Source organism: Bufo bufo, chromosome 1 (assembly GCF_905171765.1).
Source record: "Bufo bufo chromosome 1, aBufBuf1.1, whole genome shotgun sequence".
Taxonomy (NCBI): Eukaryota; Metazoa; Chordata; class Amphibia; order Anura; family Bufonidae; genus Bufo; species Bufo bufo.
The window spans coordinates 495,095,319-495,167,407 of record NC_053389.1 but is presented as its reverse complement, the minus strand read 5'-3'; positions in this window follow the sequence as shown (position 1 = coordinate 495,167,407).

The window sequence follows — 72,089 nt, the reverse complement described above, 5'->3', positions numbered from 1 at the left end:
CATTGTTTAGAAGAATTTCTAAGAAAGCTGTGGACGTATCATCTTGGTCACTATTATGAGCTAATTTTATAAAAAGCATAATATATACAATGATGGAAACAGTAAACATAAAGCCTTATGGGTTAACTGGGCTCCAGGTAGTTATGACATCCTTAGAATAGAATTCAGTGATGGCTAACCTCCTGTGAAACTACAACTCCCAGCATGCTCCATTCATTTCTATAGAGTTCTGAGAATGGCCAAGCAAGTGTGCATCTTGGGAGTTGTAGTTTTACCACAGCTGGAGTGGTAATAGCCATCACAGGGATAGGTCATTAATATCAGATTGGTGGGGGTCTGACCCCCAGCTTCTCCACTTATCAGCTGTTTTTGTCAGCCGTGGCACCAGAAGCTATACAATGTACAGACTTGGGAGTGTACACTGTGTTGTGACTGTACCAGGGAAAGGCAGCTCATCTTCCGTTGAAGTGAATAGGTGCTGGAAATTATATGGTGTACCTAGCTTTCTGCTTCTGTTCCATACACTTTATAATTTATGGCACTAGTGATTTATGGCACTAGCGGCAGGGGCTATATTCGAATTCGCAACAATTCACAAATATTTGGGTGAATATTCATCATATATTTGTGAATTCGCAAATTCGAGATTATTTTCTTGATTGTGAGAAATCGGCAATGTAATTTTCGCGCAATGCGCGTGAAATACAGGTGTGGGTCCCTTTTGCTACATTTTCCAAGCTGCTAGAAGTTTCCTGAGACTGGAGAAAATGTTGGCACGGCAGAACATTAAATATGGCTTTATATGCAGTTAGAGTGCTCCAATATATTCGCAATTGCGCTAATCAGCACTAATGATGCAAATATTTTGGCGCAATACGTGAAACTTCACATTTTAGCAGGTCTGCATGTATGTATGGACAGCAGAACCTATCACACTATCTAACACCCTGCACTACAACAGCTACACTATATCAGGATATAACCTACACTGACTATCTCCCACTAACTATCTGTATTATATATATATATAATAATTAAAATAATAATAAAATGTATTTATATAGCGCCACAATATTCCGCAGCGCATATATATATATATATATATATATATATATATATATACACTGCTCAAAAAAATAAAGGGAACACTTAAACAACACAATGTAACTCCAAGTCAATCACACTTCTGTGAAATCAAACTGTCCACTTAGGAAGCAACACTGAGTGACAATCAATTTCACATGCTGTTGTGCAAATGGGATAGACAACAGGTGGAAATTATAGGCAATTAGCAAGACACCCCCAATAAAGGAGTGGTTCTGCAGGTGGTTACCACAGACCACTTCTCAGTTCCTATGCTTCCTGGCTGATGTTTTGGTCACTTTTGAATGCTGGCGGTGCTTTCACTCTAGTGGTAGCATGAGACGGAGTCTACAACCCACACAAGTGGCTCAGGTAGTGCAGCTTATCCAGGATGGCACATCAATGCGAGCTGTGGCAAGAAGGTTTGCTGTGTCTGTCAGCGTAGTGTCCAGAGCATGGAGACGCTACCAGGAGACAGGCCAGTACATCAGTAGATGTGGAGGAGGCCGTAGGAGTGCAACAACCCAGCAGCAGGACCGCTACCTCCGCCTTTGTGCAAGGAGGAACAGGAGGAGCACTGCCAGAGCCCTGCAAAATGACCTCCAGCAGGCCACAAATGTGCATGTGTCTGCTCAAATGGTCAGAAACAGACTCCATGAGGGTGATATGAGGGCCCGACGTCCACAGGTGGGGGTTGTGCTTACAGCCCAACACCGTGCAGGACGTTTGGCATTTGCCAGAGAACACCAAGATTGGCAAATTTGCCACTGGCGCCCTGTGCTCTTCACAGATGAAAGCAGATTCGCACTGAGCACATGTGACAGACGTGACAGAGTCTTGAGACGTCATAGAGAACGTTCTGCTGCCTGCAACATCCTCCAGCATGACCGGTTTGGCATTGGGTCAGTAATGGTGTGGGGTTGCATTTCTTTGGAGGGCCGCACAGCCCTCCATGTGCTCGCCAGAAGTAGCCTGACTGCCATTAGGTACCGAGATGAGATCCTCAGACCCCTTGTGAGACCATATGCTGGTGCGGTTGGCCCTGGGTTCCTCCTAATGCAAGACAATGCTAGACCTCATGTGGCTGGAGTGTGTCAGCAGTTCCTGCAAGACGAAGGCATTGATGCTATGGACTGGCCCGCCCGTTCCCCAGACCTGAATCCAATTGAGGACATCTGGGACATCATGTCTTGCTCTATCCACCAACGTCACGTTGCACCACAGACTGTCCAGGAGTTGGCAGATGCTTTAGTCCAGGTCTAGGAGGAGATCCTTCAGGAGACCGTCCGCCACCTCATCAGGAGCATGCACAGGCGTTGTAGGGAGGTCATACAGGCATGTGGAGGCCACACACACTACTGAGCCTCATTTTGACTTGTTTTAAGGACATTACATCAAAGTTGGATCAGCCTGTAGTGTGTTTTTCCACTTTAATTTTGAGTGTGACTCCAAATCCAGACCTCCATGGGTTGAAAAATTTGATTTCCATTTTTTTATTTTTGTGTGATTTTGTTGTCAGCACATTCACATATGTAACGAACAAAGTATTTCAGAAGAATATTTAATTAATTCAGATCTAGGATGTGTTATTTTTGTATTCCCTTTATTTTTTTGAGCAGTGTATATACAGTACAGACCAAAAGTTTGGACACACCTTCTCATTCAAAGAGTTTTCTTTATTTTCATGACTATGAAGGCATCAAAACTATGAATTAACACATGTGGAATTATATACATAACAAACAAGTATGAAACAACTGAAAATATGTCATATTCTAGGTTCTTCAAAGTAGCCACCTTTTGCTTTGATTACTGCTTTGCACACTCTTGGCATTCTCTTGATGAGCTTCAAGAGGTAGTCCCCTGAAATGGTCTTCCAACAGTCTTGAAGGAGTTCCCAGAGATGCTTAGCACTTGTTGGCCCTTTTGCCTTCATTCTGTGGTCCAGCTCACCCCAAACCATCTCAATTGGGTTCAGGTCCGGTGACTGTGGAGGCCAGGTCATCTGGCGCAGCACCCCATCACTCTCCTTCATGGTCGAATAGCCCTTACTTTCAAAGGTTTCCCAATTTTTCGGCTGACTGACTGACCTTCATTTCTTAAAGTAATGATGGCTACTCGTTTTTCTTTACTTAGCTGCTTTTTTCTTTCCATAATACAAATTCTAACAGTCTATTCAGTAGGACTATCAGCTGTGTATCCACCTGACTTCTCCTCAACGCAACTGATGGTCCCAACCCCATTTATAAGGCAAGAAATCCCACTTATTAAACCTGACAGGGCACACCTGTGAAGTGAAAACCATTTCAGGGGACTACCTCTTGAAGCTCATCAAGAGAATGCCAAGAGTGTGCAAAGCAGTAATCAAAGCAAAAAGTGGCTACTTTGAAGAACCTAGAATATGACATATTTTCAGTTGTTTCACACTTGTTTGTTATGTATATAATTCCACATGTGTTAATTCATAGTTTTGATGCCTTCAGTGTGAATCTACAATTTTCATAGTCATGAAAATAAAGAAAACTCTTTGAATGAGAAGGTGTGTCCAAACTTTTGGTCTGTACTGTATATACTATTTATCTACTGTAATGAATGGAAAGCACAGAGCACAGCAATGACACTGCTGTCTCTCTCAGAACTTTAAAAAACTGTAGAAAATGGCTGCTGGGGAGGTTCTTATATAATTAGGGGGTAGGAAACTTTCCTATTGGTTGCTAGGGATGTTGCTATGCTCAGACAAAGACATTGCAGCCTTCTCATTGGTCCACAAGCAAGAAGGGAGGTTACTGATGAAAAAAATAATCTAGAATATTCGAAATTACGAATATATATCACTATATCCGAAATATTCGCGAATTCTCGAAGTGACGATAATCGCGATTAATATTTGCGATTCAAATATTTGCGATTCAAATATTTGCGCCCAACACTATATGGCACCACAGATGTCTACAACAGCTGAGCGGTGGGGGTGCCAATTATTGGACCCCCACTGATCAGATATTGATGACCTATCCTCTGGAAAAGTACAGCCCTATTGAAATCCAACTTTTCTAGTATTTATAGAGATATGTATCAACTCCCCTATGCCACCTTGCTGGCATAAAAAAGTCGCAAACAAAATATTTTAAACTTTTTAAGGCTACTTTCACACTCGCGTTTGGTGCGGATCCGTCATGGATCTGCACAGATGGATCCGTTCAGATAATACAAACATCTGAATCCGTTCAGAACGGATCCGTTTGTATCTTTAACATAGCAAAGACAGATCCATCTTGAACACCATTGAAAGTCAATGTATTGTGTCATAGAAAACGGATTCCTCCCCATTGACTTACATTGTGTGTCAGAACGGATCCGTTTGGCTCAGTTTTGTCAGACGTACAAGCAAGCAGCGTTTTGGTGTCCGCCTCCAAAGCGGAATGGAGACGGAACGGTGGCAAACTGATGCATTCTGAGCGGATCCTTTTCCATTCAGAATGCATTAGGGCAAAACTGATCCGTGTTGGACCGCTTGTAAGAGCCCTGAACGGATCTCACAAATGGAAAGCCAAAACGCCAATGTGAAAGTAACCTTACACCACTTGCGACAAAGTTTGCCACGAGTGACTTTTTTTTTATCTTGCCCTTGCAGTGGGGGCCCAGCAGGCCGAACACATTTATCTTTATTTGCGCCAGTTTTCTGCTTAAATTTCATTCTGGCACACGAACTACCAGGGGATGTGCCTAATTTAGGATGAGGTGCATGCCTTGTTATAAATTACAGGCATCCTCTGGTAGTACAGGAAATTTTAAGGAGCAGTGTAAAACAATGGTCGTTAAACAATCATCCCCGTAGTATACATCTTATATGGATGCATTTCAAAAATAAATAGAGGGGAAATGGATGATATTGAATTTAATTCAGTACAGCACTCATGGCAGTGAATAAATCCACCCATGAGGAGCTCAGCAAGGCTGCTGTATCATAATTTCATATCATTTCATGCTGTAGCATACATTTTATGTTGAAATGATATTGTAACATAAAACATTAGCGCTTATCTGCTGACTATTTCTAGAATGGAGAGCACCTATTTGCCAATTCCTCTTCCCCAGTTGCAGGATCATAGCAAATACGGTTTTGTATTGAGTGGTAGTTCAGCATGCATTCTACAGCTCCATTTAAAGTCTATGGCACAGACCAGCATTTGAATCCCAATATATTTAACATTTATCAGGTCTCAAGTAGATGGCTGTAGTACAATGGAACTTCACCGCTGAACGGCAAATGATATTTTTTTTTTTGCCACTAATACACGCCAGGGCTGTAATTTTCTCCCTTCAACACACATCGGCTAATATGCTCTTTTTCTTTTTCCCCACTAATACATGCCAAAAAAAGCTTTTAGAACATATAACTCTGGCTGTGAACGGCAAATAAAGTTTATTTTTTTGCCACCAATACACGCCAAAAAAGGCTGTAATTTTCTCCCTTCATCGCACAACGGCTAATAAGCCCTTTTTCTTTTACCCCACTACTACACGCCAAAAAAAGGCTTTAGAACATATACTGTAACTGCAGCCGTGAACGACAAATACATTTTTTTTTTGCTACTAATACACTCCAAAAAGGGCTTTAATTTTCTCACTTCAACACACAACGGCTAATAAGCCCTTTTTCTTTTTCTCCGCTAATACACGCCAAAAAGAGACTTTAGAACATATAACTGGGGCCGTGAATGGCAAATATTTTATTTTGCCATAATACATGCCAAAAGGGCTGTAATTTTTTCACTTCACCACACAACAGCTAATATGCCCCTTTTTCCCCCAGTAATACACAATGAAAAAATGCTTTAGAACATATAAATGCGGCCATAAATGGCAAATAATAAAAAAAAATTGCCACTAATATACGCCAAAAAGGACTGCAATTTTCTCACTTCACCACACAACGGCTAATAAGCCCTTTTTTTCCCCCCACGAATACACTCCAAAAAAAGACTTTAGAACATACAAACCGGATTCCAAAAAAGTTGGGACACTAAACAAATTGTGAATAAAAACTGAATGCAATGATGTGGAGATGGCAAATGTCAATATTTTATTTGTAATAGAATGTAGATGACAGATCAAACATTTAATCCGAGTAAATGTATAATTTTAAAGGAAAACTACGTTGATTCAAAATTTCACGGTGTCAACAAATCCCAAAAAAGTTGGGACAAGTAGCAATAAGAGGCTGGAAAAAGTAAATTTGAGCATAACGAAGAGCTGGAAGACCAATTAACACTAATTAGGTCAATTGGCAACATGATTGGGTATAAAAAGAGCTTCTCAGAGTGGCAGTGTCTCTCAGAAGCCAAGATGGGTAGAGGATCACCAATTCCCACAATGTTGCGCAGAAAGATAGTGGAGCAATATCAGAAAGGTGTTACCCAGCGAAAAATTGCAAAGACTTTGCATCTATCATCATCAACTGTGCATAACATCATCCGAAGATTCAGAGAATCTGGAACAATCTCTGTGCGTAAGGCCCCTTTCACACGAGCGAGTTTTCCGCGCGGGTGCAATGCGTGACGTGAACGCATAGCACCCGCACTGAATCCTGACCCATTCATTTCAATGGGTCTGTGTACATGAGCATTGTTTTTCACGCATCAGTTCTGCGTTGCGTGAAAATCGCAGCATGTTCTATACTCTGCGTTTTTCACGCAGCCCTGGCCCCATAGAAGTGAATGGGGCTTCAGTGTAAAAGGCATTGTATCCGGAAGCAAGTGCGGGTGAAATGCGTTTTTTTCACTGATGGTTGCTAAGAGATGTTGTTTGCAAACCTTCAGTTTTTTATCACGCGTGTGAAAAACGCATCAAAACTCATTGCACCCGCGCGGAAAAAACTGAACAACTGAACGCAATCGCAGACAAAACTGACTGAACTTGCTTGCAAAATAGTGCGAGTTTCACTGAACGCACCCTGAACGCATCCGGCCCAAAAACATGACGCCCATGTGAAAGAGGCCTAAGGGTCAGGGCCGTAAAACCATACTGGATGCCCGTGATCTCCGGGCCCTTAAACGACACTGCACCACAAACAGGAATGCTACTGTAAAGGAAATCACAGAATGGGCTCAGGAATACTTCCAGAAACGATTGTCAGTGAACACAATCCACCGTGCCATCCGCCGTTGTCAGCTGAAACTCTACAGTGCAAAGAAGAAGCCATTTCTAAGCAAGATCCACAAGCTCAGGCGTTTTCACTGGGCCAGGGATCATTTAAAATGGATTGTGGCAAAATGGAAGACTGTTCTGTGGTCAGACGAGTCACGATTCGAGGTTCTTTTTGGAAATCTGGGACGCCATGTCATCCGGACCAAAGAGGACAAGGACAACCCAAGTTGTTATCAACGCTCAGTTCAGAAGCCTGCATCTCTGATGGTATGGGGTTGCATGAGTGCGTGTGGCATGGGCAGCTTGCATGTCTGGAAAGGCACCATCAATGCAGAAAAATATATTCAGGTTCTAGAACAACATATGCTCCCATCCAGACGTCATTTCTTTCAGGGAAGACCCTGCATTTATCAATCACAACATCATGGCTGCGTAGGAGAAGGATCCGGGTACTGAAATGGCCAGTCTGCAGTCCAGATCTTTCACCTATAGAGAACATTTGGCGCATCATAAAGAGGAAGGTGCAACAAAGAAGGCCCAAGACGATTGAACAGTTAGAGGCCTCTATTAGACAAGAATGGGAGAGCATTCCTATTTCTAAACTTGAGAAACTGGTCTCCTCGGTCCCCAGACGTCTGTTGAGTGTTGTAAGAAGAAGGGGAGATGCCACACAGTGGTAAAAATGGCCTTGTCCCAACTTTTTGGCGATTTTTTGACACCATGAAATTCTGATTCAACATATTTTTCCCTTAAAATTGTACATTTTCTTATTTTAAACTTTTGTTCCGTGATTTATGTTCTATTCTGAATAAAATATTAGAAGTTGGCACCTCCACATCATTGCATTCAGTTTTTATTCACGATTTGTATAGTGTCCCAACTTTTTTGGAATCCGGTTTGTATAACTGCAGCCGTGAACGGCAAATAATATATATTTTTTGCCACTAATACACGCCAAAAAGGGCTATAATTTTCTTACTTCAGCACACAACGGCTAATAAGTCCCTTTTTTCCCCCACTAATACACCACAAAAAAGGGCTAATAAGACCCCAATAAAAAAAATGGTTTGATGGAATTGCAGAGGTAATGTAAACCTGAAATGAGCAGCAGTATAATGGGAATTTAGAACCGCAGTCAGTGCAGTGCAGGATTGTTCCTATTACCCAGGCTGTAAACACCCCTATTGATCCCTGTTTTGCTTCAATACTGTGGAATAATTCCTCCCTATCCTTTCCCTACACTTCTAATGCTCTTTCCCTGAACTTCTATTGAGCAAAATATAAGTTTTCAATAGTGATGATCGAGCATGCTCGGCCGAACACCTGTTCAGCTCGAGCATCTCGATGCTCTGCACTTGGCGTTACTCGACCGAGTACTGCATGTGCTTGAATTCCATGCTCGAGTCTCCTTCCCGCATGTTTCTTGCCTGAACTCAGCCAATAAACGTGCAGGAAAGTACTGCCCTCACTGTAATGCCAGTAGCCATGTTGGCTACTAGCATTACAGTGTTTGGCTGGCAGGAACGCGTCATCGGGTGCTATATGTAGTCAGGGAGAGCTGAGCATAGGAAGGGATAAAGAGTGTAGGGAGTGTAATTGAATATTTTTTTTGGTCCAAAACGTTTCAGAGAACCAAAAGTCCTTGTAAGGACTATTGTTTGTGACAGCAGCAATATATGTTTGTAGCGCAACCTGTGCTAAATTGCTCAGTGTTAGGCCTCTTTCACACTACAGTATGTCCATTTCAGTGTTTTGCGTTCCGTTTTTCACTGATCCGTTGACCCGTTTTTGGGTTCCGTTGTGTCTCCGTTTCCGTTCAGTATGTCCGCAAAAACCTTTCAGTATGGTTTCCGTATGGTTCCCGTATACGGTCCGTTTTTCACGGATCAAAAACGGAAGCCACCTGTCTTTGTGCTCAGCCAAAGTTTGGCAACAAGAAACACATGGCCACAGTGGGCTGGGCCTAGCATTTGTTAATGACGGATCCGCAAAAAACGGATGACATACGGATGACATACGGATGCCTTCCGTATGCATTCCGTTTTTTTGCGGACCCATTGACTTTAATGGAGCCACGGACCGTGATTTGCGGACAAACATAGGACATGTTCTATCTTTCCACGGCACGGAAATACTGAAATACTGAAACGGAATGCACACGGAGACACTTCAGTATTTTTTGCTGAACCATTGAAATGAATGGTTCAGTATCTGTTCCGTATACTGAACTCAAAAAACGTCCAGTATACTGAACGCAAAATACTGTAGTGTGAAAGAGGCCTTAGGGAGAGCTGTGCATAGGAAGGGACAGACAGTGTAGGGAGTGTAATAGTAAGATTTTTGTACAAAAAGCTTTTCAGAGACCCAAAAGTCCTTTTACGGACTATTGTGTGTGACAGCAGCAATATATATTTTTAGCGCATCCTGCACTAAATACCGTGTAATAGGCCGCTGCAGACAGTTAAATTATTTGCGCCACATCTCATGTGTAAAGTGTGCGCATCCCTAAAATATCAGTGACATCCAGTGTACTTTTTCCGTAGACGGTGTCCACTGCGGACAGTTATATTATACGTATCACATCTCCTGTTTAAAGTGTGTGCATCCCTAAAATATCAGTGACATCCAGTGCACTTTTTACGTAGATGGTGTCCGCTGCGGACAGTTAAATTATCCGCACCACATCTCCTGTTTAAAGTGTGTGCATCCCTAAAATATGAGTGACATCCAGTGTACCTTTTTCCGTAGACGGTGTCCGCTGCGGACAGTTAAATTATCCACGCCACATCTCCTGGTTAAAATGTGTGCATCTCTAAAATATCAGTAACAACCAGTTCACTTTTTCCGTAGAGTGTGTCCGCTGCGGAGAGTTAAATTATCCGCGCCACATCTCCTGTTTAAAGGGTGCGCATCCCTAAAATATCATTGACATTAGTGATGGACGAACATCTGCCGGGACGGTTCGCAAACACGATCAAATGTTCGTGAACCGCAAGTTTGCGGCGGGTCCCATTCATTTTAATGGTAGGCGAACCTGAAAAACCTTCAGCTCATATTTGCAGCCAATAAATAATTACTAGAAGTGCACAAATAGTCCCACAACATGGACAGTGACATACCAGATGTATTATTCGAATTTGGGATCTCCATTCATTATTTTTTTCAATGCGAAATATCGGCAATATAATTTTCGCGTACGCGCATGCGCAAATGCACTATACAGTACCCAAATGCACTATAAAGAAAGTATATTGGTATATAACACCCCGCTTCAATCAGTTTTTTTGGGGGGCGACTGGTATATCACACCAGTAGAAATTATTTGTTCCAATAACGCTTGTCCCTCCATATATCTGCAGTATCGCAGCAGAACCGCACACAACTGCTGCACAATACAAATGCACTATAATATACTTTCTAACATAGAAAGTATATTATAACATTGTACACGAAAGGCAATCCATTAGAATATACATAAAGATAAAACGTAACCTTTAATAATGTTACTATGAGGGTCCATTCACACGGCACTAAGTGTTTTGCGGATTTGCAAATGCGGTTGCGGATAGCAAATTCCGACCCCATTGAAAATGAATAGGGCTGCACCCGTTCTGCAAAATTGCAGAACGGATGCGGATCCATTTTGCTGACGTGTGAATGGAAAAGATATCCCTCAAAATAAAAATAAATTAAATTATTAAAGTTAAGCAAAAAACATAGATGTGATAGGCAATAACAAGTGCTCGGCGGCACTAAATCAGGTGCTCGGCGGCACCAAATCAGAAACCATATGTCCTACCACAAACCGGGGGGTTCCAGTGCACATCCATGAATCCCGGAGGGAAAGCAAAAAATATCTATCCCTGGGCTAGATGATGATGTGGTATTGAAGGACAGGGTGGGCAAAGAACTGTCCCTGATATTGCCCTACAGGGGGGTGCTATTCTGGCCCTGGTAGCCTAAACACAGACAACCCGCCCTGATAAGAGCAACCCTGTCCCGAACCTTACCCTATATAAAAATGGCCCTAGTAAGCCCCTAGCCCCTAGATCTATGTGTTTTTGACTCATTATAAAAGTATATTATAAGTATATCGCACCCCTCTGTGTATCACACCTATCGATAGCACACCTATATCAGTCCTTAAAATGACTTTTGTGGCCCTATTAGCTAGCGTTTGGTGTCCCTAACAGCCTGTCCCTGCTCCACACAGCAACCTCTCCCTACACTGGCAAAATACTGAATGTAAAATGGCAGCCAGATCAGGTTTATTTATAAGGTAGAGGGTATGTCCATGTGCTGAAACGTCTCAATTGGCTGTCCTGTACCACCTGATGGATGTGTCATGGGTCAAAGTTCTTCACAATGTAAAAGAATATGGCGGGCGCGAATATCTCGATATGTCCGCATGTTCGGCAAATAGCAAACACACAAAGTTCGCCGTGAAATGACTACCAGGCGAACCGCAAGGCCCATAGCCACGCCCCCTGTAATCAAGGTAAGGCGCCAAAATAAGTGTATAAATAAATCCAAATTGTCTTGTACTTTGTTAATAGTGTATTGTCCTGAAGAAGAGGGTCCAATTCCCTCGAAACGCGAAGACAAATCAAATACTACTTTTTACTCTACTACCTGCGTGATATATCCAGCCTAGCAGCGCCAAAAAAGGAATAAGCAGTTCCAGTTTTTTCTCTTTTTATCTATTTTACAATGCTTCAAAGTATGTCACACGTACTGTAGCGTAGGATTTGGAAGTGTATGCGCAAAAAAATCAACCGCAATTACTGTCTCAAGAGGTTGATGAAGAGGATGAGACACAGTTGTCAATCACTGAGGTTATGGTTAGGTCAACAAATCAGAAGGATGATCAGAGTGAGGAAGTGGAAGAGGAGGTGGTGGACGATAAGGTCACTGACCCAACCTTGGAAGGTGGAAAGCCGAGCAAGGACAGCAGAACAGAGGGGTGGGGGTCTTCAGCACCGCAACAGGCTGGAAGAGGCAGTGGGGTGGCAAAAGAGAGAAGGCAGGCCACACTAAACAGGCCCGCAACTGTTCCACGGAGCACCCCCTTGCGTAAATCTCCCTTGCCAAGGTGTAGATGTTCCGCAGTATGTCGCTTTTTTTGAGGAAAGTGCGGACGAGAAAAGAATAGTAGTTCGCAACCTGTGCCACACGAAAATGAGCCGGGGTGTAAACACTAGGAACATCACCACCACCAGCATGATCTGCCACATGTCATCCAAGCACCTTAATTAGTGGGACGAACGCCTGGGTCTACAATCTGTGTCTGCGGGTCAAATCACTGCCTCCTCTTCCCCATGTTACGTGCTGGCCAATCCCCTGTCAAAGGTGCAGGCCCGGATGCCTCCCACCCTGCACCTGGACCTTCGCAGGCACCATCAACGACCACATGCACTTTTGTGTCCCAGCGTAGAGTACAGATGTCCTTACCCCAGGCCTTTGAATGCAAGCGAAAATACCCAGCCACCCACCCACAGGCCATAGCACTAAATGTGCAGCTTTCAAAATTACTGGCCCTGTAAATGTTGCCATTTAGGCTTGTGGACACTGAGGCCTTCTGCAGCATGATGTCGGCGGTCGTCCCGCGTTACACAGTCCCCAGCGGCCACTATTTTTCAAGGTGTGTCGTGCCAGCCTTACACCAACATGTGTCCTGTAACATCACACGTTCCCTGACCAACGCAGTTACTGGGAAGGTCCACTTAACCACGGACACATGGACAAGTCAATTTGGCCAGGGATGCTACATTTCCCTGACGGTACACTGGGTGAATGTTGTGAAGGCTGGGAGCGAGTCGTTCCCTGGGATGGCACAGGTGCTACCAACGCCAAGGATTGAGGTCCCTATGACAATCATGATTTCCGCCAGCACCTAGGTTAGTGGCTCCAAACCCCACTTCTCCTCCTCCTCCACTTCCACCTCTGATTTATCCTCGTGCAGCACCAGTCAGTCATCAGTCAGTAGCTGGAAGCAGTGTAGAATTGTAGTGGGGAAGCGTCAACAGGCCGTGCTGAAGTTGATATGCTTAGGGGACAAACAGCACACCGCCGCAGGGCTGTGGCAGGAGTTAAGAGACCAAACTGAGCTGTGGCTCTTGCCACTCAACCTAGAACTAAGCATGGTTGTGTCTGATAATGGCTGTAACTTGGTGGCGGCTTTGGAGCTCGGTAAGCTCAGACACATCCCATGCCTAGCCCACGTGTTCAACCTTGTGGTTCAGCGGTTTTTCAAAACCTACCCTAATTTTCCTGAGCTAATGGTGAAGGTGTGCCGCGTGTGTGCACATTTCCTCAAGTCACCAACAGCTTCAGCCAGCCTGTCAACGCTGCAGCAGCGCTTGAAATTGCCAGCTCACCGGCTGTTGTGCAACGTGAGCACGCGCTGGAACTCAATGTTCCACATGTTGGCCAGGCATTGTGAGCAGCAGAGGGCAGTAGTGGAATACCAGCTGCAACATGATCGTCGCCTTTCCAGTCAGCTTCTTCTATTCACAAGCGAGGAGAGGGCTTGAATGTCTGACCTCTGTGAGGTTTTAAGAAACTTTGAGGAATCAACACAGATGGTGAGCGGTGATAATGCTATTATCAGCGTAACCATCCCACTTCTTTTTCTACTCAAACGCTCGCTGCTCAAAATTAAGGATGACGCTTTGCATGTGGAAGAGGTGGAAATGGGGGAAGACATTATACAGGGAGATAGCCAGACCACTCTTAGTTCCTCTCCTCAGCGCGAATTGGAGAATGAAAAAGGAGTAGGAGGAGGAGCAGGAGACCGCTACAGAGGGTAGTACTCATGGAAGTTTAATTCCATCTGTTCAGTGTGGGTGGGCAGAAGATGAGGAAGATGATGAGGAGATTGAGAGTGATCCTCCTGATGACGACAGCAAAGTCTACTCTGGCACACATGGCTGACTTTATGTTAGGCTGCCTTTCCCGCGACTCGCTCGTTATACGCATTTTAGACAACACGGATTACTGGTTGTTCACCCATCTCCACCCCCCGCTACAAAGAGAACTTCTCATCTTTCATTCCTCTGGTGAAGAGTATGAGCAAAACGGTGCAATACCAGAAGATCCTTGTTGAAAAATTGCTCCAAAAATTTCCATCTGACAACGCTGGCGCAGAGTCCGTAGTTCCTTGGCCAACCGAGGAGGGGAGACAAGGAGAACACACAGCAGTTCCAACAGAAGCAGGGCAACACTCTCCAAGGCCTGGGACAGTTTCATGACACCCCGCCAGCACCGTCACCCTGATGCGCGGCCTAGTTTTACAAGGAGAGAAAAATTTGGGATGATGGTGAAGGAGTATATAGCAGACCATGTCAGTGTCCTCAATGATCCCTCAGTGCCTTACAACTGCTGGGTGTCCAAGCTGGACACATGGCACGAACTGTTGCTCTACGCCTTGGAGGTGCTGGCCTGCCCTGCCGCCTACTTTTTGTCTGAACGGGTATTTAGTGCTGCTAGTGGCATTATAACAGATAAGCGTATCTGCCTGTCAACTGAAAATGATGACAGATTGATTACTATAAAAATGAACAGGCCCTTGCATATAATTTTGTAGAGGGCAAGCTCACCAGCAGGCCCTCGCATATAATGTTTTACAGGATCAGCTCACCAGCAGGCTCTCGCATATAATTTTTAAGAGGGTCAGCTCACCAGCAGGCCCTCGCATATAATGTTTTACAGGGTCAGCTCACCAGCAGGTCTTGACCTACAATCTTTTACAGGGTCAGATCACCTGCAGGCTCTCACCTAATTATACCTAATAGGTAATTTGCACGCATGCTGCCTTGCTTGGATGTGTTTTACAAAGGGTTTATTGTATTGCCGGTTCCTTGTAATTTTTGGCAGCCCTTTCACTTAGTGCATAGGCTTTATGAATGTAGGAGTCCCACTACATGAACAATTGTACCACAATGTGAATGAGGCCCTCCTTTATGTAATACACAGGTTGTATCGGAATGCCTCTTCCTTGTAATTTTTGGCAGCACTTTATATACAAGTAAATATACAGGAAATAATGTTTCCTAACAGTCTTTATCTTCTAAAATTGATTTTATCTTCGGTTTTGTGCGTATTATTGTCAGTCTGTAAAAGTGGCGTACTACTTGGACAACATCGTTCCCTGCAGCGACCTGGGAGTCCAAGATGCATCCAGACATCCTCCCCATGCTGTTGTTCCATTTCGGTGGTGTTTCTATAAATTTCTGACCTTTTTCATATGAACCAGGCACCCTCCCCTCTTCAAAGCAGGGGTGCCTGGTTTAATGCTCGGGTTCTCCATCATGTTCATTCCCTGTACTGGCATCAGCACAGGGAACGAACTACGCATGCGCTAGCTCGCGCATCGCGAGATTTCGGCGCTCCAGCTCTGTGACGTCAGCCAGCAAGGAGGAGATTCGGAGGATGCGGGGCGGTGCTGGGCTCCTTTCCGCTTGACTCATCTCCGGATACAGGACTCATATCAGGTCATTTGCATATGGATCAAAACTGTTTTTTAACACAATAAAAGCGCAGAGAGCTGTGGGGACTGGGTATTGCAGATGAGCTAGCGGCCATCTAGCAGCCCATGTCCTCAGCTCTATGCACTAAATCCAGGTGACAGGTTCCCTTTAAGGACCAGGCCATTTTTTGCAAATCTGACCAGTGTCACTTTAAGTGGTGATAACTTTAAAACACTTTGACTTATCCAGGCCATTCTGAGATTGTTTTTTCGTCACATATTGTACTTCAAGACACTGGTAAAATGAAGTCAAAATAATTCATTTTTATTTATAAAAAAATACCAAATTTACCATAAATTTGTAAAAAATTGCAAATTTCCAAGTTTCAATTTCTCTACTTCTATAATATATAGTAATACCTACAAAAATAGTTATTACTTTACATTCCCCATATGTCTACTTCATGTTTGGATCAATTTGGGAATGATATTTTATTTTTGGGGGATGTTACAAGGCTTAGAAGTTTAGAATCAAATCTTGAAATTTTTCCGAAATTTTCAAAAACCCACTTTTAAGGGACCAGTTCAGGTCTGAAGTAACTTTGTGAGGCTTACATAATAGAAACCACCCAAAAATGAATAGAAACCACCCCATAATAGAAACCACCCCATTCTAGAAACTACACCCCTCAAGGTATTCAAAACTGATTTTACAAACTTCGTTAACCCTTTAGGTGTTCCACAAGAGTTAATGGCAAATAGTGATAAAATTTCATAATTTAGATTTTTTGGCAAATTTTCCATTTTAATCAATTTTTTCCAGTAACAAAGCTAGGGTTAACAGCCAAACAAAATGCTATATTTATTGCCCCGATTCTGTAGTTTGCAGAAACACCCCATATGTGGCCGTAAACTACTGTACGGGCACACAGTAGGGCGTAGAGGGAAAGGTGCGCCGTATGGTTTTTGGAAGGCAGATTTTGCTGGACTGTTTTTTTTGACACCATGTCCCATTTGAAGCCCCCCTGATGCACCCCTAGAGTAGAAACTCCATAAAAGTGACCCCATCTAAGAAACTACACCCCTCAAGGTATTCAAAACTAATTTTACAAACTTTGTTAACCCTTTAGGTGTTGCACAAGAGTTATTGGCAAATGGAGATGAAATTTGCGAATTTTAATTTTGTGGAAAATTTTCCATTTTAATCAATTTTATCCAGTAACAAAGCAAGGGTTAACAGCCAAACAAAATGCTATATTTATTGCCCCGATTCTGTAGTTTGCAGAAACACCCCATATGTGGCCTTAAACTACTGTACGGGAACACAGTAGGGCGTAGAGGGAAAGGTGCGCCGTATGGTTTTTGGAAGGCAGATTTTGCTAGACTGTTTTTTTTTACATCATGTCCCATTTGAAGCCCCCCTGATGCACCCCTAGAGTAGAAACTCCATAAAAGGGACCCCATCTAAGAAACTACACCCCTCAAGGTATTCAAAACTGATTTTACAAACTTTGTTAACCCTTTAGGTGTTGCACAAGATTTAATGGAAAAATAGAGATACAATTTAAAAATTTCACTTTTTTGGCAGATTTTCCATTTTAATAATTTTTTTCCAGTTACAAAGCAAGGGTTAACAGCCAAACAAAACTCAATATTTATGGCTCTGATTCTGTAGTTTACAGAAACACCCCATATGTGGTCGTAAACTGCTGTACGGGCACACGGCAGGGTGCAGAAGAAAAGAAATGTAATACGGTTTTGGAAGGCAGATTTAGCTGGACCGGTTTTTTGACACCATGTCCCATTTGAAACCCCCTGATGCACCGCTAGAGTAGAAAATCCAAAAAAGTGACCCCATTTTAGAAACTACAGGATAGGGTGGCAGTATTGTTGGTACTAGTTTAGGGTACATATGATTTTTGGTTGCTCTATATTACACTTTTTGTGAGGCAAGGTAACAAGAAATAGCTGTTTTGGCACCGTTTTTATTTTTTGTTATTTTCAAAATTCATCTGACAGGTTAGATCATGTAATATTTTTATAGATCAGGTTGTCACCGAATTTTTTTTATTTATGTAAGTTTTACACAATGATTTCATTTTTGAAACAAAATCATGTTTTAGTGTCTCCATAGTCTGAGAGCCATAGTTTTTTCAGTTTTTGGGCAAATATCTTGAGTTGGGTATGATTTTTGCGGGATGAGATGACGGTTTGATTGGCACTATTTTGGGGTGCATGTGACTTTTTGATCGCTTGCTATTACACTTTTTGTGATGTAAGGTGACAAAAAATGGCTTATTTTACACTTTTTTTTTTACGGTATTCACCTGAGGGGTTAGATCATGTAATATTTTTATAGAGCAGGTTGTCATGGACGCGGCGATACCTAATATGTATACTATTTTTTTTATTTATGTAAGTTTTACACAATGATTTCATTTTTTAAACAAAAAAAAAATCATGTTTTAGTGTCTCCATAGTCTGAGAGCCATAGTTTTTTCAGTTTTTAGGCAAATATCTTGGGTAGGGTATGATTTTTGCGGGATGAGATGACGGTTTGATTGGCACTATTTTGGGGTGCATATGACTTTTTGATCGCTTGCTATTACACTTTTTGTGATGTAAGGTGACAAAAAATGGCTTATTTTACACCTTTTTTTTTACGGTATTCAGCTGAGTGGTTGGATCATGTAATATTTTTATAGAGCAGGTTGTCACGGACGCGGCGATGCCTAATATGTATACTATTTTTTTATTTATGTAAGTTTTACACTATGATTTAATTTTTTAAACAAAAAAAATCATGTTTTAGTGTCTCCATAGTCTGAGAGCCATAGTTTTTTCATTTTTTGTACAAATATGTTTTTTGCGGGATGAGATGACGGTTTGATTGGCACTATTTTGGGGTGTGTATGACTTTTTGATCGCTTGCTATTACACTTTTTGTGATGTAAGGTGACAAAAAATTCCTTTTTTTACACCGTTTTTTAAATATTTTTTACTGTATTCATCTGAGGGGTTAGTTCATGTGATATTTTTATAGAGCAGGTTATTACGGACGCGGCGATATCTAATATGTATACTTTTTTTTATTTATGTAAGTTTTACACAATTATTTCATTTTTGAAACAAAAACAAAAAAAATCATGTTTTAGTGTCTCCATATTCTGAGAGCCATAGTTTTTTTCAGTTTTTGGGCGATTATCTTAGGTAGGGTCTAATTTTTTTGGGGATGAGGTGACGGTTTGATTGGTACTATTTTGGCGTACATACGACTTTTTTGATCACTTTTATTACCTTTTTTGGGAAGTAAGTATAGTGTACTGTACTGTACTGTATTTTCACTTTACAAAGTCTGATTAGACTTCTGTCTTTAGCAGAAGTCTAATCAGCACCATGGACAGCCTCTGATCAGTACCATGGACAGCCGGACGCCTGTGAAGGCATCCGGTTGCCATGGTAACCATCACTTGCTGCCACAGCAGAGCAGCTCCCTCCCTTTCTCCTAGCGGGCTGAAAAGGCACAGCAGCCCCCTAGGAGAAAGGGAGGGAGCTCCCTCCCTCTTAACCTTTTCCATACAGCGGTCCCTACGGACCGCGGCATGGAAGGGGTTAAACTCATGGCATCTGTGCCAGCACAGATGTCAGGCGTTTCAAGCAGAGTGTCAGCAATGTGCTGACACTCTGCAAACCACTCGGCTATCCTGAGAGAGGGGGCGGGCGGATGATCGTATGCCTGCCCGCCCCCCCAAGCACCGCCCGCACCGCCAGCCCGCCCTCCCTGCCGCACTCCCTGCACCCCTCCCCCGCTGCGCCCGCCGGCAGATAACAAAGAGGGCAGCAAGGGGGGTTAAACATTAAAATAAAGCTTATTTGAAGTTTCTGATCAGAAACTTCCGAAATCGCAGCAAACCGCAGGTCTGAATTGACCTGCGGTTTGCTGCGATCGCCGACATGGGGGGGTCACAGGACCCCCCGGCGCATTTAGCCAAGGTACCTGCTCAATGATTTGAGCAGGCACCGGGTTCCGATCACCGCACGCCGGGCAGCGGTGATCGGAACTATACATGACGTACCGGTACGTCATGTGTCTTTAAGTACCAGGACAACATGCCGTACCGATACATCATGTGTCCTTAAGAGGTTAAATATTTTATCTTTGCCACCTCTATGCTACTTCAGCCCTGGTCATTAAATCGTTTAGAAAAAAACAAAGTGTAGCAGCACAACGACAAAAAAAAAATATATATATATCGTTCCTTTATGTGGTAGTGCCAGCCGTGTTGGAAGCCAGTCCGAAGCTCCCCCAGACGTAAGTAAACTTTGTAGGAAAACTGCAGCACTCTCTTGTCTTTAATATCCAAAAGGTTTATTCACCAATACAGTGCGATGTTTAGACTGGTGTGGTCTTGCTTGAGAAAGACCACACCGGTCGAAACGTCGCACTTTATTGGTGAATAATCCTTTTGGATATTGAAGACAAAAAAGTGCTGCGGTTTTCCTACAAAGTTTCATTATATCGTTTAAATATTAGTGTTGATCACGAATATTCGAATTGCGAATTTTAATCGCGAATATCAGCACTTCAAGAATTCACGAATATTTAGAATATCGCAAAATATATTCGTAATCGCGAATATTAGATTTCTTTTAAAATACCAGTTCATGCAAATTTTTATGCGAATTTTCGCAATCAAGAAAATAATGCCTGGAGATCATGAATTCGCGAATTCTCTAATATATGGCGAATATTCACCCAAATATTCGCGAAATATCGCGAATTCGAATATTGCCCCTGCCGCTCATCACTCTAATTGAAGAAAAAAAAGTTTGTTTTCAGCAGTAGTTGGCTCAGGGCAGGCTTAAAAAAATTGTGCACTGCACCCACAAAGCACTTTTGCTGTAGATCGCTGAGTACAAAAACAGTTCTTGATAAGATTTCTCCCTGGTCTCTCCCTCACAGCAGCTGCAGCCTCTCCCTACACTAATCCGAGCAGAGTGACGGGCGGCGCTACGTGACTCCAGCTTAAATAGAGGCTGGGTCACATGCTGCAGTTGGCCAATCACAGCCATGCCAATAGTAGGCATGGCTGTGATGGCCTTTTGGGGCAAGCAGTATGACGCTTGTTGATTGGCTGCTGTGCAGCCTTTCAAAAAGCGCCATAAAAATCGCCGAACACCGAACACGAACTTTTACGTAAATGTTCGGGTTCGGGTTCGGGTCCGGGTGCTGAAAACCCTAAAGTTCGGTACGAACCCGAACTTTACAGTTCGGGTTTACTCAACTCTATCCGTAAGGTTAAATAGGGCCGAGTCCTTAAGGGGTTAAAGGGGTTGTCCCATGAAAAATATTCTACAGTTTTCAAACCAGCACCTGGATCTGAATACTTTTGTAATTGCATGTTATTATACACTCACCTAAAGAATTATTAGGAACACCATACTAATACGGTGTTGGACCCTCTTTTGCCTTCAGAACTGCCTTAATTCTACGTGGCATTGATTCAACAAGGTGCTGATAGCATTCTTTAGAAATGTTGGCCCATATTGATAGGATAGCATCTTGCAGTCGAGGGAGATTTGAGGGATGCACATCCAAGGCACGAAGCTCCCGTTCCACCACATCCCAAAGATGCTCTATTGGGTTGAAATCTGGTGACTGTGGGGGCCATTTTAGTACAGTGAACTCATTGTCATGTTCAAGAAACCAATTTGAAATGATTCGAGCTTTGTGACATGGTGCATTATCCAGCTGGAAGTAGCCATCAGAGGATGGATACATGTTCTCATTCTGTTTACGCCAAATTCGGACTCTACCATTTGAATGTCTCAACAGAAATCGAGAATCATCAGACCAGGCAACATTTTTCCAGTCTTCAACAGTCCAATTTTGGTGAGCTCATGCAAATTGTAGCCTCTTTTTCCTATTTGTAGTGGAGATGAGTGGTACCCGGTGGGGTCTTCTGCTGTTGTAGCCCATCCGCCTCAAGGTTGTGCGTGTTGTGGCTTTACAAATACTTTGCTGCATACCTCGGTTGTAACAGTTATTTCAGTCAACGTTGTTCTTCTATCAGCTTGAATCAGTCGGCCCATTCTCCTCTGACCTCTACCATCCACAAGGCATTTTTGCCCACAGGACTTGCGCATACTGGATGTTTTTCCCTTTTCACACCATTCTTTGTAAACCCTAGAAATGGTTGTGCGTGAAAATCCCAGTAACTGAGCAGATTGTGAAATACTCAGACCGGCCCGTCTGGCACCAACAACCATTCCACGCTCAAAATTGCTTAAATCATCTTTCTTTCCCATTCTGACATTCAGTTTGGAGTTCAGGAGATTGTCTTGACCAGGACCACACCCCTAAATGCATTAAAGCAACTGCCATGTGATTGGTTGACTAGATAATTGCATTAATGAGAAATAGAACAGATGTTCCTAATAATTCTTTAGGTGAGTGTATATTTAGTATAGCTACTGAGTTATTTAATAAAATGGATCTGTATAGCGCCACCTGCTGTTTTTTCTTTATCCTGCCAACTGAGATGGCTGCACATCCTCAGTTTCATCCTTCAACTACTTCCTGAGCTGTGATAGGGAGAGCATGGACACGCCCCCTGAGAAAGGACACTCCTCTTGAGCTGACAGCTTGATATAAATCTAGCAGAGCAATTGGAGCAATGAAGGGGGAGATCACTGGATCCATGTGAGCGAAAGGGTTGGTTCTAGCTTTCTTAGAAAGAGCTTGTCATGTACTAGATTATGTATAATGTATGTATTATATTTTTTTATATTAATCATAGGATAACTCATGTAAGTTTACTGTGTCTCATGTACTCTGTGTAGTGGTATATTAGATGTAATTTTTGAAGCGTGACTATTTTATACTGTTATGTAAATATTGGAAGACAACAAACCTTACTGTACGTGAAACGAGTTGTCCAAGATCATAAAAAATCAATACATTCCCTGCAAGTGATTGGCTGCAGTGGTCACATGCAGTATCCTGTCATGTCACTGTTCATGTCACCAACCCTGTGATTTGCACAGCGATGTACAAGTATACGGAACATCACTGCTGTAGCCAGTCACTGTCCTCAGTGGTAGACCGCTAAGAATAATGAGGAGGAACAATCCTCAGGATATCAGATCGGTGGGGGTCCGACATCCGGCAACCCCGCCGATCAGCTGTATGAGGAGACGGCGCATGCAGCACGCACATGCTGTCTCCCTTCTCTCTTCCTGTCTGCTGCTGTCCCATAGACATACAGCAGAGAGCAGGAAGAGAGAAAGGAGACGGCACACGTGCACTTCGCACACCGTCTCCTCAAACAGCTGATTGTCGGGGTGTCGCGTGCCGGACCCCTGCCAATCTGATATTGATGACCTATCCTGAGGTGTAGCAGGGCCATAGGAAGTAGACAGGTAGAGCTGAGACCTGTAGGAGCAGCAGTACTAGACATATAGTATGAATTGTGACTTGATGTTTGAGGAACTGGGTGGCAGATCCCGAGTCTGGTAGTGAGGGAAACTTCTGTGTAGTTAGTGGCCAGACAGCTGAAGATTTTGCGTCTCTTGAGATTGATGTGACCCTGTGTTTTCAGGGATACACTCTTATGTGCTCACCTGCGGGTGAAGTAAGAATAATACAGCTGGTTTCAGGTAAACAGTGAGCGCTCATACGAGCACTGCTGTCTCTTCAAACAGCTGATCGGCAGAGGTGACAGCAGTCAGGCCCCCGAAGATCTGATATTGATGACCTATCCTGAGGAAAAATCATCAATATTGGAAACTGGCCAACCTCTTTAAAGTTTTAAACTTAGTGTTCAAGGCTACATTGTGAATTCTCTTTATTTTACTTGTTTGAAAGAACAATGCCGCCTGCCTATACACACACCAAGGAATATTGAGAGCATACCTTATAATTAAACAAATGTTTTAAACATTGACAAGTAAAAGTAACAAATGTGATGTTGGAAAACGTAAAACAAGAAATATATTTTAATACTTGATCATTATTGTTCACTGTAGACTTAAATGTGCCATTACTTGAAAGATAAAAATACATTGCAGATCTCTAGGGATGTCAATGTGTAATTCTCTTTCCATACTATGCCATCTACTGTCAGTGGAAAGCAAACATCCAGAGTTTATTCCAGTGGTGTCCACTGAAAGTAATGTCTGAGATAGACTTAAATAAAATACGGAATATCTTTTATGAACTACAAATGGAAATGTGTCAGACAACGCTTTATTCATGTTTAGCTGAATCCCAGTTCCATACTTTTAATATATATTAAAGAAATCCATGTCATAAAGGGTTGAAATAATAAATTACATAAAAGGGAATAAGACTCTCAGAAGAAATTAAAGGATTGATTTTGTAAAGCGGGAAGAGAGCTGGTAAAATGAAGCTTTTTCTTGCCAAGATTGCAAATGCTCTGATTTGTATTTTTTTTCTAAAGCTTTAAATGAAAATGTAGTCAAGTAAATTAATCACTTCAATTGTTCATTCATGCAGTCAGGGATTCATGTATGTTCAGTTATTATTTGATGTCTTTCAGCTCTTAAAGGGGTTTTTAACTGATGGTCTATCATCTGGGTAGGTCATTAGTATCTGATTGGTGGGGGTCCATCTCTCAGGATTCCGGTTGATCATCTGAAGAGAGAGCAGCCATGCATGCGGTGCCACTCTCCATTCACCGCTGTGGTGGTTCCAAAAATAACTGAGCGCCGTCTCAACTATTTCCTGCAGTCCCATAGCGGTGAATGGAGAGGTGTCTGTGCATTAATGATGTGATCTCCATTCCCCGATATTCACCGGCAGTCCCATAGCACTGAATGGAGAGCACTTTGCACATTCACTTTGGGGGGCCCATTCTGGAGATAAGAGCCAATTCCAGAGGTGGGATCCATACCTATTTGACATTAATAGTATATCTTAACGATAGCCCATCAATATCTGAGATGGAAATACCCTTTTAATGTTAATGATCTGTACAAGGAATAACTTAAAGGGGTTGGCCACTTTCTAGCTACTGTTAACCCATCTGTTTGTAGGATGATTATATGGCACTTACTAATATAGTCTTTGTTGATATTCTGCACCATTTTCTATATTTCATAAGGTATTCTCCCGTTATAGCCAAGTTGTTTGTGCTGCCCATACATAGAGATCTTGTCCATAATATGGCTGCTAATGGAGGATCATGTGACCAGGCAAATCACTCAGTCTCCTTCAGTCAAATACACTGCACCTGCACGAAACTCCCAACATTGCAAGTGCAGATGGTAGATGTGGTATATTTGAGTGGAAACGGGTGAGTGATGTGTCTGGAATTATTTTTACCTGGTCACATGACCCTCCATCAGCGGCCATCTTATGGACAGCACAGAAGATTTGCCGACAAAGGGACATGACTTATGAAATATAGCAAACGACCCAGCAAATCAACAAAGGCTATATTAGTGTCATATAGTCCTCTTACATACACCTTGGTCAAAAGTAGCCAGAAAGTGGCCAAGCCCTTTAATTTACTTAACCATGCTAAATGTGTTTAAATCCTACATTTCTCTGCATATGCACAGTGATAAATAACAGAAATAAAGTGGCCTAAATGGGAGGAAATGCCCAAAAACCCCAAACACTGTGGCGTGTTTAAAAACGGGGGAACAATTCCTCCGCATGTGATCCGTTGCTAACAGCAATCCCCAGAAAAAAAATGCATACAATGGAGAATGTCGGCAGCGGACCACATGTGCCACAAAGGCATCCTACACAAGATGGGATAATGTGTGGATGCAAATATAAAAATACATAAATCACTGCGAAAGGTCCCCCACAATGATATGCAACTGACAACACTGGCTAATCCCTCAAGCTGATGTTAAGAACTGAGACTTTAGCCAATGTATTCCTGTCAGGAACACATCGGAGACCTTTTGCACCACCATCAAGGTATCTCAGTGTGGCATGGGTTCCTACCACTAGACTACCTACGGTGTGTGAACTCGGTCTGAGAGGTGCTAAGATACAACTTACAGCCAAGCTCCCACATACCTCCATAGTTTTTATATGTACAGGGTAAGCTTTAAATCCTTTTGTCAAACATATTAATGGGGCTCCTTTTTTTCCTCAATGGGGTATAACACTGCTTCTTTTGACAATTGCTGTGGTGGTATGCTTTAACATACGTTTATTTTTTATATGGGATAGTTGATAGACTGAGTTTTATCATGCAGAGTCATACAGTAAAAATGTTATATGCTATGGGGTGGGCGATGGGTGATGTATGCCTCTGTATGCCTATACAGTGCCATGCTTCAGAGCCTCCTGTTAAGGCTACTTTCACACTTGCGTTCAGAGCGGGTCCGTCTGATGTCTGCACAGACGGATCCGCTCCTATAATGCAGACGTTTATATCCGTTCAGAACGGATCCGTCTGCATTATAGTTTAAAAAAGTGTGAAAATAGCCTGAACGGATCCGTCCAGCCTTTACATTGAAAGTCAATGGGGGACGGATCCGTTTGAAGATTGAGCCATATGGTGTCATCTTCAAACGGATCCGTCCCCATTGACTTACATTGTAAGTCTGGAGGGATCCGTTTGCCTCCGCACGGCCAGGCGGACACCCGAACGCTGCAAGCAGTGTTCGGGTGTCCGCTTGCTGAGCGGAGCGGAGGCTGAACGCTGCCAGACTGATGCATTCTGAGCGGATCCGCATCCACTCAGAATGCATTAGGGCAGTACGGATGCGTTCGGGGCCGCTTGTGAGACTCTTCAAATGGAGCTCACGAGCGGACACCCGAACGCAGGTGTGAAAGTAGCCTAAGCTGTGAAATCCTACCCATATATGCCTCCAAGAGAAAACAATAACAAATATTAGTAGTATGATAAATTGAAGAATTTATAGACTAATGCAAGAGCTCAACCACAGTATCTACCCTCTCCCCAAAATAATGTGGTTACTGCCATCTTAATAAGACATTTATCCAGTATGTTTCTATTTGTAAATGATCACCAGTACAATTCATATAAAGATGGTAAAAAGTGAATGGGATGAGCAATTGTAATTGCACTACACAGCCACTGCAAGCTAGATGGCATGCAGGTAATCATTGCAGAGCATGCAGCGCCCGCAGGAGTGCGACCACCCCTTCAAACAGCTGATCAGTGGAGGTATGAGGATATTGGACGCCCATCAACCGAATATCAATGACCTATCCTGAGTCCTGAGGATAGATCATCAGTATTGTGACACTGAACACCTTTAATATTTTTATTAAGTTTTAGATGCACTGAAGAAACACATGGTTATGATGATGCACATATCTTTACACATATTCAGGATTCTTATTGTGTAAACAGAAATATTTTGCAATTAAATAAGGTATTGTGCATAGGTCTGGATATGTATCCTCTATAATAAAATCCCTCTGTCACTGCGATGTGTCCGTGCGTGTGTGCCGATGTTAAAGTGGTTGTCCGGGTTCACCAAGGCAGCCCTCCTGACTTGAGCATCGGACCAGCTCATGCTCCGATGCTCTCCTTTGCCCTGCGCTAAATCGCGCAGGGCAAAGGCATTTTTTGGAGATCTGGTGACGTACCGGGCTCTCCATGGGGCTGCCAGGAACCCCGGTGACGTCACCGGCACTGATGAGCGTGCTTTAGCGCTGCCCTAGCCAGTAAAATGGCTAAGGCAGCGCTAAAGCCCGCCCATCAGAGCCGGTGATGTCACCTAACACACTTCCACCCGGCAATGTGTGAGTGTAAACAAAAGAGCCCTTGCCCCGATTTAGTGCAGGGCAAAGGAGAGCATCGGGGCATGAACTGCTCCGATGCTCAAGTCAGGGGGGCTTCCGGGGTGAAATTATGGGTATGTCCGGGTTCAGCTCGGAACCCAGACAACCTCTTTAAATGCGCATGCGCAGGCCTCCACCCTATAGAATTGCAGCGCACCACACAGCCGTTCGGACCTCCCACATCAGCGTGCCGCCGGCCAATAGAAATACGGCGCACCTCAGGCCTACTAAACCGCCCACAGCAACAGCACGATAACATCAAAGTCGCCCCACATGTAGCAGGTACCGCCCATAATTGTGCCGGCCACCCAGACCGCACACATTAGCGTGCCAGTGGCCAATAAAAACACGGCGCACCTCAGGACTTCTGAACCGCCCACAGCAACAGCGCTGTCCTACACGCTGCCAATATCGCCCACAATTGCAGCGGCCAATAAACACAGGGTTCACCACACGCCACTCGGACCGTCCACAACAGCGCGCTGTTATTATGGTGTGCTGTGTCAGTTTGAGCGCCGCCATTGATGAAACAGAAGTGCCGCCATTACATTCCTGTCAGACACACATACAGCAGCTGCTGCTGCCATCAGTATTAGCTACCAGCAACAGTGCCAGCAGTCTCAGCACCACCAGTCAGTGCCAGCCGTCTCAGCAACCAGTCAGTGTCAGTCGTCTTAGCCACCAGTCAGTGCCAGCCGTCTCAGCCATCAGTCAGTGCCACCAGCCACAGCCGCCAGTCACAGTGCCAGCAGTCTCAGCACCACCAGTCAGTGCCAGCCATCTCAGCAATTAGCCGCAGTCAACAGTCTCAGCCACAGCCACAGTCTCAGTGTCACCAGTCAGTGCCAGCTGTCTCAGCAACCAGTCATTGCTACCCATCTCAGCCACCACTCACAGTGCCCGCAGTCTCAGCCACCAGTCAGTGTCAGTCGTCTTAGCATCAGTCAGTGCCACCAGCCACAGCCACCAGTCACAGTGCCAGCAGTCTCAGCACCACCAGTCAGTGCCAGCCATATCAGCAATTAGTCACAGTCAACAGTCTCAGGCAGAGCCGCAGTCTCAGCACCACCAGTCAGTGCCAGATGTCTCAGCCACCAGTCACAGTGCCCGCAGTATCATCCACCAGTCAGTGCCAGTCGTCTCAGCCACCAGTCAGTGCCAGCTGTCTCAGCAACCAGTCACAGTGCCCACAGTCTCAGCCACCAGTCAGTGCCAGTCATCTCAGACACCAGTCAGTGACAGCCGTCTCTGCCACCAGTCAGTGCTAGCCTTCTCAGCCACCCCTCACAGTGCCCGCAGTCTCAGCAACCAGTCAGTGCCAGTCGTCTTAGCCATCATTCAGTGCCAGCAGTCTCAGCACCAACGGTCAGTGCCAGCTGTCTCAGCAATTAGCCACAGTCAACAGTCTCAGCCACAGCTGCAGTCTCAGCACCACCAGTCAGTGCCAGCAGTCTCAGACACCAGTCACAGTGCCCACAGTCTCAGACACCAGTCAGTGCCAGGCATCTCAGCCATCAGTGATTGCCACCAGTCACAGTGCCAGCAGTCTCAGCACCACCAGTCAGTGTCAGTCATCTCAGCCAAAGTCACAGTGCCCACAGTCTCAGCCACCAGTCAGTGTAAGTTGTCTAAGCCATCAGTCAGTGCCACCAGCCACAGCCACCAGTCAGTGCCAGCTGTCTCAGCAACCAGTCATTGCTACCCATCTCAGCCACCACTCACAGTGCCCGCAGTCTCAGCCACCAGTCAGTGTCAGTCGTCTTAGCATCAGTCAGTGCCACCAGCCACAGCCACCAGTCACAGTGCCAGCAGTCTCAGCACCACCAGTCAGTGCCAGCCATATCAGCAATTAGTCACAGTCAACAGTCTCAGGCAGAGCCGCAGTCTCAGCACCACCAGTCAGTGCCAGATGTCTCAGCCACCAGTCACAGTGCCCGCAGTATCATCCACCAGTCAGTGCCAGTCATCTCATCCACCAGTCAGTGCCAGCCGTCTCAGCCACCAGTCAGTGCCAGCTGTCTCAGCAACCAGTCACAGTGCCCACAGTCTCAGCCACCAGTCAGTGCCAGTCATCTCAGACACCAGTCAGTGACAGCCGTCTCTGCCACCAGTCAGTGCTAGCCTTCTCAGCCACCCCTCACAGTGCCCGCAGTCTCAGCAACCAGTCAGTGCCAGTCGTCTTAGCCATCATTCAGTGCCAGCAGTCTCAGCACCAAAGGTCACTGCCAGCCGTCTCAGCAATTAGCCACAGTCAACAGTCTCAGCCACAGCTGCAGTCTCAGCACCACCAGTCAGTGCCAGCAGTCTCAGACACCAGTCACAGTGCCCGCAGTCTCAGACACCAGTCAGTGCCAGGCATCTCAGCCATCAGTGATTGCCACCAGTCACAGTGCCAGCAGTCTCAGCACCACCAGTCAGTGTCAGTCATCTCAGCCAAAGTCACAGTGCCCACAGTCTCAGCCACCAGTCAGTGTAAGTTGTCTAAGCCATCAGTCAGTGCCACCAGCCACAGCCACCAGTCACAGTGCCAGCAGTCTCAGTACCACTAGTCAGTGCCAGCCATATCAGCAATTAGCCGCAGTCAACAGTTTCAGCCACAGCCACAGTCTCAGTGTCACCAGTCAGTGCCAGCTGTCTCAGCAACCAGTCATTGCTACCCATCTCAGCCACCACTCACAGTGCCCGCAGTCTCAGCCACCAGTCAGTGTCAGTTGTCTTAGCATCAGTCAGTGCCACCAGCCACAGCCACCAGTCACAGTGCCAGCAGTCTCAGCACCACCAGTCAGTGCCAGCCATATCAGCAATTAGTCACAGTCAACAGTCTCAGGCAGAGCCGCAGTCTCAGCACCACCAGTCAGTGCCAGATGTCTCAGCCACCAGTCACAGTGCCCGCAGTATCATCCACCAGTCAGTGCCAGTCGTCTCAGCCACCAGTCAGTGCCAGCTGTCTCAGCAACCAGTCACAGTGCCCATAGTCTCAGCCACCAGTCAGTGCCAGTCATCTCAGACACCAGTCAGTGACAGCCGTCTCTGCCACCAGTCAGTGCTAGCCTTCTCAGCCACCCCTCACAGTGCACAGTCTCAGCAACCAGTCAGTGCCAGTCGTCTTAGCCATCATTCAGTGCCAGCAGTCTCAGCACCACCAGTCAGTGCCAGCAGTCTCAGACACCAGTCACAGTGCCCGCAGTCTCAGACACCAGTCAGTGCCAGGCATCTCAGCCATCAGTGATTGCCACCAGTCACAGTGCCAGCAGTTTCAGCACCACCAGTCAGTGTCAGTCATCTCAGCCAAAGTCACAGTGCTTGCAGTCTCAGCCACCAGTCAGTGTAAGTTGTCTAAGCCATCAGTCAGTGCCACCAGCCACCAGTCACAGTGCCAGCAGTCTCAGGACCCCTAGTTAGTGCCAGCCATATCAGCAATTAGCCGCAGTAAACAGTCTCAGGCAGAGCCGCAGTCTCAGCACCACCAGTCAGTGCCAACTGTCTCAGCCACCAGTCACAGTGCCAGTCATCTCATCCACCAGTCAGTGCCAGCCGTCTCAGCCACCAGTCAGTTCCAGCCATCTTAGCCACCAGTCAGTGCTAGCCTTCTCAGCCACCACTCACAGTGCCCGCAGTCTCAGCCACCAGTCAGTGCCAGTCGTCTTAGCCATCATTCAGTGCCAGCAGTCTCAGCACCAACGGTCAGTGCCAGCCATCTCAGCAATTAGCCACAGTCAACAGTCTCAGCCACAGCTGCAGTCTCAGCACCACCAGTCAGTGCCAGCAATCTCAGACACCAGTCACAGTGCCCGCAGTCTCAGACACCAGTCAGTGCCAGGCATCTCAGCCATCAGTGATTGCCACCAGTCACAGTGCCAGCAGTCTCAGCACCACCAGTCAGTGTCAGTCATCTCAGCCAAAGTCACAGCGCCCACAGTCTCAGCCACCAGTCAGTGTAAGTTGTCTTAGCCATCAGTCAGTGCCACCAGCCACAGCCACCAGTCACAGTGCCAGCAGTCTCAGCACCACTAGTCAGTGCCAGCCATATCAGCAATTAGCCGCAGTCAACAGTCTCAGGCAGAGCCGCAGTCTCAGCACCACCAGTCAGTGCCAGCTGTCTCAGCCACCAATCACAGTGCCAGTGATCTCATCCACCAGTCAGTGCCAGCCGTCTCAGCCACCAGTCAGTACCAGCCATCTTAGCCACCAGTCAGTGCTAGCCATCTCAGCCACCCGTCACAGTGCTCGCAGTCTCAGCCACCAGTCAGTGCCAGTCGTCTTAGCCACCAGTTAGTGCAAGCCGTCTTAGCCACCAGTCAAAGCCAGCTGTCTCAGCCATCAGTCAGGGTCACAGTCACCAGTCATAGAGACAGTAGTCTCAGCAATTAGCTACACTCAACAGTCTCAGCCGCAGTCTCAGCACCACCAGTTAGTTCCAGCTGTCTCAGCCACCAGTCACAGTGCCCGCAGTCTCAGCCACCAGTCAGTGCCAGCCGTCTCAGCCACCAGTCAGTGTCAGCCATCTCAGCCTTCAGTCAGTTCCACCAGTCACAGTGCCAGCAGTCTCAGCACCAAAAGTCAGTTCCATCCATCTCAGCAACCAGTCAGTGCTAGTCATCTAAGCCACCAGTCACAGTGCCCGCAGTCTCAGCCACCAGTCAGTGTCAGTCGTCTTAGCCATCAGTCAGTGCCAGCAGTCTCAGCAACACCATTCAGTGCCCACCATCTCAGCAATTAGCCGCAGTTAGCAGTCTCAGCAACAGCCGCAGTCTCAGCACCACCAGTCAGTGCCAGCAGTCAGGGCCAGCTGTCTCAGCCACCAGTCAGTGCCAGCCGTCTCAGCCACCTGTCAGTACCAGCCGTCTTAGCCACCAGTCAGTGCTAGCCATCTCAGCCACCCGTCACAGTGCTCACAGTCTCAGCCACCAGTCAGTGCCAGTCGTCTTAGCCACCAGTTAGTGCGAGCTGTCTTAGCCACCAGTCAGTGCCAGCTGTCTCAGCCATCAGTCAGGGCCACAGCCACCAGCCATAGTGACAGTAGTCTCAGCAATTAGCCGCACTCAACAGTCTCAGCCACAGTCTCAGCACCACCAGTCAGTGTCAGCCATCTCAGCCATCAGTCAGTTGCACCAGTCACAGTGCCAGCAGTCTCAGCACCACAAGTCAGTGCCAGCCATCTCAGCAACCAGTCATTGCTAGTCATCTAAGCCACCAGTCACAGTGTTCGCAGTCTCAGCCACCAGTCAGTGCCATTCGTCTTAGCCATCAGTCAGTGCCAGCAGTCTCAGCACCACCAGTCAGTGCCCACCATCTCAGCAATTAGCCGCAGTCAACAGTCTCAGCCACAGCTGCAGTCTCAGCATCACCAGTCAGTGCCAGCCATCTCAGACACCAGTCACAGTGCCCATAGTCTCAGTCACCAGTCAGTGCCAGTCGTCTCAGCCACCAGTCAGTTCCACCAGCCACAGCCACCAGTCACAGTGCCAGCAGTCTCAGCAATTATCCCCAATCAACAGTCTCAGCAACAGCCGCAGTCTCAGCCCCACCAGTCAGTGCCAGCCGTCTCAGCCACCAGTCACAGTGCCAGCAGTCTCAGCCACCAGTCAGTACCAGTTGTCTCAGCGTCCAGTCAGTGCCAACCGTCTCAGCCATCAGTCAGTGCCACAAGCCACAGCCACCAGTCAGTGTCAGTCGTATTAGCCATCAGTCAGTGCCACCAGTCACAGTGCCAGAAGTCTCAGCACTCATCAGTCAGTGCCAGCCATCTCAGCCATTAGCCGCAGTCAACAGTCTCAGCCACAGCCGCAGTCTCAGCGTCACCAGTCAGTGCCAGCCGTCTCAGCCACCAGTCAGTGCCAGCCATCTCAGCCACTATCAGTGTCAGCCTTCTAAGCCATCAGTCAGTGCCACCAGTCACAGTGCCAGCAGTCTCAGCACCACTAGTCAATGCCAGCCATTTCAGCATAGAAAAAGTTGGCATTTACTTGCCAGAATCAGTATTCAGCCACTGTCAGTTATATCTTGCATTATCAGGAGTTAGAACTTTTTAAGATATCGTTGTAAAGGTTGTAGATGGTCCTGAACAAGGCAAACTGTTGTCAAATTTAGACAGAATATTTACAAGAAATGTTGTCTATAAATACATTTTCTAGAAAAATTTCAAGACGTAAAAAAATACATTTCCTCTGATTAAGTGCTTCAGATATTGTATATTGCAAATTGTTACAAAGGTTTACACTAAGGCAATAATAATTATACTTACTGTATTGTGATATATACGTTTCCATTTTATTTTTATTATTATTTTAATTTTGACTTCTCGACAAAATATTTTTGACAAAAACAAAACAAGAAATACAATGTGGTCAAATTCCCTTACTATTTAATATAGACTGTTCCTACTAATGTTTATGTACTACTGTTCTAGCGCCTGTTATTGTAACAGGCTTAATGTCTAGTTATAATATATTTACTAATACTCAAAAGAAATGTTTCCATTTTTCATTGTTCCTTTGAATTGATGTACAAGGGTGTAGTTAATACGCAAAGCCAATATATTCAGATTAAACTGCATTTTTGTTATCAGTTGTTTTCCATATCAGATATTAAACCAGAAAAAGCAAGCTGACAGTCTAACACGATAAACTGGTTTACCATACCCCATATCACACTTTGGAATAACCTTCCTGCAACACAAAGGACACTGTTTTAAATGTCTGCATATCAATGAAACTATGATTCACTTCAACTAGCAACAACCTCTCCTCAATCAGCTTGTAGTCTCATTTCTATGTGAACTAGCAGAAGATGCACATTCATATTCCCAAGCAATCTCCTAAAACTTTCTTTAATATCTTCAGTACAAAATGTGTGTTGCATAAAAACAAATTGGTCAATGACCTTCAGGTTTCTAAACATAATTAAACTTTTTCTGTTGCTTTCTTCAGATGTTTTTTTTTTTAATCTAGATTTGTTCCTTAAACTTTCATCTGTCTTCACACCATTCCTTTCTAAAATATTTGACCTAATCATTAGTGATTTTATAACACTCTTCTGGGACATAGAAACTATGGGATTATAGAGTGTAAATGAGAAAAAAATATCTAAAGTACAGGGTGGGCCATTTATATGGATACACCTTAATAAAATGGGAATGGTTGGTGATATTAACTTCCTGTTTGTGGCACATTAGTATATGTGAGGGGGGAAACTTTTCAAGATGGGTGATGACCATGGCGGCCATTTTGAAGTCAGACATTTTGAATCCAACTTTTGTTTTTTCAATAGGAAGAGGGTCATGTGATACATCAAACTTATTGGGAATTTCACAAGAAAAACAATGGTGTGCTTGGTTTTAACGTAACTTTATTCTTTCATGAGTTATTTACAAGTTTCTGACCACTTATAAAATGTGTTCAATGTGCTGCCCATTGTGTTGGATTGTCAATGCAACCCTCTTCTCCCACTCTTCACACACTGATAGCAACACCGCAGGAGAAATGCTAGCACAGGCTTCCAGTATCCGTAGTTTCAGGTGCTGCACATCTCGTATCTTCACAGCATAGACAATTGCCTTCAGATGACCCCAAAGATAAAAGTCTAAGGGGGTCACTGGATATGCGAAATTGCTACATGATGATGTGTTTCCCTCTTTATGCACTGAAGCGGGCACGTTCCCTGAGTTTTTCCAGCAAGATGGTGCACCACCACATTATGGGTGTCAGGTCCGAGCATTCCTAGATGAACAGTTTCCTGGAAAGTGGATTGGTCGTCCTGGGCCAGTTGAATGGCCCCCAAGGTCTCCCGATCTGACCCCCTTAGACTTTTATCTTTGGGTTAATCTGAAGGCAATTGTCTATGCTGTGAAGATATGAGATGTGCAGCACCTGAAACTACGGATACTGGAAGCCTGTGCTAGCATTTCTCCTGCGGTGTTGCTATCAGTGTGTGAAGAGTGGGAGAAGAGGGTTGCATTGACAATCCAACACAATGGGCAGCACATTGAACACATTTTATAAGTGGTCAGAAACTTGTAAATAACTCATGAAAGAATAAAGTTACGTTAAAACCAAGCACACCATTGTTTTTCTTGTGAAATTCCCAATAAGTTTGATATGTCACATGACCCTCTTCCTATTGAAAAAACAAAAGTTGGATTCAAAATGGCCAACTTCAAAATGGCCGCCATGGTCACCACCCATCTTGAAAAGTTATACCCCTCACATACTGTATACTAATGTGCCACAAACAGGAAGTTAATATCACCAACCATTTCCATTTTATTAAGGTGTATCCATATAAATGGCCCACCCTGTACATCAAATAAAGGCATCTTTAGATGCCATTGTGTCCAAAAATGATAGTGTATACTGTAAAGACAAAGGTTCTTGTAGACACAAGATGCATGAGAATGATTGGTAACTGATTTGGCATGAATCAACATTTAGCATTTGTAGATTAGATACTATATAAATAGGATAATTTAAGTGTAATTATTAGAATGAATGCTAGGTATATTCATGGATAGTGATATATCTCCATAGTATAAAAAGGACCCCACTTTCTTAAAGCGGTTGTCCAATTTCATGATATTGATGACCTACCCTTAGAACAAGTAATCAATATCAGATCAGTGTGGGGGGTGCGACTCCTGGCACCCCCACCGATCAGATGTTTTAAGGGGCCACAGGACATGTGCAAGCACTGCATGCTCTTTAGTGTTTACCTACACCTACAGTACATGTGTCTCCTTGGGGACACATCACCGTGAAGGCCAGTTATTGGCTGGGTAGCCCATGTGACCCCATCCGTATGGAGGTTTACAGATGGGGACCGAAAGACCAGTGAAGAAAACCAGAGATCTGGAACAGAGCAGTGGGGAGCAGGTGAATATGTGTTTTCCCACATGTACAAGCTGGGGTGGAAAGTTAAAAAAGTAAAAAAAAAAGCTGGGAAACACCGTCAAGCTTCCACGATGTATGATTTTGTCGTGGTGATCATATGATTGCAGTAGGAGTGTGGCACTGACTGACAGCTTGGCATTGGCTGTAACAGCTGATCCCGCTCATTTAACTTGCTATGCGCCATAGTCAATTGAGACTATGACAGCTATGCAGTTATACAAGGGAAGAGGCTGCATCTGTCCCCCCTATAAATGTAATCGCGGTGTGCCGATGAGTTGCCATGGCAGCCTAAAAAAGGCCCCCAGGCCTGCTATGACTATTAGGCTGTGCCACAAGAATGGCCTACAACACTGCCTGTCACTATAAGGCCTCATGCAAACGACCGTTGTGTGTTTTGTGGCCCGCAAATTGCGGATCCGCAAAACACGGATGGCGTCCGTGTGCGTTCCGCAAATTGCAGAACGGCACAGACAGCCATTAATATAACTGCCTATTCTTGGGACAGGTTATATTTTTTTTGCGGACCACGGAACGGAGCAACGGATGCGGACAGCACATTGAAGTGAATGGGTCCGCATCCAAGCCGCAAAAACTGCGGCTCGGATGCGGACCAAAACAAAGTTCGTGTGCATGAGGCCTAATAGTGGTACTGCTATAATGCTATAAAATAAAACCATTTTTTCCATAAAAAGTGGTTTTATTGTGTAAAAGTGGCACACATACAGTATATGGTATTGCTACATTCGTCACAACACATTATAATAAAGACCTGTTACTTAAACCACCAGTTGTGGTCAGGACCTAAACGATTGGAAGATGCCCAACCACCACCCCCCTACCTAATTGGCCTGAGGTGTGCCTTGGCCTCACTAGGTCGGTATGCCTGAAAAAGGGGGCATACCCTGAATGTGATGGTTGAATGACTGAATGAAGAATGGGAATGGGTGGGCAGGGGACGTCCGAATGCCGACGTGCTGCCTGGGAGAGCCAGACTGCTTAAGACAGGTACCGGCCCCTCCCACAAATCCAGGCTAGCCTGTGGCCAGCCTTAACACTTGTGGTCAGGACCTAAACGATTGGAAGATGCCCAACCACCACCCCCCTACCTAATTGGCCTGAGGTGTGCCTTGGCCTCACTAGGTCGGTATGCCTGAAAAAGGGGGCAAAACCCACCAGTGAGGGAAGGATTGGCCTGAGGTGCTACTCTGCCAATGTACTGAATGCTTGGACCAGCTCCGCTTGTGGCTCCGGGATATACCGTACAAAGCACCCCGAGCGCCAGCGCCCCAAGTGTTCAATGATATGCACAGGGACTCCATGCTGGACGCTGCGGATGCCGCACCGATGCGGAAAGAATGCCCCGAGAATTGAGTCGGATTCAATCCTACACTGGTCAACAGGATGCGAATATGTTTGATGAACTGGCTGGACGTCAGTGGACCAACAGGGAATGGAAGTAATGGGTCGGTGGGGCTGTGAAGACTGAGGGCCAGCAAGAGGTTGTCCAAGACTGTCACTGGACACCATGCGTTTGTGGTCTGGAAGAACTTTAACTACATGGCCGGGACCTACCTGCCTTGTTCTGTTGTGAGGCAACTGCAAATGAGTTACTGCCCATCCTGACTAAATCTCCCTTGCGGAGAGCCACCGCCCCTTGTCTGGCCTGTGTCACTTCACCTGGTCTTAAAAACCCGTAAAACGCCAAGTACATCGCCGCCTTGATCACCAGGCTGGGAAGGACTCCGAATGGTGACAATGTGAGAACTTCCGACAGGCTATGAAACGTGTCCCCCTTGATAGGTCGACGGACCAACTTGACCGTGACCTGGCTTTTTTGAATGCCTCTGAGGATGGCCTTGATCGGGTGAGCTGAAAATATAGAGGGTCTGTCTGGCTCTTGAAGTGCCAAAAAAAATGCTGCACCCCAGCCAAATATAGCCTAATGGTGTTGTAGGATAAAGCCAATACCGAATGACAATAAGACACGAAAGCCACCATATACTTGACCTGACCTGTGTCACCTCTAGGATATGCCAACTTAAAGTTCGAAAAACCACCCACGCTCGGCGGTACGACCGCAACGTACTGGCCGACAAAGACTTGGTAATGAGTGAACTGGCGACCCCAATCAGAGAGTCTAATCCAAGACCAGCAGCCGCCAGTCCGGTACCGGGGTGCCCACTGAGTCTGCTTCTGGGTTCTGTAAGAAAAAACGAGAAAATCAAAACGAGATAAAGCATCAGCTGCAACGTTGCTGACCCCGTCCAAAAACAGGGCATGAAAATGAAACCCCTGTCCCAGAGCTATCCAGGTCAATCTACGCATGAAAGACCTGATGAGTAACGATTTAGATCTGCCCTTGTTAATGATCTCTGCGGTCGCCATGTTGTCAGTGTGGAAAACCACCGTGTGACCCGACCACCTATGCCCCCAGACTATAGCAGCTGCTACGATAGGAGAGATCTCGAACAATGCCGACATCTGAGAAAACCCCGGCACCTGTAGCACGTGTGTGGGCCATGAGCCGGCGCACCAATGTGAGCCAAATATGGCCGCGAAACCTACCGAGGCAGCCGCGTCTGAAAATACGTGTGGAGAATCAGAAGTGGCCCTCGGAATAACCATGGAAATGCCGTTCCACCCACTGAGAAATCTGTCCCACCTGAACAGATCTGCTCGGGCGTTCGCATTAAGATGCACTGATGCGTCCAAATCACTGGTCTGTTGTAATAAGACTAGCAATCTTGAAATGAATGATCTACCCTGAGGAATGATCCTCATGGCAAAGTATAACATGCCCAACAGAGACTGCAATTCTCTCTTGGTGCAAACCTGAGACATGAGCAAGGAACGGACACCTGATTTGATTATGTCGAGTTTGTCTTGTGGCAGACTGGCTGACATGGCACGTGAATCCAGAGAGATCCCCAAGAACGTGACAACCTGCGCAGGCCCTTCTGTTTTGTGTTCGGCCACTGGAATGTTTAACTCCTTGAAGACCTGCAAGAGAACCTGCAAGTCAACAGGTGCCTGTGAGGGTTCTTCGATCAACAGAAAATCATCCAGGTAGTGAATGACATTCTGGCAACCCTGTTCCAACAAAATCCATTCCAGTGCCTGCGCTAACCTGTCAACAGACTGGGGCTGCTCTAGGAACCAACGTCAACTTGGTGGGGAATAGTACGCATCTCTCCATTTGATGCCATGCCACTGCCAGAGAGATGGGCTAATGGACAGCAGTTTGAACGCATCAGAGACATCTGCTTTGGACAGCCAAGCCCCCATGCCTGTCTGAAGAATGACCTGGATAGCCTGGTCTACGGAAGTATACTTCAAGGAAAATTCCTCGGACGGAATCAACGAGTTGGGACTAGGAACGTGGGAAGAATGTGTAGCAGACAAATCATGAATCAAACAAATTTATTGGAATATTTTCCCTGCACCACCCCCACCGGGCTCACCCTCCAAGTGCAGAAAGGAGGGGACTGGAAAGGACAATGATGAAACCCTTGTCCAGCTCAACTGCCAAGAGTGAATCCACCAGACCAGCATGTTTAGAAGCCGACTGCAAGTTGGGGCATTCATGAGTCTGCTGGGGCAGGTTGATGAGCCCAGTGTGAAACCCCCGTGAAACCCTTCCACCAGGAATGTACGGAACGGCTGAACCGGATGAAGCTGCAGCAGCTGGTCTAGTACCTCCACATTCACCCGGCTCAGTCACGCCGGCTTCAATGTGCAGGCCGTGACCGGATGTGCCCTAAAACATGTGGCACAGACATGCAGGAGCCTGCACTGGCTGAAGTTGCAGATGGCGTAGACCACTGCAAACAACACAACAACACCACAAAACAACAACAATAAAAAAAAAAAAAACAACCTGTTAACCCTACGACCTGCTGCCCGTAAGCTGACAAACAAAATGACGGAATCTAAGCCCCTCCCCTCCCCCCCCCCCCCAGCAGCGTGAAACGATTGAACGAAAAGCCTTCGAGGCTGACAGGGAGTATGATAGTCGTTTCCACTGACGTATGAAGCGAGCCCGAGTTTGTGTGAATCTGTGACGTGGCAGATTAATTAAAAACGAATACCGCGGGCTAAAGAACCTACAGACGTGGTAGGTGATGTATGTAAGTATAGGATTTGTGGAAAACAGACCGTATGACGTATGACACTAGTCTACGAGATGAAACGGGGTGTGTATGTCGTGCGAGCGTGTAGCTGTATTGGCGGATGTACCTATGCTAGAGGTGTATGGATGAAGCTTGGTGGATAAAGTGTTTTTTTTTTGTTTTTTTTTTTTTTATTTTTTATTTAACAATCCACTTGTACCCTTTTTTTTTTTTTTTTTTTCATTTGAACAACCCACTTTTTTTTTTTTTTTTTTTGTTTTAACTTTATTTAACAATCTACTTGTACCCCTTTTTTTTTTTTTTTTTCATCAAACTGCCTGATGTGCGAACTATGTGTCTAAGGTATGTATGTAGTGTATGTGATGAGTGTCAAACATGTGCACAAGCAGCAACTTTGTAAGTAATCAACTCAGTAATGGCACCAGGACCCAGCTGCCAGAGTTTAACCTGCTGAGCCCAGATGACTCGCAGCCCCTGTGTGAACTTAGATACAGGTTATGCTGAGACAGGCAATGAGCTCCAACTATGTGACAATGCTGCCCATTGGTGCCAAAACTTGAATTGCATGTGCCTGAACGCAGTGAGGAGAAGCGATCCTCCGGCACACTTCCCCCTCTCTACACACCCTCCTACCCTCCTCCACGTTGCCACGCTCCCCAAACAAACCAGTTATCTTGGAAAACGACCTGAACAGCTTGCAGACTGAAGGGAAAGGTACACCCGGCTTCTCTGAGATCCGACCCGTGCAGGACGCTTGCTGATGACGTCACACCAGGAAGTAGCAGACGTCCGAATGCCGACGTGCTGCCTGGGAGAGCCAGACTGCTTAAGACAGGTACCGGCCCCTCCCACAAATCCAGGCTAGCCTGCGGCCAGCCTTAACACTTAACAATGTGTAAAGAAAATAACAACAGAACTGCTTTTTATCCCATAAAAATAAATATTTTAAACAATTATTAACATGATACGAGTGAAAACTACATCTCATCCCACAAAAACAAGCCCACATATTGCTACATTGTCATGAAAATTAGTCATTGTCATGAAAAGAGTTATAACTCTTGCAATGCAGCAACATAAAAAAACGATGAGGTTTATTTATCAAACAGAAATACACCTAAATTAGATGTGCGACTTCTCCCCGCTCATGCCAGATCTAAAAAAGCAAGCAGGCCTGTCTTATTTACCATTTTCTACGCCTCTTTTAGGCCTAGAAAATGGTCTAAATGTAAAACAGCTAGGAATTCACCGAAGTTACGTAAAGGCTGATGCCTCTTCATAACCGCCAGGTATAGGGGTTATTAAAGGGGTTATCCGAGTTAATAAAAAAAAACCTCTTAAAACCCATCAGGATATACATATAATTTGGTTAAGCTAGATTTCATCAAGTTAAAACCCATATGTCCACCTTTTCATGGTTCTGTCATTGCTGTGTTTACATGCTGAAGTACATGCTGAGGGGGCGTATAACAACAAAGCCTGAGCTCTGCCTCATGAATATTTGTGGGCGTGAACAATCTGATCTTTCCTTCACCCTGCTCTGCACATCCTAACTTTGCATAAACCAGTCACATGATCATCTCCTAGCTCACACAGACAGATCATCCTGTCACATTGCAGAAACACAGGCTCTATGTATCTAAGCTCTATGGCAACTCTGTGTATCTAAGCTCTATGGCAGCTCTGTGTATCTAAGCTCTATGGCAGCTCTGTGTATCTAAGCTCTATGGCAGCTCTGTGTATCTAAGCTCTATGGCAGCTATGTGTATCTAAGCTCTATGTATCTAATCTATATGGCAGCTATATGGCAGCTCTGTGTATCTAAGCTCTATGGCAGCTCTGTGTATCTAAGCTCTATGGCAGCTCTGTGTATCTAAGCTCTATGGCAGATCTGTTTATCTAAGCTCTATGGCAGCTCTGTGTATCTAAGCTCTATGGCAGCTCTGTGTATCTAAGCTCTATGGCAACTCTGTGTATCCAAGCTCTGTGGCATATCTGTGTATCTAAGCTCTGAGGCAGCTCTGTGTATCTAAGCTCTGAGGCAGCTCTGTGTATGTATCTAATATAGCTTAGATAGATATAGGGGTCATATATGACACCTATATCTATCTAAGCTATATTACAGCCATATCTATGTTGACTATATACTATGTAGTCACTGTCCCCCCTCCCCCCCATACACAATGCAGTGTCCCCCACCCCTCCATACACACAATATACACAATGCAGTGTCCCCCACCCCTCCATACACACAATATACCCATGCAGTGTCCCCCACCCCTCCATACACACAATATACACAATGCAGTGTCCCCCACCCCTCCATACACACAATATACACAATGCAGTGTCCCCCACCCCTCCATACACACAATATACACAATGCAGTGTCCCCCACCCCTCCATACACACAATATACACAATGCAGTGTCCCCCTCCCCCACCCCATACACACAATGCAGTGTCCCCCACCCCTCCATACACACAATGCAGTGTCCCCCACCCCTCCATACACACAATGCAGTGTCCCCCTCCCCCACCCCATACACACAATGCAGTGTCCCCCACCCCTCCATACACACAATGCAGTGTCCCCCACCCCTCCATACACACAATGCAGTGTCCCCCACCCCTCCATACACACAATGCAGTGTCCCCCACCTTCCTCTCCCGGGAAACCTAAGAGCCCAGGCAGAAGCACATGTCTTTACTCTCCAGTGTAAACAGCAGGGAGGGCGGGTCTTTCATCTGATTGGCTGTCCTGACTTGCCTTCTCCCTTTTATTGGCTGAGCTGCTTGTCATTTATTCCTGCTCCTGGATCACAGCAATACAGCGACTGGCAGCACCTGGGTAACCCTTTCCTTATCAGAGCTCTCCTGTACACTCTTTCAGTGCAACATAGGAGCTTCTGTTTTGCACAGTAATGACAGCCCTGCTGCTCTATTGATATGCTAATGAGATCGCGGCAGCCGGATACAGGAGAGAGGGGGCGGGCACCAAAGGCTCTGACGTCTCGTTTACAGAGCTGGGCCACTCCCTGTAGCACGGAGAAGCTTGTAAACGAGACGTCAGCACCAGAGAAGGGTTGATGACGTCGGGGGTCACATGACCCAAATCAGCAGTGTGGAAACAGCGCAAAATCAATAAAGTGAGTACATTAGAAATGTATCTTTAATGATGTATAAAGCAGCCCTAACACATATTTTTTTAAGTTGGATAACCCCTTTAACATGATCTAAAACATGAGTCATAATAAATGTGCCCCTATATTCTTGCATAAGATCTGCTATTCTTGTACAAAAGTAGTCAAAAACAAATAAAACTATATATATTTGGTATTGCAGCAATTGTACTGAACCATACAAGAAAAGTAACATGCAAGTTATGCAGCACTGTGAACTATGTAAATTTTAAGTGTAAGGAACAATGTCGGAATTTTTTTATTTAGTTATATGTAGCCCAAAACTGTACCACTAAAAATACGTGTCCCCCAAAAAATATGCCCTCATACATCCACAGAAAAGTAGATGGTTTTTAAAGGGCCAAGACAACATTTTTTTTGTGCTATTATGCAAAAGTAGTAAAATATTAAAAAGATACATATTTGATATTGTTGTGATTGTGCAGACCCATATAATAAAACTAACACATCATTAATGAATGAATAAGGCAAAATATAAAACATGACATCAATGGCCAAATACCTGTTTTTTCCACTCTCTCTTAAATAATTATGTTATGAAGATATTTAGAATTCATGCTTCTTACTCCCCCTCCCTTAAAGGGGTTGTCTGGGCTTTTACTATTGATGACTTGAGTTGAGCGAACACCTGGATGTTCGTGTTCGAGAAGTTCGGCCGAACTTCCCGGAAATGTTCGGGTTCGGGATCCGAACCCGAACCGAACTTCGTCCCGAACCCGAACCCCATTGAAGTCAATGGGGACCCGAACTTTTGGGCACTAAAAAGGCTGTAAAACAGCCCAGGAAAGAGCTAGAGGGCTGCAAAAGGCAGCAACATGTAGGTAAATCCCCTGCAAACAAATGTGGATAGGGAAATGAATTAAAATAAAAATAAAAAAAATAAAAATGACCCAATATCAATTGGACAGAGGTCCCATAGCAGAGAATCTGGCTTCACGTCAGCAGAGAATCAGTCTCTTCATGCCATAGCAAAGAATCTGGCTTCATGTCAGCACAGAATCAGTCTCTTCATGCCATAGCAGAGAATCTGGCTTCATGTCAGCACAGAATCTGTCTTCATGTCATAGCAGAGAATCAGGCTTCACGTCACCCACCACTGGAACAGGCCACTGTCACACATTTAGGCCCCGGCACCCAGACAGAGGAGAGCGGTCCCGTAACAGAGGATCTGGCCTTATGTCAGCGCAGAATCTGTCTTCATGTCATAGCAGAGAATCAAGCTTCACGTCACCCACCACTGGAACAGGCCACTGTCACACATTTAGGCCCAGGCACCCAGTCAGAGGAGAGAGGTCCCGTAACAGAGAATCTGGCCTGATGTCAGCACAGAATCTGTCTTCATGTCATAGCAGAGAATCAGGCTTCACGTCACCCACCACTGGAACAGGCCACTGTCACACATTTAGGCCCCGGCACCCAGACAGAGGAGAGCGGTCCCGTAACAGAGAATCTGGCCTTATGTCAGCGCAGAATCTGTCTTCATGTCATAGCAGAGAATCAGGCTTCACGTCACCCACCACTGGAACAGGCCACTGTCACACATTTAGGCCCAGGCACCCAGGCAGAGGAGAGAGGTCGCGTAACAGAGAATCTGGCCTTATGTCAGCACAGAATCTGTCTTCATGTCATAGCAGAGAATCAGGCTTCACGTCACCCACCACTGGAACAGGCCACTGTCACACATTTAGGCCCCGGCACCCAGACAGAGGAGAGCGGTCCCGTAACAGAGAATCTGGCCTTATGTCAGCGCAGAATCAGTCTTCATGTCATAGCAGAGAATCAGGCTTCGCGTCACCCACCACTGGAACAGGCCACTGTCACACATTTAGGCCCAGGCACCCAGGCAGAGGAGAGAGGTCGCGTAACAGAGAATCTTGTCTTATGTCAGCACAGAATCTGTCTTCATGTCATAGCAGAGAATCAGGCTTCACGTCACCCACCACTGGAACAGGCCACTGTCACACATTTAGGCCCAGGCAGCCAGGCAGAGGAGAGAGGTCGCATAACAGAGAATCTGGCCTTATGTCAGCGCAGAATCAGTCTTCATGTCATAGCAGAGAATCAGGCTTCACGTCACCCACCATTGGAACAGGCCACTGTCACACATTTAGGCCCAGGCACCCAGACAGAGGAGAGAGGTCCCGTAACAGAGAATCTGGCCTGATGTCAGCACAGAATCTGTCTTCATGTCATAGCAGAGAATCAGGCTTCACGTCACCCACCACTGGAACAGGCCACTGTCACACATTTAGGCCCCGGCACCCAGACAGAGGAGAGCGGTCCCGTAACAGAGAATCTGGCCTTATGTCAGCGCAGAATCTGTCTTCATGTCATAGCAGAGAATCAGGCTTCACGTCACCCACCACTGGAACAGGCCACTGTCACACATTTAGGCCCCGGCACCCAGACAGAGGAGAGCGGTCCCGTAACAGAGAATCTGGCCTTATGTCAGCGCAGAATCTGTCTTCATGTCATAGCAGAGAATCAGGCTTCACGTCACCCACCACTGGAACAGGCCACTGTCACATATTTAGGCCCAGGCACCCAGGCAGAGGAGAGAGGTCGCGTAACAGAGAATCTGGCTTCATGTCAGCACAGAATAAGTCTTCATGTCATAGCAGAGAATCAGGCTTCACGTCACCCACCACTGGAACAGGCCACTGTCACACATTTAGGCCCCGGCACCCAGACAGAGGAGAGGTTCATTCAACTTTGGGTTGCCCCGCAATATAATGGTAAAATGAAATTAAAAATAGTATTGAATGAGGAAGTGCCCTGGAGTAGAATAATATATTGTTAAGGGGAGGTAGTTAATATCTAATCTGCACAAGGGATGGACAGGTCCTGTGGGATCCATGCCTGGTTCATTTTTATGAACGTCAGCTTGTCCACATTGGCTGTAGACAGGCGGCTGCGTTTGTCTGTAATGACGCCCCCTGCCGTGCTGAATACACGTTCAGACAAAACGCTGGCCGCCGGGCAGGCCAGCACCTCCAAGGCATAAAAGGCTAGCTCTGGCCACGTGGACAATTTGGAGACCCAGAAGTTGAATGGGGCCGAACCATCAGTCAGTACGTGGAGGGGTGTGCACAGGTACTGTTCCACCATGTTAGTGAAATGTTGCCTCCTGCTAACACGTTCCGTATCAGGTGGTGGTGCAGTTAGCTGTGGCATGGTGACAAAACTTTTCCACATCTCTGCCATGCTAACCCTGCCCTCAGAGGAGCTGGCCGTGACACAGCTGCGTTGGCGACCTCTTGCTCCTCCTCTGCCTTCGCCTTGGGCTTCCACTGGTTCCCCTGTAACATTTGGGAATGCTCTCAGTAGCGCGTCTACCAACGTGCGCTTGTACTCGCGCATCTTTCTATCACGCTCCAGTGTAGGAAGTAAGGTGGGCACATTGTCTTTGTACCGGGGATCCAGCAGGGTGGCAACCCAGTAGTCCGCACACGTTAAAATGTGGGCAACTAAGCTGTCGTTGCGCAGGCACTGCAGCATGTAGTCGCTCATGTGTGCCAGGCTGCCCAGAGGTAAGGACAAGCTGTCCTCTGTGGGAGGCGTATCGTCATCGTCCTGTGTTTCCCCCCAGCCACGCACCAGTGATGGGCCCGAGCTGCTTTGGGTGCCACCCCGCTGTGAACATGCTTCATCCTCATCCTCCTCCACCTCCTCCTCATCCTCGTCCTCCTCGTCCTCCAGTAGTGGGCCCTGTCTGGCCACATTTGTACCTGGCCTCTGGTGTTGCAAAAAACCTCCCTCTGAGTCACTTCGAAGAGACTGGCCTGAAAGTGCTAAAAATGACCCCTCTTCCTCCTCTTCCTCCTGGGCCACCTCCTCTTCCATCATCGCCCTAAGTGTTTTCTCAAGGAGACATAGAAGTGGTATTGTAACGCTGATAACGGCGTCATCGCCACTGGCCATGTTGGTGGAGTACTCGAAACAGCGCAACAGGGCACACAGGTCTCGCATGGAGGCCCAGTCATTGGTGGTGAAGTGTGTCTGATCCACAGTGCGACTGACCCGTGCGTGCTGCAGCTGAAACTCTACTATGGCCTGCTGCTGCTCGCACAGTCTGTCCAGCATATGCAAGGTGGAGTTCCACCTGGTGGGTACGTCGCATATGAGGCAGTGAGCGGGAAGGCCGAAGTTACGCTGTAGCGCAGACAGGCGAGCAGCGGCAGGGTGTGAACGCCGGAAGCGCGAACAGACGGCCCGCACTTTATGCAGCAACTCTGACATGTCGGGGTAGTTGCGAATGAACTTCTGCACCACCAAATTCAGCACATGCGCCAGGCAAGGGATGTGCGTCAAACCGGCTAGTCCCAGAGCTGCAACGAGATTTCGCCCATTATCGCAAACCACCAGGCCGGGCTTGAGGCTCACCGGCAGCAACCACTCGTCGGTCTGTTGTTCTATACCCCGCCACAACTCCTGTGCGGTGTGGGGCCTGTCCCCCAAACATATGAGTTTCAGAATGGCCTGCTGACGTTTACCCCGGGCTGTGCTGAAGTTGGTGGTGAAGGTGTGTGGCTGACTGGATGAGCAGGTGGAAGAAGAGGAGGAGGAAGCTGAGTAGGAGGAGGAGGAGACAGGAGGCAAAGAATGTTGCCCTGCGATCCTTGGCGGCGGAAGGACGTGCGCCAAACAGCTCTCCGCCTGGGGCCCAGCCGCCACTACATTTACCCAGTGTGCAGTTAGGGAGATATAGCATCCCTGGCCGTGCTTACTGGTCCACGTATCTGTGGTTAGGTGGACCTTGCCACAGATGGCGTTGCGCAGTGCACACTTGATTTTATCGGACACTTGTTTGTGCAGGGAAGGCACGGCTCTCTTGGAGAAGTAGTGGCGGCTGGGAACAACATACTGTGGGACAGCAAGCGACATGAGCTGTTTGAAGCTGTGTGTGTCCACCAGCCTAAATGACAGCATTTCATAGGCCAGTAGTTTAGAAATGCTGGCATTCAGGGCCAGGGATCGAGGGTGGCTAGGTGGGAATTTACGCTTTCTCTCAAATGTTTGTGAGATGGAGAGCTGAACGCTGCCGTGTGACATGGTTGAGATGCTTGGTGACGCAGGTGGTGGTGTTGGTGGTACATCCCATGTTTGCTGGGCGGCACGTGCCAACGTTCCTCCAGAGGCAGAGGAAGAGGCCGAGGCGGCGGCAGCAGAAGAGGCAGCAGGGGGAGCCTGAGTGACTTCCTTGTTTTTAAGGTGTTTACTCCACTGCAGTTCATGCTTTGCATGCAGGTGCCTGGTCATGCAGGTTGTGCTAAGGTTCAGAACGTTAATGCCTCGCTTCAGGCTCTGATGGCACAGCGTGCAAACCACTCGGGTCTTGTCGTCAGCACATTGTTTGAAGAAGTGCCATGCCAGGGAACTCCTTGAAGCTGCCTTTGGGGTGCTCGGTCCCAGATGGCGGCGGTCAGTAGCAGGCGGAGTCTCTTGGCGGCGGGTGTTCTGATTTTGCCCACTGCTCCCTCTTTTGCTACGCTGTTGGCTCGGTCTCACCACTGCCTCTTCCTCCGAACTGTGAAAGTCAGTGGCACGTCTAGGACCTCATCGTCCCCTGCATCGTCTTCCACTCAGTCTTGATCCCTGACCTCCTGTTCAGTCTGCACACTGCAGAAAGACGCAGCAGTTGGCACCGGTATTTCCATGTCCTCATCATCAGGAAACATAAGTGGTTGTGCGTTAGTGCATTCTATCTCTTCCACCCCCGGTGAAGAGCTTGGTGGATGCCCTTGGGAAACCCTGGCAGCAGAGTCTTCAAACAGCATAAGAGACTGCTGCATAACTTGAGGCTCAGACAGTTTCCCTGATATGCATGGGGGTGATGTGACAGACTGATGGGCTTGGTTTTCATGCGCCATCTGTGCGCTTTCTGCAGAAGACTGGGTGGGAGATAATGTGAACGTGCTGGATGCACTGTCGGCCACCCAATTGACTAATGCCTGTACCTGCTCAGGCCTTACCATCCTTAGAACGGCATTGGGCCCCACCAAATATCCCTGTAAATTCTGGCGGCTACTGGGACCTGAGGTAGTTGGTACACTAGGACGTGTGGCTGTGGCAGAACGGCCACATCCTCTCCCAGCACCAGAGGGTCCACTAACACCACCACGACCATGTCCACGTCCGCGTCCCTTATTAGATGTTTTCCTCATTGTTCCCGTTCACCACAATTTTGAGAATGGCAAATTTGGGAATAGTTTTTCAACCCAGAAAAAAAAATGTGCTTTTACGGTCACTACAAATAACTTGACCAGCTAAAACAGTACAGATTTGCTTGAATAGAAATGTGAGACCTGTTTTTTTTTTTGCACTGTGTGACAGGTTAAGGTTTAATCACAGAATCAGACTTCTATCTGCACGGTAGCGTGTGTCTTAGGTTTTTCTGAATGACACTATCAGTACCTTCAATGTAACATATCCTTTTTGGGATAGATTTCAAGTAGGCCTCAAATACCAGAAACTAGTTATTTTGAGAATGGCAAATTTGGGAATAGTTTTTCAAACCAGAAAAAAAAAAAGTGCTTTTACGGTCACTACAAATAACTTGACCAGCTAAAACAGTACAGATTTGCTTGAATAGAAATGTGAGACCTGTTTTTTTTGCACTGTGTGACAGGTTAAGGTTTAATCTCAGAATCAGACTTCTATCTGCACGGTAGCGTGTGTCTTAGGTTTTTCTGAATGACACTATCAGTACCTTCAATGTAAGTTATCCTTTTTGGGATAGATTTCAAGTAGGCCTCAAATACCAGAAACTAGTTATTTTGAGAATGGCAAATTTGGGAATAGTTTTTCAACCCAGAAAAAAAAAGGGCTTTTAAGGTCGCTACAAATAACTTGACCAGCTAAAACAGTACAGATTTGCTTGAATAGAAATGTGAGACCTGTTTTTTTTTTGCACTGTGTGACAGGTTAAGGTTTAATCACAGAATCAGACTTCTATCTGCACGGTAGCGTGTGTCTTAGGTTTTTCTGAATGACACTATCAGTACCTTTAATGTAAGATATCCTTTTTGGGATAGATTTCAAGTAGGCCTCAAATACCAGAAACTAGTTATTTTGAGAATGGCAAATTTGGGAATAGTTTTTCAACCCAGAAAAAAAAATGTGCTTTTACGGTCGCTACAAATAACTTGACCAGCTAAAACAGTACAGATTTGCTTGAATAGAAATGTGAGACCTGTTTTTTTTTGCACTGTGTGACAGGTTAAGGTTTAATCTCAGAATCAGACTTCTATCTGCACGGTAGCGTGTGTCTTAGGTTTTTCTGAATGACACTATCAGTACCTTCAATGTAAGATATCCTTTTTGGGATAGATTTCAAGTAGGCCTCAAATACCAGAAACTAGTTATTTTGAGAATGGCAAATTTAAGAATAGTTTTTCAACCCAGAAAAAAAAAATGGCTTTTACGGTCGCTACAAATAACTTGACCAGCTAAAACAGTACAGATTTGCTTGAAAAGAAATGTGAGACCGTTTTTTTTTTGCACTGTGTGACAGGTTAAGGTTTAATCTCAGAATCAGACTTCTATCTGCACGGTAGCGTGTGTCTTAGGTTTTTCTGAATGACACTATCAGTACCTTCAATGTAAGATATCCTTTTTGGGATAGATTTCAAGTAGGCCTAAAATACCAGAAACTAGTTATTTTGAGAATGGCAAATTTGGGAATAGTTTTTCAACCCAGAAAAAAAAATGTGCTTTTACAGTCACTAGAAATAACTTGACCAGCTAAAACAGTACAGATTTGCTTGAATAGAAATGTGAGACCTGTTTTTTTTTGCACTGTGTGACAGGTTAAGGTTTAATCTCAGAATCAGACTTCTATCTGCACGGTATCGTGTGTCTTAGGTTTTTCTGAATGACACTATCAGTACCTTCAATGTAAGATATCCTTTTTGGAATAGATTTCAAGTAGGCCTCAAATGCCAGAAACTAGTTATTTTGAGAATGGCAAATTTGGGAATAGTTTTTCAAACCAGAAAAAAAAAAGTGCTTTTACGGTCGCTACAAATAACTTGACCAGCTAAAACAGTACAGATTTGCTTGAATAGAAATGTGAGACCTGTTTTTTTTTTGCACTGTGTGACAGGTTTAGGTTTAATCACAGAATCAGACTTCTATCTGCACGGTAGCGTGTGTCTTAGGTTTTTCTGAATGACACTATCAGTACCTTCAATGTAAGATATCCTTTTTGGGATAGATTTCAAGTAGGCCTCAAATACCAGAAACTAGTTATTTTGAGAATGGCAAATTTGGGAATAGTTTTTCAAACCAGAAAAAAAAAAGTGCTTTTACAGTCGCTACAAATAACTTGACCAGCTAAAACAGTACAGATTTGCTTGAATAGAAATGTGAGACCTGTTTTTTTTTGCACTGTGTGACAGGTTAAGGTTTAATCTCAGAATCAGACTTCTATCTGCACGGTAGCGTGTGTCTTAGGTTTTTCTGAATGACACTAACAGTACCTTCAATGTAAGATATCCTTTTTGGGATAGATTTCAAGTAGGCCTCAAATACCAGAAACTAGTTATTTTGAGAATGGCAAATTTGGGAATAGTTTTTCAACCCAGAAAAAAAAAAGTGCTTTTACGGTCACTACAAATAACTTGACCAGCTAAAACAGTACAGATTTGCTTGAATAGAAATGTGAGACCTGTTTTTTTTTGCACTGTGTGACAGGCTAAGGTTTAATCTCAGAATCAGACTTCTATCTGCACGGTAGCGTGTGTCTTAGGTTTTTCTGAATGACACTATCAGTACCTTCAATGTAAGATATCCTTTTTGGGATAGATTTCAAGTAGGCCTCATATACCAGAAACTAGTTATTTTGAGAATGGCAAATTTGGGAATAGTTTTTAACCCAGAACAAAAAGTGTGCTTTTACGGTCACTACAAATAACTCGACCAGCTAAAACAGTACAGATTTGGTTGAATAGAAATGTCAGGTCTATTTTTTAGGCGCTGGGTGACAGGCTCAACTTGCCCCTGATGTAGTATATGGCCAAAAAATAACCACACTGTTGATGGTTAAATGCACTTGGGTGACACAGGCTCAGCCTGCACCAGATGTAGTATATGGCCAAAAAATAACCAGACTGTTGATGGTTAAATGCACTTCGGTGACACAGGCTCAGCCTGCAGCTGATGTAGGATATAGCACAAAATAACCACACTATTGATGGTTAAATACACTTGGTGATAGCTTGTGCTGGTCCTCCACAAGTCACAAAATGGCCGCCGATCACTTCAGAAAAAAAGTGATCTAAAAACGCTCTGGGCAGCCTCAAAAAAGTGAGCAAGTCAATATTAGCACTTCAATGATCCACAGCTGCAGATCGATCACAGAATGAAGTCTTTTGGAGGAGTTAATCACTGCCTAATCTCGCCCTAACGTCGCAGCTGCAACCTCTCCCTATGCTTCAATCAGCAGAGTGACGTGCAGCGCAACGTGACCCAAGCTTATATAAAGGCTGGGTCACATGCTGCACTGGCCAATCACAGCCATGCCAATAGTAGGCAAGGCTGTGATGGCCTCTTGGGGCAAGTAGTATGACGCTTGTTGATTGGCTGCTTTGCAGCCTTTCAAAAAGCGCCAAGAAAGCGCCGAACACCGAACCCGAACACTGACTTTTACGAAAATGTTCGGGTTCGGGTCCGTGTCACGGACACCCTAAAATTCGGTACGAACCCGAACTATACAGTTCGGGTTCGCTCATCCCTATTGATGACCTATCCTCAAGGTCATCACATCGGCGGAGGTCCAACACCCGGCACCCCTGCCGATCAGCTGTATGAGGAGACATCACGCACAGTGCGCAAATGCCATCTTTCTTCCTGTTCCCCGATGCATTCTATGGCAAAAACTAGACATAAGCGAATCGAATCCGAATTTCCTCGCACTTCGGCTGCTGCACATGTTAGGACATGGAGCAAATAACTCTGGGAACGAGGGATCACCCACAATGCCATGCATGCAGCCAATCAGCAGTCAGCCAGCCAGCCCTGTGATGTCACAGCCCTATAAATAGCCTCAGCCATCTTGGATTCAGCCATTTTCCAGTGTACTTAGTGCAGGGAGAGACGTCAGCAGGCACTAGGGAAAGTGCTACGAAAGACTTGAAAACTTTTATTTTGCTGAATAGAAGTTCAGGGAAAGAGCATTAGAAGTGTAGGGAAAGGATAGGGAAAAATTATTTCACAGTATTGAAGCAGAACAGGGTTCAATGGGGGAGTGTACAGCAGGAGTAATAGAAACAATCCTATTACACCTTGCTGCACTGACTGCGGATCCAAATTGCCATTATACTGCTGCTCATTTCAGGTTTGCAATAGATGATACCTCTGTAATTTCAGCAAACTGTTCTTTTTATTGGGGTGCAAGTGCTGTGTGATACAGCCATTAACAGGGTGTATTACTAGGAAATATTTCTACGTCTTATTAGCCCTTGTGCGGTGCAGTTATATGTTCTAAAGCCTTTTTTGGAGTGTATTAGTGGGAAAAAAGGACTTATTTGCCGTTCAGCGGTGCAGTTATATGTTCTAAAGCCTTTTTTGGCATGTATTAGTAGCAAAAAAAGAATTATTTGCCGTTCAGCGGTGAAGTTATATGTTCTGAAGCCTTTTTTGGCATGCATTAGTGGCAAAAAAGGGCTCATTAGCCATTGTGTGGTGAAGTGACAAAATTACATCCCTTCTTGGCGTCTATTAGTGGCAAAAAAAGTATTATTTGCCGTTGTGTAGTGAAGTGACAAAATTACAGCCCTTTTTAACAGTTATTAATTTCCTTTTTATTTACTTATTTGTAGTGGCGTCGCTAGGGGGGGGCGAGGGGGGGCAATCGCCCCCCCCTATGTTGTCCTTTGCCCCCCCGGTTGCCCCCCGCTGATTCCCCCAGGTGAATACTAATGAGTGCTTCCATTATGGAAGCGCTCATTAGAACCGAGAGACCAGGAAGTGGTGAACGCTCTGTACTTACCACTTCCTGGTCCTCGGCTGTCGGCTGTGCAGGGCTGCGCACAGCGTGAGGGCGCTCTGTGACCTCACGCTGTGCGCGCCAGTTCAGAGCACAGTCGACTGAGGAGAGGCAGGCGGCGTCCAGGAGCAGGAGAGGTAAGTGTTTTTTTATTTTATAAAATATGTGGCTGCTGGGGGCATATGGGGGCTAATGATGAGAGGCATTTGGGGGGCTAATGATGAGAGGCATTTGGGGGGCTAATGATGAGAGGCATTTGGGGGGCTAATGATGAGAGGCATAAGGGGGCTAATGATGAGAGGCATATGGGGGGCTAATGGTGAGAGGCATTTGGGGGGCTAATGATGAGAGGCATTTGGGGGGCTAATGATGAGAGGCATAAGGGGGCTAATGATGAGAGGCATTTGGGGGGCTAATGATGAGAGGCATTTGGGGGGCTAATGATGAGAGGCATATGGGGGCTAATGATGAGAGGCATATGGGGAGCTAATGGTGAGAGGCATTTGGGGGGCTAATGATGAGAGGCATTTGGGGCTAATGATGAGAGGCATATGGGGGCTAATGATGAGAGGCATTTGGGGGGCTAATGATGAGAGGCAGCATATGGGGGCTAATGATGAGAGGCATATGGGGGCTAATGATGAGAGGCATATGGGGGCTAATGATGAGAGGCATATGGGGCTAATGATGAGAGGCATATGGGGCTAATGATGAGAGGCATATGGGGGCTAATAGTGAGAGGCATAATGGGGGCTAATGATGAGAGGCATATGGGGGCTAATGATGAGAGGCATATGGGGGCTAATGATGAGAGGCATATGGGGGCTAATGATGAGAGGCATATGGGGCTAATGATGAGAGGCATTTGGGGGGCTAATGATGAGAGGCATATGGGGGCTAATCATGAGAGGCATAATGGGGGCTAATGATGGGAGGCATAAGGGGGCTAATGATGAGAGGCATAAGGGGGCTAATGATGAGAGGCATTTGGGGGGCTAATGATGAGAGGCATTTGGGGGGCTAATGATGAGAGGCATATGAGGGCTAATGATGAGAGGCATATGGGGGCTAATGATGAGAGGCATAAGGGGCTAATGATGAGAGGCAGCATATGGGGCTAATGATGAGAGGCAGCATATGGGGCTAATGAGGCAAAAGGGCTGATATGGGGGCTAATGAGAGCCATGGGGGCTGATATGGGGGCTAATGAGGCATAAGGGCTGATATGGGGGCTAATTAGGCATAAGGGCTGATATGGGGGCTAATGAGCGGCATGGGGGCTGATATGGGAGTGATGAGAGGCATAATGGGGGCTAATGAGAGGCATAATAATAGTGTCATCCACAGATGCCCCCATAACAGTGTGTCTTCCACAGATCCACCATAACAGTACGCCTGCGCACTGATGAGAGACAGAAAGAAGGGGAAAGAATCCGCAGAAGCAAGCAGAGGACGGCACAGCAGACGACTGAATGGCTTCTTTTGTAAGTAAATAGTTTTAGTATAAATGTATCTCTGCAGACCGCAATTCTCTGGTATTTTGTAATCTTATTTATATATACTTCATTTTTTTTTGCCCCCCCATTTTTGACTGTGGTATCTTTGTGCCCCCCCTATATATTGTTCCTAGAGTCGCCACTGCTTATTTGATCTAACAGTATGTCAGACAGAGAAGTGACAGGCCCTGCACAGGGGAGGGGCAGAGGCCTAAATGTTTCTGGCACAGGCACAGGTCGCAGCAGAGTAGAGAAGGCCTTGCGGTTCGCACGGCGGTCGTTTCGCGGCAAACTTTGCTCGTTCGCGGTTCGCCGAACAGGCGAACATATGGCGATGTCCGCTGGCGCCATATTCTTTTGCATTGTGCAGAACTTTGACCCATGACATCCATCAGGTGGGAAAGGACAGCCAATTGAGACGTTTCAGAACATGGACACACCCCTACCCTATAAACCCGATCTGGCCGCCATTTTACATTCAGTCTTTTGACAGTGTAAGGAGAGGTTGCTGTGTGGAGCAGGGACAGACTCTTAGGGACACCAAACGCACTGTCAGACAGAGAAGTGACAGGCCCTGCACAGGGGAGGGGCAGAGGCCTAAATGTTTCTGGCACAGGCACAGGTCGCAGCAGAGTAGAGAAGGCCTTGCGGTTCGCACGGCGGTCGTTTCGCGGCAAACTTTGCTCGTTCGCGGTTCGCCGAACAGGCGAACATATGGCGATGTCCGCTGGCGCCATATTCTTTTGCATTGTGCAGAACTTTGACCCATGACATCCATCAGGTGGGAAAGGACAGCCAATTGAGACGTTTCAGCACATGGACACACCAACTACCCTATAAACCCGATCTGGCCGCCATTTTACATTCAGTCTTTTGACAGTGTAGGGAGAGGTTGCTGTGTGGAGCAGGGACAGACTGTTAGGGAGACCAAACGCTAGATAATAGGACCACAAGAGTCCTTTTAAGGACTAGTATAGGTGTGCTATCGATAGGTTTGAGGGGTGTGATACACTTATAATATACTTTCTAACATAGAAGTATATTATTGTGCATTTGTATTGTACAGCAGTTGTGTGCGGTTCTGCTGCGATGCTGCAGCTATACAGAGGGACAAACGCTATTGGAATAACTAATTGCAACTGGTGAGATATACCAGTTGCCCCCTAAAAATACTGATTGAGGCAGGGGTGTAATATACCTATAATATACTTTCTATATAGTGCATTTGTATTGTGCAGCAGTTGTGAGCGGTTATGAAGCGATACTGCAGCTATACAGAAGGACAAACGCTATTGGAACTAATTGCAACTGGTGTGATATAACAGTTGCCCCCAAAAAACTGATTGAGGCAGGGGTGTGATTAACCTATAATATACTTTCTATATAGTGTATTTGTATTGTGCAGCAGTTGTGTCGGTTCTGCTGAGATACCACAGCTATACAGAGGGACAAAAGCTATTGGAACAACTAAATGGAACTGGTGTGATATACCTGTTGCCCCCCCCCCAAAAAAAACTGATTAAGGGGATTGATATTCCCGCTTCCATCAAATAATCATTAAGGGGTTCTAAATACCTGCTTCCACAAATTCTGCTCTTCTCTAGGGACTTTGTCACAGGGTCATTTTGAAAATGACAGGCAGAGGAAGAGGCAGGCCATTCCACAGGGGTGGTAGGGGTCGGGCAGGTGCATCAGGCCGGAGCCTAAGTGGGTAGTTGGAGAATTTGCGTGCGACTACATCAAAGGACGCACCAGAGATGGTTGAGTGGCTCACTCAGCCTTCCGCTTCTGCACCCTTCTCATCTTCTGTATCTGCACCCTCCTCACTCTTTGCTGTGTTTGCTCTTTGCCCAAAGACACCACCACCACCACCATAGCCCCTCCACTCGAGTCAAAGGAATTTCCCATCCTTTCACAGACCTTACCGATGCGCAGCCATTCTTGGCATCGGATGAGGAAGAGGAGGTAGCAACGGCCGCCATCCAGCGGTCTGACGATAGTACCCAGATCAGCCCATGGACAGAGGTCCCCGCTGTTGCTGCCTACTCCAAGATCTTTAATGTCAGTGGTGATGAAGGTGACGATGATGACGTGTCGATGGATATCACGTGGGTGCCCACAAGAGAGGAAGAGGAGGGGAGTTCAGAGGGAAAAACAGAACAGCATATAGGAGGTAGAAGTAGGAGAAGCAGGCAGAACTCGCAGTGCACAGGAAGCATAAAGCAGACTGCAAATGTATCTGGAGCGAGCCATCCATCATGCACGGTCACATCTTGCGTTACCAGGATGCCGGCACATGGCTCCGCAGTGTGGGCTTTTTTTAACGTGTCCACTGCTGACAATAGTGTTGCCATCTGCAGCCTGTGCTGTCAACGCATAAGTCGCGGTAAGCCCAACACTCACCTAGGGACGACCGCCTTAAGAAGGCACCTGGCCTCCCATTACCGAGCCCAATGGGAGCAACACCGTCAGAACCCACAAAGCCACACTCCCGGCGCTCCACGTCCTGCCTCTTCTCCTTCTCCTCTCTCCTACCATTTGTCCTCCACTCCACCTTCCACCGTGCCATCGTCGCGTTCATCTGGCAAAAGGCAGGATTCCGTGGCCCAAATGTTCAAACGTAAAAGATGATGACACCGGATAACCCTCTTGCCCAATGGCTGACCGCCGGCTTGTTGGAACTGCTAGCCCACCAACTGCTGCCATATAAACTGGTGGACTCGGAGGCCTTTAGAAAATTTGTGGCCATTGGCACACCGCAATGGAAGGTCCCCAGAAGGAAATATTTCTCCCAGAAGGGCATCCCAGAGCTACATGGCCATGTTCAGCGGCAAGTGAATGTATCTCTGGCACACAGTGTCGGTGCCAAGATACATCTGACCATAGACACGTGGTCTAGCAAACACAGGCAGGGAGGGTACATAACTTTTACTGCCCACTGGGTGAACCTTCTGACGGCTGTGAAGCATGCAACTCGTGGCACCCGTGTGGATTTGGTGTTACCGCCACGGATTGCATGCAGGCCTGCCTCTTCATCTCTCCTACTCCATCCTCCGTCTCCTCCTCGGCTGACTCCTCCTTTTTCACTGCTACTGCCTCTTCCGCTGCACCTCCCCAGCTCCCCAGAACCTGTTCGACGTGCCAGGTGAGAAGTTTCCATGCTGTGCTGCGGCTGTTGGGCCTGGAAGCCAAGAGCCACACTGGTCCTGCACTCATTTCAGCTCTGCGGTCACAGGCCGATCAGTGGCTAACCCTGCTCAATTTGACAGTTGGTAAAGTGGTGTGCGACAACGGTGCCAATCTGCTGAGCGTGCTGAAACAGGGCAAAATGACACACTTGCCGTGCATGGCACACGTCCGGAAATTAGTCATGCAGCGATTTGTTGCCAAATACCCCGGGGTCCAGGACATCTTGCGGCAGGCCAGGAAAATCTCTGCCCATTTTAGAAGATCTTACACGGCCATGGCTCGTTTTCTGATGTTCAGTGGCGACACCACTTGCCCGTCAGACGTCTGATTTGTGACTGCCCGAAGTGCTGGAACTCCACCTTGTATATGCTTGATAGGCTGCTCCAGCAGAAACGTGCCGTTAATGACTACCTGTACGAACTCTGCGGCAGGACAGGTTCTGGGGATCTTGTTTTTTTTTCACTGCGCCGGTGGCTTCTCATGTGCGACGCATGCAGACTTCTGCGGCCATTTGATGAGATCACCAAACTGGTCATTCGCAGCCAGGGTGCCATCAGTGACATCGTACCTTACGCCTTCTCGAGGAGCAGGAGCAGGAAGATGAGGAAGTCGCAATGCTGAATGAATTCCCAGGGGGGGCTACTCCATCTGAGACAAGTCAGCAGGAGTCTGAAGAGGAGTCAGAGGAGGATGGTGCCTGGAGGGAGGAGGAGGAGCAAGAAGAGCAGGCTTTAAACTTTTCTGGGATCCCTGGTGTTGTCCGTGGCTGGGGGGAGGAGACCGAGAGCGACATTCTCCTGGGCGATGAGCAGGAGCCAGGGCGCTCTACCGCTTCCAATTTAGTGCAAAAAGGGGCCTTCATGCTCCAGTGTTTAAAGAGGGACACCCGTTTAAAAAGCAAAAAGGGCAAGGACCAGTACTGGGTGGCAACGTACTTAGACCCCCGGTACAAACACAAAATGGCAGACATGTTTCCAGCATCACAGAGGGCTGTCAGAATGCATCATTTCCAGGCCTTGCTTTGAGAGATGCTGCACTCTGCTGTTGCGGGTGCTGGCAGAGGAATTTCCACCCACATAGAAACAGTTGCAGATTCCAATCCTACCGCGCATGCAAGAAGAGGGCGGTTTGAAGATGTGTTGGTCACTTCAGATATGAGATCATTCTTGCAGACAACCCATTGACAGCCGCCCTCCGGATCCAGCCTCAGGGAATGTCTAGACCAGGCATGCTCAACCTGTGGCCCTCCAGCTGTTGCAAAACTACAACTCCCAGCATGCCCGAACAGCCTACAGCTATCAGCCTACAGCAAGACATTATGGGAGTTGTAGTTTTTCAACAGCTGGAGGGTCGCAGGTTGAGCATGCCTGGTCTAGACCGACAGGTGTCCGACTACATCGGGTTAACAGCCGATGTGGACACTCTGAGAAGTGAGGAACCCCTTGACTACTGGGTGTGAAGGCTTGACCTGTGGCCAGACCTGGCAAAATTTCCCATGGAACGCTTGGCCTGCCCCTCTTCGAGTATTCTGTCCGAAAGGACATTCAGCGCAGCAGGGGGGATCGTGACCGATAAGCGCACTTGCCTAACTCACGACAGTGTGGACTACCTCATATTTCTAAAAATGAATAAGGCATGGATCTCAGATGAATTCAACACCTGTGACGACCACGATTAATTGAATTTCACCTATTACCATTGTTTTGTTTTTTTCAAGAGGGGGGATTTTGTTAGCAATGTTTTTTATCCAATTTTATACAAACCGGATTCCAAAAAAGTTGGGACACTATACAAATCGGGAATAAAAACAATGCAATGATGTGGAGGTGCCAACTTCTAATATTTTATTCAGAATAGAACATAAATCGCGGAACAAAAGTTTAAACTGAGAAAATGTACCATTTTAAGGGAAAAATATGTTGAATCAGAACTTCATGGTGTCAACAAATCCCCAAAAAGTTGGGACAAGGCCATTTTCACCACTGTGTGGCATCTCCCCTTCTTCTTACAACACTCAACAGACGTCTGGGGACCGAGGAGACCAGTTTCTCAAGTTTAGAAATAGGAATGCTCTCCCATTCTTGTCTAATACAGGCCTCTAACTGTTCAATCGTCTTGGGCCTTGTTGCACCTTCCTCTTTATGATACGCCAAATGTTGTCTATAGGTGAAAGATCTGGACTGCAGACTGGCCATTTCAGTACCCGGATCCTTCTCCTACGCAGCCATGATGTTGTGATTGATGCAGAATGTGGTCTGGCATTATCTTGCTGAAAAATGCAGGGTCTTCCCTGAAAGAGATGACGTCTGGATGGGAGCATTGTTCTAGAACCTGAATATATTTTTCTGCATTGATGGTGCCTTTCCAGACATGCAAGCTGCCCATGCCACACGCACTCATGCAACCCCATACCATCAGAGATGCAGGCTTCTGAACTGAGCGTTGATAACAACTTGGGTTGTCCTTGTCCTCTTTGGTCCGGATGACATGGCGTCCCAGATTTCTAAAAAGAACTTCGAATCGTGACTCGTCTGACCACAGAACAGTCTTCCATTTTGCCACACTCCATTTTAAATGATCCCTGGCCCAGTTAAAACGCCTGAGCTTGTGGATCTTGCTTAGAAATGGCTTCTTCTTTGCATTGTAGAGTTTCAGCTGGCAACGGCGGATGGCACAGTGGATTGTGTTCACTGACAATGGTTTCTGGAAGTATTCCTGAGCCCATTCTGTGATTTCCTTTACAGTAGCATCCCTGTTTGTGGTGCAGTGTCGTTTAAGGGCCCGGAGATCACGGGCATCCAGTATGGTTTTACGGCCTTGACCCTTACACACAGAGATTGTTCCAGATTCTCTGAATCTTCAGATGATGTTATGCACAGTTGATGATGATAGATGCAAAGTCTTTGCAATTTTTCGCTGGGTAACACCTTTCTGATATTGCTCCACTATCTTTCTGCGCAACATTGTGGGAATTGGTGATCCTCTACCCATCTTGGCTTCTGAGAGACACTGCCACTCTGAGAAGCTCTTTTTATACCCAATCATGTTGCCAATTGACCCTATTAGTGTTAATTGGTCTTCCAGCTCTTCGTTATGCTCAAATTTACTTTGCAGCCTCTTATTGCTACTTGTCCCAACTTTTTTGTGATTTGTTGACACCGTGAAAATTGGAATTAACGTATTTTTCCTTTAAAATTATACATTTACTCGGATTAAACGTTTGATCTGTCATCTACGTTCTATTACAAATAGAATATTGACATTTGCCATCTCCACATCATTGCATTCAGTTTTTATTCACAATTTGTTTAGTGTCCCAACTTTTTTGGAATCCGGTTTGTATTTTTAGTTCTTTTAAACATATGTATTTGACATGTATTTGTACTGGCCTGCAGTAAAAATGATATTCAATGACCGTCTAATATACCTCCAGCCACATAATCACTTGATGTTTTCTGTCCGGTGAATGCCTAATGTTTGGGGCCTGTACTCTACTGGCCTGCAGTAAAATTGCTATCCATTGACCGTCTAATATACCTCCAGCCACATAATGACTTGCTTTTTTCTGTACGGTAAATGCATAATTTTTGGGGTCTGTAATCTAGCCAACAGTAAAATTGTTATACGGTGACCGCCTAATGTACCTCCAGCCACTAAATGACTTGATCTTTTCTGTACATTGAATGAATAATTTTTGGGGCTTTTACTGTAACTGGCCAACAGTAAAATTGTTATACAGTGAAAACCTAATGTAGCTCCAGCCACATAATCATTTAATCTTTTCTGTACGGTGAATACATAATTTTTGGGGCATGTTATCTAACTGGCCAACAGTAAAATTGTTATACGGTGACCGCCTAATGTACCTCCAGCCACATAATCACTTGTTCTTTTCTGTCAGGTGAATGCATAATTTTTGGGGCCTGTAATCTAACTGGCCAACAGTAAAATTGTTATATGGTGACCGCCTAATGTACCTGCAGCAACATAATGACTTGATCTGTTCTGTACGTTGAATGCATAATTTTTGGGGCCTGTAATGTAACTGGCCAACAGTAAAATTGTTATACGGCGACCGCCTAATGTACCTCCAGCCACATTATCAATTGTTCTTTTCTGTATTGTGAATGAATAATTTTTGGGGCCTTTAGTCCACTGGCCTGCAGTAAAATTGATATCCAATGACCGTCTCATATACCTCCAGCCACATAATCACTTGATCTTTTCTGTATGGTGAATGCCTAATTGTTGGGGCCTCGGAGGAATTCAACACCTGTGATGACCTTGTTTTATCGAATTTCACCTATTATCATTTCGGGTTTATTTAAGAGGGGGGATTTCGTTAGCCATGTTTTTAATCCAATTTAATATTTTTAGTTCTTTTAAACATATGTATTTGACATGTATTTGAACTGGCCTGCAGTAAAATTTATATCCAATGACCGTCTAATTTACCTCCAGCCACATAATCACTTGATCTTTTATGTACGGTGAATGCATAATTTTTGGGGCCTGTAATCTAACTGGCCAATAGTAAAATTGTTATACGGTGACCGCCTAATGTACCTCCAGCCACATTATCAATTGTTCTTTTCTGTACGGTGAATGAATAATTTTTGGGGCCTGTACTCCACTGCCCTGCAGTAAAATTGATATCCAATGACAGTCTAATATACCTCCAGCCACATAATCACTTGATGTTTTATGTCCGGTGAATGCTTAATGTTTGGGGCCTGTACTCCCATGGCCTAAAATAAAAAAAATTTTGGCTCCAGCAGGGCACATTTTTGAGAGTTTCCCTTTAGAGAAATAGCCCCTTATTAAAATACATATTTTTGTGGGAATTTTTGCCATTGACCTCCCTCTGGTATGTCACTGTCCATGTTGTGGGACAATTTGTGCACCTCTATTAGGTATTTGGTGGCTGCAAATATTAAAGTTTTTCAGGTTCGCCTGCCATTAAATTAAATGGGGCCCGCAGAGAACTTGCAGTTCGCAAACATTTGATCGCGTTCGCGAATTGTCCCGGCTGATGTTCGTCCATCACTACAGCAGAGTAATGGGGCGTGGCAGCAGAGGTCACTTCCAGAGGCCTGAGCTCCCAGTGTTAGCTAGCGGTCGTGTCTTGACCAGCAACCAAGCGGTTCTTGAATGGTTGACTCGGTGATCTACTTCGTCCCAAGTGACATCAGACACCCCCAGCCAAGAGTCGGTGGGTTCGTCAGACACAACCCTTATTTTTTATGGCACTGGAGCAGGCCCTTTGCCATTACCTGTGCTCAACCTGCCTCTGTCCATTTTTGTTCTTTCGGCCAGAGAAGTATTATATTCTATGGGCTCAGCTCCACTATACAGCGAGGACGAGCTACTAGAGGACAGTCAGCAACTACTGCCCAGCGAAGATCTGGAGGAGACATCCGCCGCTTCCTCTGGTAGGCGGGCAAGTAGTGATGAGAAAAGTGGCATGGGAGCTGGTGTTATGAGCAGTCAGGCTCCTGGCTCAGAGACCGTTGAGTGGGACATCAGTGTCGTGCAGACAGTACTCTATGACGATGTAGCCGATCGCAATTGGAAGCCGGGTGACGAAGGAAGAAGAAGGTGGCAGCTTGCACGGAGCCGCCGGAGGAGGTGAGCATGGCCATTTGCCGAATCTATGGGCAGAAGGTGAAGCGTGACCAGGGTGCCAATGCTGACACCACAGCCCTGCGTCAACATATGCAGCGTCACCATAAAGTGGCCTGGGAGAACCGTGGCTCCAATGTGGTGGTCCAGCCTGCAGCAGTAACTACTGCCTCACCCAGTGGCACGCACCTGATTTCAGGCAGTCAATGCTCCACCACCTCAGCCGAAGGGAGCTGTCTGTCCTTCCCATCATATACTGGTCCTGATGCTCCTGCTCCTCACCCTCCTACTCCTTGTCAGTCATTCTGTCAGCAATCAATCACCGATGCGATTGCCAAGAGACAACAGTATGCATGCACTCATCCAGCAGAGCAGAAGCTGAACATGCTCCTGAACAATTTGCTACTGCTACAGTCCCTCCCTTTCCAAGTGGTGGACTCTGCAACATTCAGAGAACTGATGGATTGCGCCAAGCCCAGGTGGAGAGTCCCAAGCCGTCATTTCTTTGCCAAAAAAGCAGTACCAGCCCTGCACAAATATGTAGAACAGAAGGTGGGCCAGTCCTTGAGCCTGTAGGTGTCTGCCAAAGTGCACGGCAGTGCCGACGTGTGGAGCTGTAACTACAGTCAAGGACAATATATGTCCTTTACGGCCCACTGGGTAAGTGTGATTCCTGCACAGCCAAACCAGCAACTTGGCCAGTTGACGCCCCTTCCGCCTCCACGTTCTCACGCTGTTGGTCCTATCTGTCCGCCTTTGCCTCCTCATCCTCCACTGTGTCCTTAGCCTCCACTGCAGGGACAATTCACAGTGCTCCTCCAGCATACCACATGTGCAGGGCACGGCGGTGTCACACTGTTCTGCACCTCGTTTGCCTGGGCGAACGGAGTCACACAGGGTAGGAACTGCTCTGTGTCCTTCATCAAGAAATCGAATCCCGGCTTTCTCCGTGAGAACTCAAAATCGGAACCATGGTGACTGACAACAGTAAGAACATGATGTCGGCGCTGCATCAAGGAGGGCTGAGCCATGCGCCCTGCATGGCGCACGTGTTCAATCTGGTTTTTAAAAGGTTACTGAAGTCTTCCACCCATCTGCAAGACATCCTAAAAATGGCCAGGAAACTTTGCATGCACTTCAGCCACTCGTACAGTACAGACCAAAAGTTTGGACACACCTTCTCATTCAAAGAGTTTTCTTTATTTTCATGACTATGAAAATTGTAGATTCACACTGAAGGCATCAAAACTATGAATTAACACATGTGGAATTATATACATAACAAACAAGTGTGAAACAACTGAAAATATGTCATATTCTAGGTTCTTCAAAGTAGCCACCTTTTGCTTTGATTACTGCTTTGCACACTCTTGGCATTCTCTTGATGAGCTTCAAGAGGTAGTCCCCTGAAATGGTTTTCACTTCACAGGTGTGCCCTGTCAGGTTTAATAAGTGGGATTTCTTGCCTTATAAATGGGGTTGGGACCATCAGTGGCGTTGAGGAGAAGTCAGGTGGATACACAGCTGATAGTCCTACTGAATAGACTGTTAGAATTTGTATTATGGCAAGAAAAAAGCAGCTAAGTAAAGAAAAACGAGTGGCCATCATTACTTTAAGAAATGAAGGTCAGTCAGTCAGCCGAAAAATTGGGAAAACGTTGAAAGTAAGGGCTATTTGACCATGAAGGAGAGTGATGGGGTGCTGCGCCAGATGACCTGGCCTCCACAATCACCGGACCTGAACCCAATCGAGATGGTTTGGGGTGAGCTGGACCGCAGAGTGAAGGCAAAAGGGCCAACAAGTGCGAAGCATCTCTGGGAACTCCTTCAAGACTGTTGGAAGACCATTACAGGGGACTACCTCTTGAAGCTCATCAAGAGAATGCCAAGAGTGTGCAAAGCAGTAATCAAAGCAAAAGGTGGCTACTTTGAAGAACCTAGAATATTACATATTTTCAGTTGTTTCACACTTGTTTGTTATGTATATAATTCCACATGTGTTAATTCATAGTTTTGATGCCTTCATAGTCATGAAAATAAAGAAAACTCTTTGAATGAGAGGGTGTGTCCAAACTTTTGGTCTGTACTGTACACCGCCAAGCACACCCTCCTTGAACTGCAGCGGCAGAACAGCGTTTCCCAACATAGGCTAATATGCGATGTTTCCACCCATTGGAATTCCACCCTTTCTATTTTTGGACCAACTATACGAACAGAGAAAGGCCATTAACAATTTCTTGATGATCCAAGCGGACAGGAGTACTCCCCTGTGTAACTTTAATGTCATCCAGTGGAAGCTCATGCGAGACACCTGCCATTTGCTCAGGCCCTTTGAGGATGCCACATTATTTGTCAGTCGCCAGGATTATGAGATGAACAACATAATTTGACTGCTTCACTGCTTCCTGGAACAGATGCTGGTACATCTGGCTGGTCAGGGGACTGGAGATATGGCACCTACATCTCATGGCCACATGAGCCCTATGGGGGCTTAACTGGAGGATGAGGCAGAGGACATTGTAGCACAAGCAATGTGTAGCGAAATGGGTGGTTTTTCTACACAAGTGACAGGAGAGGAGGAGCAGGAGCAGCCAAAGGAGCAAGAGGGAGATGAGGAAGACGAGGCAGATGACCCAGGCACTCTGTGGCAGTATGCAGTAGAGAGAGATTGAGGCAGGGTGTCCCTCCGAGTCACTTGCTGCATGCTCACTTGCTTGGGTAGTGACAGACGAATTGTCACCATTTGGTAGAGAGATGACTTCTGGCTCTCCTCCTTGTTGGACTCTAGCTACTGGTCCAAAATGGGGGCCTTTTTTATACCCGCTGAGAGGGATCACAAACTGAACTGCAATAGAGACATCCTATGTAGTCAGTTGGCCACTGGCTATCTGCGCCATCGTCCATCCTCTCACAGGTCTGACCGGGGGAGCTCTTTGCACTCTCGTTCCACTGCCATGGCTGCCGTGGCGGGTTGGGGGGGTAGGAGCAGTACCAGCTCCATCAGCAGCAGCTTGAGTCTAGAGGTGATGATGAGCAGCTTTCTTAACCCGCCTAGTGAATAAACTACATACCAGCAGCAGCAGCTAGACCTGGAGCAGAACCTGAACCAGCAGGTGGTGGCATACTTGGACAGCACCCTGCCACCCCACATTGAAGATCCGCTGGACCACAGGGCAGCCAAACTGGATTTGTGGCCGCAACTAGCCGAGTTTGCCCTGGAAAAGCTGTCCTGCCCGGCCAGTAGTGTGGTATCAGAGCGGCTGTTTAGTGCAGCGGGGGTCATGTGTACCCCAAGGAGAACTCGCCTGTCCACCCAAAATGTGGAGAGACTGACCTTTGTCAAGATGAATCAGGCATGGATCAGCCAGGATTTCCCCCCTCCAATGCCTGATGCATCAGATTAGATCATCCATGCTGCCTTACCCAAACCTTGACAAAATAGACCGGTTTCTTCTGGCTACCTGCCTCACCTACTATTCTGATGATGCCACCCACCTGATGCCAAGTGCTCCTTGACCCACCATCATCAGCGGGTACTGTTATTGCCAACCACCCACCCACCTCCCCACTCTGTCACCGGGTCACTCTGTGGTCCTCTGATGCTGCTGTCATCTTACCACTCGGTCTCCTCATGCTGCTGCTGCCACCACCACACTCTGTCATTGTGCCACACTGTGGCCACCTCATGCTGCTGCTGCTACCACCACACTATGTCACCTTGCCACTCTGGCCTCCTCAAGCTACTGCTAACTCAACACTATGTCACCTTGTCACTCTGTGGCCTCCTCATGCTGCTGCTGCTACCACCTCCACACTATGTCACCTTCCCACTCTGTTGCCTCCTCATGCTGCTGCTAAATAAACACTATGTCACCTAGTCACTCTGTGGCATCCTCATGCTGCTGCTTCTACCACCTCCACACTATGTCACCTTCCCACTCTGTGGCCTCCTCATGCTGCTGCTAAATCAACACTATGTCACTGGGCCACTCTGTGGCTTCCTCATGCTGCTGCCACCTCAACACTATGTGAATGGGCCACTCTGTGGTCTCCTTATGCTGCTGCCACCTCCCCACTATGTCACTGAGCCACTCTGTGGTCTCCTCATGCTGCTGCTACCTCAACACTATGTCACTGGGCCACTCTGTGGACTTCTCAAGCTGTTCTCCCATCCTCCCCACTCCATGACTGGGCCACTATTTTGCCTTTGTCAGAAGGAAGGAAAAATATGATGCACAACGGATCCTGTCTGTGTAGCAGCTGTAAGGCCTGTATGGTCCCATCAGAATTGGCTTATGATTTGGTAGCCAAAAGCAGAAGTGGGTACACAACACAGAAGACATGCAAATATTCCATTCATGTGTCATCTCTGTTTTGGATCCACTGCTGATTATTTTTTTGGGACTTTAGCAATACTGATGGATTACTGATCAAATGCTGACCGAGTGAAGGCGGATGCTCAACAGACAGGATCCATTTTTTGGGGGTTATTGTTCTGATGGATCAGACAAAGGGCAAAATAAACAGTGACGTCAACTGCTGACTGCTGACACCCTCTCCACTCTGTCAGGGGGCTCTTCTCGTATAAGCGTTTAATAGAACAGGTTCTGTAGAAATCTGAGTGTGCTCTTTCGCGCTGCAGTAGGATCTTGGGTCTATGCACGGATTTTTATACATGGCGCTAACATCGTCCTGTAAGGCCCTGTTACTGCCCAAATAAGTGAAGTGTGCAGTGATTCTAAGAACGACGCCTGTCATGTGCGTGTCCTAATGACTCACAGTATTGTTTCACTACCACAGCAGACTCCCTATGCATGTTACTGCAAGGCACAGTGTTCTACACCACTATACAGGCTCTCTGCAGCCAGGAAATAGCTGTTTTTAATGCAATTAGCCGCAAATAAATTCGCTCATCTCTAGCAAAGACCATAGACAGCAGCAGAGCAGGAAGAGAGAAGGGAAACGGCACATGCACACTGCACATGACGTCTCCTCATACAGCTGATCGGCATGGGTTCCGGGTGTTGGACCCCCACCGATCTGATATTGATGACCTTGAGGATAGGTCATCAATAGTAAAAGCCCGGATAACCCGTTTAATTAACATTCTCTCCCATCCCCAGGTTAAACATGATGGACTTTTTTCAACCACACAAATTATGTAAATTTTATTAATAAGTTATATCTACCCCAAAATAGTGCCATTGAAAAATGCACTTTATCCTGCAAAAACAAGCCCTCATACAACTACATCAATGGAAAAATAAATAAAAAATCATGAGTCTAAGAATTGCATTATTGCAAACATGAGAAAAATTCCTACTGCCTTAAAGGGGTTATCACATAGGATGGAGGGGTGGGGGGCATTGGTCAGAGCCTGGTATCCCTGCTGATCAGCCTCTAACACTCTTGTGACCGCAGCTGGCTCCAGGCAGCTTTCCAAGCACAGCACTGTACATTGTATAGTGGCAGAGCTTGGTATTGCAGCCCAGCCTCATTGACTTGAATGGGGCTGAGCTATAAATAACTAGACCATATGAGAGATGTACGGTCACATCACATGGCCTAGGAAGAGGCTGCAGCACTCACAGAGGTCCAGCCTCTTCTAACAGCTGATCAGCGGGAGTCCGCAGAGTCGGACCCCTGCAAATCTGATATTGATCAATTCCCATCAATAGTAATTCCTGGATAACCCCTTTAAGGCTAAACTAGGCTTGGTACTTATGAGGTTAAAGGGAACCTGTCATCAACTTTTCGCTGACCTCACTGAGGACAGCATAAAATAGTGACAGAAATGCTGATCTCAGCAGTATGTCACTCTTGAGCTAATAGTAAGTGGTTGCTGAGAACCGGCATCATAATCATTGCAGCACGGGCCTTGAAAAGAGTCAAATCTACCGGAGAAGAGTCCTGGTTATTCCTCATCTCCTGCTGATGATTGGCAGTTCTCTCCTAGAGAGAAAGGGAGAAAACTAGGTAGAAGACAGTCAGTCATCAGCAGGTGGGTGGGAGAGCAGGAATTTCTGAAGAACCAGGACTCTTCTCAGGTGGCCAGGACTCTTTTCCAGGCCCAGTCTGCAATGATTGTGATGTTGCTTCTCGGCAACCACTTACTTTTAACTTTTAAATGACAGACCGCTGAAATCAACTCACCTGTCTATACTTTTATGCTGCCATTAGTATGGGCTCCATAAAGTTGATGACAGGTTCCCTTTAAAGGAAATTATTTTCAGACCCTCTTAACTGTTTGTGGTCTGAAAAGTCATGTATAGGAACCTTTGAGTCCTCTGCGATTAGATGATATATTTTTTTGGTGACTCGTCAGATGTTCTGCTTGAACAGTTTATGCTGATGCCCTGTTCTTTAATTGTGATCTGTTGCTTATGAACCAATATAATAAACTGAGTGGCTCCCTTGTCAGTCTTATGATGAACAATATCACACTGCCCATCATTGATGTAGAGAAATATATGCATGGTACTAAATTATTCATTATTTCACCACTACAGACAGAGCTCTACTAGGCCACGCTGGAAAGAAATGTTTTCTAATTAGCGTGTTTGTGTCAAAATGATTCATCCCTATGCTGCCCTAGTCATATTTTATTTTTATGTTTCTACTTTTTAGAAAGTTTCATTTTGTACACATTTTTGCAGCAAAAGGCAATATTATTTACTGTGAAGCCTGATACCGATATTATATTTCTCTTCCGAGTTATGTCATAAATATTTCTAGTAGAAATAAAGTAAAGAGATATGAGACATTTGCTTTGATCTTTAGTCATGTTGACTGTAACTTATGTCATGATATCATTTTATATCAGGTTTATCCTATACTAATTTCATTTGATTTATGTTAGAGAGGATGAATAACATGATTGTTTAGCAGACTACGTTATTTCAAAAATTCTTGTCTTTCTGTTTGCAATCAATGCTATCACAGAAAGGGAAGTCTGTTGTCTGTCCACATGCATGGCCATAACGTGACCGCATTTTATTTTCCATATTATAGTCATGGAGTTGCCAACTACACAGTTAATACAGTACAGCTAAAAGGCATACAGTCTGCAGATATTTT